General features: G+C 41.1%; 2 protein-coding genes across 3 annotated transcripts; one reads left to right on the forward strand and one right to left on the reverse strand.

Annotated features, from left to right (window-relative positions):
* Nucleotides 1–25,093: 25,093 nt before the first annotated feature.
* gdpd5a (glycerophosphodiester phosphodiesterase domain containing 5a) lies at nt 25,094–51,404 on the reverse strand. Of its 2 annotated transcripts, none has more exons than XM_041050763.1 (16): nt 51,110–51,404; nt 40,235–40,409; nt 35,200–35,303; nt 34,976–35,069; nt 34,839–34,898; nt 34,636–34,734; nt 34,222–34,315; nt 32,885–33,030; nt 31,766–31,848; nt 31,320–31,470; nt 30,194–30,415; nt 29,704–29,849; nt 29,201–29,348; nt 28,695–28,777; nt 27,472–27,584; nt 25,094–26,609 (listed from the first exon to the last, which is right to left on the reverse strand). In XM_041050763.1, the coding sequence occupies exons 2-16, from the start codon at nt 40,349–40,351 to the stop codon at nt 26,518–26,520; spliced, it is 1,752 nt and encodes a 583-aa protein (XP_040906697.1). In that variant the 5' UTR covers nt 40,352–40,409; nt 51,110–51,404; the 3' UTR covers nt 25,094–26,517. The 2 variants fall into 2 exon arrangements, with proteins under 2 accessions (XP_040906697.1, XP_040906696.1); XM_041050762.1 differs by having other exon boundaries at nt 30,185–30,415.
* Nucleotides 51,405–56,688: 5,284 nt separating this feature from the next.
* serpinh1a (serpin peptidase inhibitor, clade H (heat shock protein 47), member 1a) lies at nt 56,689–60,714 on the forward strand. The gene is made up of 5 exons (XM_041050773.1): nt 56,689–56,852; nt 58,272–58,878; nt 58,957–59,055; nt 59,349–59,581; nt 59,682–60,714. The coding sequence occupies exons 2-5, from the start codon at nt 58,281–58,283 to the stop codon at nt 59,982–59,984; spliced, it is 1,233 nt and encodes a 410-aa protein (XP_040906707.1). The 5' UTR covers nt 56,689–56,852; nt 58,272–58,280; the 3' UTR covers nt 59,985–60,714.
* Nucleotides 60,715–61,779: the final 1,065 nt, after the last annotated feature.

Below are 61,779 nucleotides of genomic sequence, written 5' to 3' on the forward strand. Positions count from 1 at the left end.
TAAAAAATGATGCAGGTGATGGAAGGTGTTGTAGGACTTTGATGCATTGTGGACTGCGCGGCAGTCGCACCTGGGCCTGGACCCAGATAAGCGGCAGATGATGACATGACAATTTTTAAAACCCTTTGGCACAAGAGACAAGTGAGGAGTCACTGAGGAAGAGACAGGCAGTGAACACAAAGGGAGAGAAAGAACAAAGAGTAGAAGACAGAGGGAGAAATGAACAGAAAGAACGTAATGTTGAAGACAGAGAGACAAGAGCAGCAGGTTATGGAAAGTATAGAGAGGCTGTCTTTAAAAGGTATGTTTCATTTATTTACTTTGTTAGATGTTACATTCTCGCTCCCAAAGATGTTTCAGTCACTGTTACCTGGTGCTTGTTCCATCCAGCTGAGGTTTTATTGTTTCTCGGAGTGTTACTCAGAGCGTAAGGTGGCCTGCTGAGGACGAACTGAACTGCTGCCTAATTGTTAACTTTTTTTTTTTAAGTCCCTGTGACCACAGACAGCTCTGTCCTTCTCACTCAATTTAAGTGAGGAGTTTGTTTTGCTTTGATGGTAGGTAGGCTCCATTAAACCTGACATATATCAAAGCAAGACACCATCTGCTGTGATGTTTTTGTGAGCGTGCTTCCTCACTCTCCCCCCACTTTGGCACCCAAATGGAAAATATTCCCCCTCCATGTAGTCAGTGTGGAGAATTCTTCGGTCTGTAGTGTCTCTAATAACATCTTACTGTATGAGTGTTTAGAGCAGCTGTACATTTATTCTCTGTTGTCAGACTTGGTTAAACATCTTGCCAAAACATGCTTCAGCCGTGTCAGGCAGGAGTTTTCAGAGTCCTGTTTTGAGGCCCTGTGTTGCTGGGACACGATCACTGTCAAGGCCGAGTCCCTGGGACACTGACAGCAGAGAGATTACTCAGCGGCAAACTTTAGGCTTCTCCTTTAGCTTATAGGCAGAACATGTTCCTGAGTGGCGCAGGGTCACCCTGATCTCTGATGACTCTCCTCCTCCTGCTCTCTCCCTCGTTCTCCCTCTCCTTGTCTGTGTGTTTTTTTTTTTTTTTCGGGATGTTATCTTTTCACTCTCCTCCCACTCACTGCTGTTCCCTGAAGCTGTCTCGGGGATGAACGCCTCATTGTTTTTGTCCTTGTGTTGCTTTCCAGAAGTGCGTTGCTGGATGTGGATGTTGAGCAGCTTCACACTCTGTTTGACCTTTTTGTGTCTCAAGGAGGGCAGGTCGTGTCTAGGCCAATCACGCTATGAAATTGTACATTTTCACTTTGAAAACAAGGCCGATATTATAGCTTCATTCATGAGATTTTTTTTTTTTTTTTTTTTTTTAACAAGAGACTGTTTGTTCCCAAGTCACAAACTGTTGTGCTTGTTTTTCTGCCTTTTGCTCTGTGTGAGCTGAGGACATAACCATGTTTATGGTTCTAACAGCTGGACTTGTTGCTCAGAGTAACTTTTCAGTTAATCTTGCTGTTTTTTTGTTTTTTTTTAGCATACACTCATGTCGTTGTCTGTTGCTATGCAAATACTATATTTTGGAAATGCTCTGTAAGTGTGACTTACAGAGCAACATATTGTTTTTGACAACTGCCAAGTTACTAATCAGTTGCCTTCCAGTTGTTACATGTTCTGTGAAGCTGTCTAGCGCCGCATTTTGAGGTGCTATCCATCTGTTTACCCAGGTTGTGTCTGTTTATTTTTTTTTATTCCGATCATGCACCGTACCGGGTTTCACACAAATCAAGTGCGCCTTCAGATGTCGTTTCTCCACAGGGGGCTGAGTGATCGAGGAGGAGACGCGGTGCCTCCTCATAAGGGCTCTAAAATTGATGTGCCCTTTTGGCTCTAGTGAGGGTGACCTTAAAAAATCAGAAACACTCAGTGAGCGGCACAGCCACTGTCTCACCGCTGATCAATCTCAATCCTCCACTCAGCTTTCCTCCGTGCTATTCAGACTCTGGAGCAGTCAAATACCAAGCGCTCATGTGCTTAAATTCTTGTTATGTGTGGGCAGGTTGAGAGAATGCCACGCATCCGTGAAGTCAGATAGTGTGCGCTTTGTTGAATATTGAGTGAATGTCTCGTGCATAACTACATTATGTCAGATAGTGAGACAGCCCTGATGGAAAAGGAAAGCTATTAGAGAGGATGTATGAAGTAGCATATGGTCCCAGAATTTAAATGTGGCAGACCCTGACTACGACTGACGGGCTACCACCACCACTGTCATTGTCTCAGACTTTGTGAAGAAGACTTTTTGGGAGAAAAACCTATTTTATTCCAAACTAAAGCATGCAGTCAAACCTTTTATTAGCAGTAGGACCAAGAATAATTACAGCACTGTGGCTGGCTTTGAATTTAGTTATTTGATAATTACTGTTGTCCCCAGAGATTTCTCATTAGGGTGTTGACCTTGGGGAGGTGCACACACCATTGACATCTTAACTAAAGGCCGGAACATGCTTGCACAATGCACATGCAGGGACACTCTGATCGCATTGTCCACTGAGAGCCAACTGGAGCGGAAAAGGCAGTGGAAGTTCAGGAAGCGTGGATAAAAAACTGAATGTGATGAAGTGCTGCAAGGGCAAGACGTCTTCAACGACCCCCCCCCCCCCCCCCCCCCCCCCAAACCCCCCCACGCTACTCCTTCGCCTTCCCTCCAACAGCAGTGCACACACACACTCACCGGGATTTCAGCGGCAGGACACACATACACTCTCCCTATAGCCCATTACCTCAACCTGCCTCTCCACCTCCCCCTGACCCTGTCATCCTGTCCTCCCCCCTCCAACTCATTACTCCCTCACCACCTATCTGTCACCGCTCTCCAGCCCTCCACCTGTTCTCTCCCCTACTCTCTTTCCCGCTTGCTCTCCGCAGGTCGGCTCGCTTGTTGATGTCAAGGTGGGCAGCGTGGTGAGTAATTCTCCCAGTGATATCAGGCTCCTGACCTTTCATTGCACCTTAAGGAAAGGGGGATTTTTCTCCGTCCTCACTGGCGTCACTCCTCATCGACTGTGACGGCTCTAGGTGCATTGTGGGGCTCCAGCCTGGCCATGGACTGGGGGTGGGGTGCTTGTGCTGTCATGGCGCGGAGTGTCAGGCCTGACCCCCCAGGTGGCCTACAGGCTGACAGCAGACAGACCTGCTATTTGTTGCCTGAAACACCTCTGAGGAAGATGTCAGGCGGCATCACAGAGGCACATCACCAGTCCCTGAGGCCTCTCTATGCACTCGGCCTTCACTTTTATTAACAACTGCCTGTACAAGTGACAAACATCACATTCATTGCATCCAAACAGTTGCCACCAGCCTTTGAGCAATGCCTTCATTTGGCATGTGACCGAAAACCTTTTACTTCCTGTAACTGCAGCATCATCACCCTGAATACGAAGTCTGTTTGAAACTCCTTCCCAGAGAGCCGAATGGTGACACGATCATCCACACTACTTGACTGTGCTCATAATCCCGTGTTTCATCTGAGCTCTCCTGACAGTCAGTGCTGTGGTTCAGAACAGGGGAGGGTTTCCTGGGGTCTGTGGCTTGCCGTGAGGAAAAAGGTGTTTGATTTCCTCCCTGCCAGCAGTGTAACCGCTTCAGAGAACGCAAAGCCTTCGCACACATTTGATAACACGCCATCACGTGGAATGAAGGGATGAGATGAGAAACCTCCAGCCGCAACATGGAGGAGCACAGGGAGCATCAGCGGCCGCAGTGCAGTTCACACAGGGGTTAGGAGAAGTGAGAGAGCAGGAGTGTAAGTCACGGTACTAAGAAATGGACCACGCCTTAATATGAGATCCTGTCTACGTCCTCCTCTTCTTCCTCAGACCTTCAAAGCCTCTTTTCTGCGGCTTTTCCCAATTTACACGAAACTAGAAGAATGGCTAATTGCTCACCAGAAAACAGGTTTATTTTACTATCCTATTAAAAACACATGGTGACAATGTCCTTCCTGTGCTGCCGTGCGATCAGAGAGGCAGCACTAATGCTCTCGGCTTTACACACTTGAATGCACACGTAGGGGTGGGAATCTCAAAATTAGAAGTGGGATCACACCGGTGGTATAACAAGCGACAGTTCCTCTCTCTCTTTCTCTCTCTATTTTTTTTTTCTGAGGAGGGTGTTGGTTATTGTACAAGCCTTTTGCTCAGGAGTCCTAATTTCTTCATGGCCCCACAGTGACAAACCCTTTGTCAGCGACAAGGGCTTTGTAGATATTTATGTGCCTGGGGAAGAGAATTTTTTTTATTATTATTATTCCAAACAATGGAGCTCACACAGGGACAGAAATGGGTCACAAATGGATTATCTATTTTGTGTTTGTTTGTTTTTTGACACCACTTTCATTGCGCTCTATATTTAGATGCTGTAAGGAAGCGTTTCATTATGGTGTCTTTGATAAAGTGGTGGCTGAGTTGCGGAGCTGCTGCGCAAAAGAGCGGCTTTAAGTCGTGAAATGAAAACACAGGAACTCTTCTGATCTGCAGCTGACTTTTACAGTGAAAAGTAAACTCCCTCGATTCATGTCAGCCTGCTCAGGGGAAGGTACCGACTGAAGCAAGCGGAACTGTGTGTATCTATGCTGATGATTAAAAAAAAAACATTCACTACTTACAACCATTCTGTCATAAAGAGAGCTGTGTTACGAAGAGGTAATCTGCTCATGAAGGAGCTTTCACAGTGAAGATGCATTTCTACAACAGAGGTTTAGGAAATTGGGAACATATATTACGATGCTCTGTTCTTTCAGGTGGAGCCAATGCACCCATGGGCCACACATACACCCTCACACAGGAGGTAACAAAATGAGAAGGAGATTATATAGCACCTTTCTTTGAGTTAGTAAAGTGTCACATTTTGTTCCAGTTTTAATCACACAGATTTAATAATAACACAGATTCAAAAGAAAAAACAATTACCTCTAAACATAATCCAGCCAGAGAGTGCATTTGCCATCACAGCATTTCCTACAATATAAACTTAATTTCTACAAGATAGTGTTACCATGGCAGGACATGAAATGGCTAACTTGGTAGTTTACATTAAGTCCAGTATACACTATGCTCTCCTTTTAGTACTGTTTTTGGACTCCACAGACTCCTGAGGGAAGTTTCTGGCTCTTTGGCTACTAAACACTCCACCATGTTCACTATCCAGTCCCTAACTTTATCTATCTGTTGTTTGGCACAGGGCAGTCAGTGCACAGTGGATTTTAGGGGACTTTTTTTTTTTAAACTTTTGCTGAAAACAGCTTTGGGTGAAATTGACGTTGTAGAGCAGTGCCAGTGAAGAACAACAGTAAAGTTTCCAGTAAACCAAAACAATGAGCTTTAAGTTGCTCTGCAGAGCTGAGGAGAACAGAAGAGTGATAATTCTCAGTATCTGCTGAAGCTGTGAACAGCTCATGTGTTGACATAAATCACAGACCTATGCATATCTATTGCTTATTTTTCAAAAGATTATGTGCGATATATCTAGCAAGTATATAAAAGTACAGTATTAAAAAAGAGCACCCATTTCTCTCTTTTTTCTCTTGCATGGAAATCAACATTAAATTTAAAAGAGAGTCTTGCACATAGTTAGAAACTCATTAATATATCGCTTTGAAAGATTAAGCCCATATTACTGGAAGACTACAAATGAATAAATAAATTCACCAATAATCAAATTATGAGACCATTCATGAATTTATGTGGTATTAGGGAATATAGTGTGAAATGAATAAAACTTTACAAATAAATAAATCAGTCCAATCTATAAATAGTTTCATTTGAAGTTAAAATCCACCACATGGACAAGTGTGTGCACACACTGATGCCTAACGTCCATGGTGGTGTGTGTCCTTGAAACTGATGGAATGATAAATAGAGGTGAAATGGAAAAGTAAATGTGGAACCAACTGTTTAACTAAAATGGAAACTGATAAAAGAACCCCCCCCCCCCACCCCCACCCTCCTTCAAATTTCCTTTAAAAGTTCTATTTTCACATTTATTTGTGAATTTCCAAACTTTGATTTTGATACTGCCTAATTTATTTTCACATCACCTGTTCACTCATTCCTTTATTCATCTGAGGATCCATTTTAATGGACCCAATCTATTTATTGATAATTTGAATAATTCATGTGTTAAGTGTGTAAAGCCCCTTACAGTTCAGTACCACAGTTATACACAAAGTGTTTTTCTACATGAGAGACTTCTTAAAGATTTCTGCTTACTCCACCTTTATTTCCAATATGTTAACAGTAGGCTTCTTCCATTATAATACACTTCTGCTACTGCCCATACCCCACTGAGTAATGAATGCTGAAGACAACACCAGTAGTCCATGACTAAATGCATACAAGCATTGCGGTACTTTGTCATCCTACAGCCATAACTCCTTTTATGGCCTCACAGAGAGACAGTGCTGGTAATTAGCCTGGCTGTCACCACACCAGTGGGAATGAAAGGGACCCTGGTGACCTCTGGGTCACACCAGATCAAAGGTCACTTTAGGGCCAGCGGTCAGGCGGGTGAACACACATCAAGTGTGCACGTAAGCTCACGTAATGCAGCTCTCACAGGTCTGCCGAGCCTCATTATAGTTTTCAGTGTATCTTTGAGTTTAACGACCTACAGTGACACAGTAGATTATGTAAAAGACTTATAAACAGTGGCCTTAGTGAGCCAGAGACGAGGTCTGGCTGCCCTCTCCTCGTAAGGTTGAGGGGTGAATGTGGCCCCGGGGACACGAGCCAGCGGATGGTGACGGGCTTACTGAGAGTGACATTTAAGATAGAAATGACATCAAGTGTGGCACCGCTGTGCCCTGTGGCAAGCCACCACATGGAGGCAATGTCAGCATGATCTGACTTCGCCCCAAAATGCTGTGGAGGCCCCCCCACCCCTCTGACACTGAACACACACCCACACACACATGCACACATATCCCTTACACATGTCAACTGCATCTCATGTCAAGTGACAGTTAACAAGATCTGCCACCTTCCAGATGTGGATGTGCTGTTCCCGCCTTGGGGCAGATTTAGCTGCATGAGATTTATATGAAATACACAATAAATGTTCTTCTATTTTTGGGTCTTTTTTGGGGATATTCTTTTTTTTTTTTTTTAGCATTGGGAGCATAAAAGCTAAATCCTCACCGCCACATTTAAAATCATATCTGTCCAACTGAGGTATTCATCTATGTCTAAGCTCAGTGTGCTCAGGATGAGCAGAGGTCTCTTACTGCACCAGCACAGTTTAAATTCAGATCATATGAGAGCTAAACAGGGGGAAAAAAGAATTACAGCTGTTGGGGCGAGTAACTGTATCGCCCAGTAAGCTCTCAGCAATCAGCAAACCACAAAATCCAATTATCTTATTCATACATGGCACAGTGACCTTTGACTTAACATTCAAATGGTCAATTTCAGCAGGACTCACGGAGCCACAGGAGGCATGAGAAATTGTTTTCCCTCTTGCTGAAAGCTTATCTTGAACTGGTGCTATATTTTATTAGAGATCTGTTTTGTGTCCTACATAAGTCATCAGAACTACAACTCCCAAGGAGAATGGAGATCAGATAGGGAGGTCTGGCATCAAGGACAGGGAAGCCATTTAAAGGTGACATTTCAGTCAGCGCAGCAGATGCTGCCAATCTATCGCTCCTCGGCTCTATCTCCTGCCCTCGTTTTACGTCCCTATCTCTTTCTCTCTCTGCCTCTATCTTGCTTTCTCTTTTGGGTTCCTTTTGCTTACCTCCTCTCTCTCATTTAGCTCTCACCCCCCCCCCCCCCCCCCCACCTCTCCTCTCCCTCCTTCCCCCATCCCCCGCTCTGTGACATGCTGACGAGGCAGCGGGGAGGAAGCGGTGTAATAAAAGGAAGCGCTAATGAAAGGTTGAGCGGGGTCAACGTACTCACATACCTTTGCCAGACAAGGGGACGAGAGGTCATTTATTCCAAGGGGACAAACTGTTTCACTTTTTGACTGGGGGGGTGTCAAGAGTTCAAAAGGTTGCAATAAAGGGCACCAGGTCGTAGCCTCTGGGCTGAGATTCTATGCATCCTGGGGTCAGAGGTCAGCGTCGGAATGTCGGGTAGATGGGAGGTTGGGAGAAAGGTCAGAGGTGTAGTCTCCATCCCCTGTTTGGATGAACATGTCTGAGTGAAAGAGAATTGTACTTTGGCCTGAGATTGTAGGTCAAACTTCACCTGCAGCAGCAGCAGCAGCAGGATTATGCTGAAGGTGTGACTGTGATTTGAGGTTATAATTACACACAGTGGAAGTCGAGTAATAAGAACTGATGGATCATATTATAGTCAGACTGTCACAAGAAGAATTACAGTGTTTAATTAAACTTTTCCAGAGTAATTGTTGCTGCATTGGATAAAATTAATGTAAGTAATATAAGATCCCACGACAGCCATTCTCCCAACACTCACACTGTTACCTGTTGTAACTTTATTACAAGGCTGAAGGATATTCAATAATTTAAATAAACACATTTAGAGGATTTAACATTATGGAGGATGCATTTAAAAATGTCAGTTTCCATATGTTCCTCAGACACACTCTTCTAACATTAATATTCAGCAGTACTCAGATTAACAGTACAGAATTCAGCTGTAATGACATGAAATCAGCTCAGAGCCACTGTAAAATCAGCAGGTGTGACACTGCCATCTACAGGAGCAATGTCAAACAGTGAAACAGGGTAATGTCAGCATCGCTGCTCGCTGTACCTCTGAAGACCTCAGTTCTAGGAAAGGAAATGGTTTCATGTACAGCTGAAGATCAAAGCAAGAGAAATGATGCTTCCTCATGTTATGGAGAGGCTGTGTTAGGGTGGAGCATGTATGAAACAGGGAGATTAATGATGTTAGTGTAATCAGACAAACTGTGAATTAGAGAATTTCAGCCTGACAGCTGCCTAGTGGTTGTTCTCTGTGTATGAAAGGTTAAGGGTGCTGTGTCTTACTCAGCATGTAAAGTTAAAAACACTTATAATAGTTCATGATATTGTGATGTTTCACTGTGAGGCTTGTCCCATATACAGTATTGGTCTGAGTTTCATGTAGGAACACAAGACTAGTTTTGTCATTGTTGATTATTAGGTTGGAACATTCAAGGATTAAATTAAGGCCTGTTAATTCTTAAACATGTTTTAATGACAGGGTCCAGTAGAGGGCAGCACACCGACACTCAATACCAACAGTGGCTGATAGGGACATATAAATGAGTGTTTATGCTTTGATATGTATACAAGATCTCTATATGATGAAAGAGGTCAAGCTCTAACATTCCTAGTAGAGGAGTGCTGGCAGTTCAGACATCCAGCCAAAATAGTTTTTGCTTGTCTTTTCGTCGTAAAGAGTTGATCTGTCCATTTACAGTAAAAGTGTATTTCCAATGATCAACATAAATCTGTTGAGTGTGAATGTCAGTAGAATAAAAGACGTCTTTCATGGAGAAGAGCAAAGTGTAAAGCTCGAGAGATATAATTATTTCAACAAATATGCAAAATCAAATGTATCATATTGACTAAAATGAGTTAGAGATTCACCATCTATGAACATTTCAAGCAACTGAGTCCATTTTAGAAAATGATGACAAAGTCATCAGACATTTATTGGTGTATTCCTTTATACCTCACTGTGTACTGAAACAAAAGTCCACAGTGAACAGACCATAATCCACGAGTGACTTTCATGCCATTAACCTACTGAAAGGAAGCCACCTGAAAAGGTCTGGTTCTGAAAACCACAGAGGCCACACTGCACCCTGGGGATATTTTGTGGCCTGACATATTTCAGCTGAGGCCCAGAGACAGCTCAGTCAGGTTGAGTTAAGTACAACAACTTTTTCAAGAAGATATCACAACTCGAAATATTCCCCAAAAGGCTCAAAGGCATGAAACCAGATCAGGCTACCCACACCAGCTCTGTTGTCATGCAACACCTCCGAGTGCAGCAGATGTTCTGTAGCAGGGGTCAGAGTCCAGCAGCAGCCATTACATATTGAATACGCAGCCATAACATTTTTAATATGCTGCAGCACTAATAGCTACTTAGAGGATTATGAAGCCAGCTGAGCTGCAATGAGCTCGGTTAGAGAAAGAACCATTACCACTGCTGAGGCGCCCTTGAGCAAGAAACTTAATCCCCCAGTGGCTCAGTAGCCAAGAGATCATAGCTGGGTTGAACTGGGCAGCCTCCAGTTGGGATTGTGTGTAACTGGGTGAGTGTGAACCAGGGCGTTCCTGAAAATGAGCTTTGGTGTGCCGTGAACTATAACAACAAACTTAAGATGTATTCTAGAAAAATAGTAATGGTCATTCAAATCTAATATGATTCCAGAGTTATCCTTAGAGGGGTGCTCCACCAGGCTCCGTCAGGCTGAGCCTGACTAAATTGTTGAATCAGGTATTTGGTGGCTCTGGAAGGAGCAGCTGCAGAGTCTGAAAAATCTAATATCATCAGCATCAGATGCTACTGAGTTGAATTATGGTCTTTATAGGGGCGATGCTATATCACTGGAGTGTCCCTTTGAGTTCATGTATAGAATGTAAATCTTTGCTGCGGTAGAGGCAGAGATGGAAATGTAATCTACACAGGACTTTACAGATGAATAAACAGCAGGACTCTTGAATTTTCTTTCTGAGAGAGTAAAATATAAGCAGCATCTTTTTTTCTTATTACCAGAGAAATATTGTCCTCATTGTCTGACCTACTTCTGCAGCGGAGCCCTGATCACAACAAGATGAAAGGTCTTCTTTATCTCGGCATGAGAGACAAAAAGACAGCGGGGCAGGAGAAGGTGTAGACGACTGTACAGGAGAGGAATTGGGGGGAAGGGGCTTTCAAAGGATTAACATTGAGCTTGACATCGGGAATAATTGTAGTAATGTTATTTTCAGAAGGCTCTTCACTGGGACCACTGCCTGGAAGGAATAAGAGCTGGACCCCAAGGATTTAAACTGATGTTTATCCTCAGAGTAGATGAAAAGAAATGACTGTAATAAAAGGTTTGTGTTTAGAGATTTATGGGATTTGTCAGAGTGAAACACGGATATTTCCTCAAGTATCTCTGCTTTGAGAACAGGTAAATGTCTCTGCAGCTTCCCCTGTGGGAACACCCACTGTTTGAAATGGGCTCAATCACTGTAATACTGCAGGATGAAAATGGTGCAATCATGCTTTTGTCGAGATGATTTCCATGTTTATTCATTTTTTCTGCCATTTCTCTGTCACATCCATGTTTATTCTTCCTATACACATTTAGAAATAAAGGCTGACACAGAATTAAAGGTATTCGTGGACTGATTGTGAACTCTATTATACAAACCTCATGTGTCCAGACAAAGACACACATGAAACACATTTGACATGTGATAAACCTAAACAGATCAGTGTATTCTGTATGAATAATAACAACATATTTATTAATGAATTAGTTTTTGTCTCAGTAAATGTAGTCTCCAGAGGTGCAGCCTCACTTTGTGGTTACTGAATCTCCATCAGGTCATTACCATAATCATTTCAGAGATGTGCCAAACAAAGCCGGCCTGTGTTGTTTATTGTCTTGTTGTTACGGGCGGCCTGGCTCTCTCTGACGCCACTGTTGGACAGCGATGGCTCACTGCATCTATTGGATTATGTGAGGGATTTGAAACTAGGATTAGGCCATTGGACTGTGGACAGCATGGGGGCTGCATGAGCCTTTACATCACAGGGGTGTGTTAGGGTGCATGTGTGTGTGTGTGTGAGAGAGACAGTGGGAGGCTGGTGTGTGAAAGTGTCTTTGTGTGTGCCAGAGGCTTGTCTCCACTTGGCTCCATTGTCTTTGACACGGACCTTCAAACATGAACCTGTTCTGCTTCACACTGGTAAGATTCATCATCTTCTGAACTCTGAATCACTTTTACGTTTGTCTGTCAGGAGCACTGGTTTAGTCCTCTGCAGCCTCAGAAGCAGAGGAGACTCATTGGGCCACTGTGGGAGACACTGGTGATGTTATTGTTGTTGACAAGGATCTGAAACGGGCTCTCTGGGGAAACAGACAAAGCTGCTAACAACTTTCCTTCTTTCTAAGATTCATGAGGTTCCTCAGATGCAGTTCTTCCTTTGCTGTGCTGGTGTTTGCTGGATTGTGTAATAATTCATCAGCATATATGTTATAATAATGCTGTTAACAACACATTTTACAGCACTGTAACAACATACTTAACAGTGTTCCTGTAGTGATTTCACAGTCAGATTTAGCACACAAATACAAATTTGTTGAAAATGTTTGAGTAAAGTAGAATGAGCATCTTCTTGGTCTCATCATGACAAAACTCAGAAATGTGATTATTTAATATAATGAGAAAAAAATCAACAGACTAAAGCTGGGTGAAGGTGATGAATGCAAACTTTGTCATGTAACTATCAAACTACTGGCTGCACTTTATTACAATGATGACGTTTGGTGTTCAGTTGTCTGTGTCTACAGTTCTAACCTGGCTTGCACATGTTGATATGGGTGATCAGTACCAGTTTATAGTGTGACATGTTAATGCCATGCTGTCACTTGCACTCAGTGCCAGATTTGGGACTTTGCTCTCAGGTAAAGTCCTAAATTTAGCAACACGGTACAAGACAGTACAAGATGTCATCGGCCTCGTGAACTCAAAACCATAATAACACATAGCCATAAGATAATCTGCTCACCTGAACTAAACAGATTTATGTCAGTAGTTACACAACTCATGTCATTAGTTAAGGATGAAATGAGGTATAAATGTGTAATGTAATTAATATATGGGTATGGGCAAAGATAACACTAGATGCTGTGGATACAAAACACTGAATCAACAGTGACCCTCTTACACACACAGCATGTCAGTTGAGCAGCTTGCAGTATCTCTGTCACAGTCCTAAGGTTATATTTGTAGATGCCAGTGGTCAAAGCCAGTTAAGGATTTCATTAAGAGTTTTCTCAGAATTTAATTACATCAACTTTGCAAACATTCATTTTTTAAAAACTTCTTTTATAACCCCCATTTACCATTTTACCACTAAATATATCTGGCATCATCTACATAAAGATGGAAAGGAATGTCATGTCTGTCAGGGAGGGAGCTCAGAAAAGAACTCAAATGCACGACTCCAGGACACAGGGATAAAAGGCAAAGGCTAGTCCAAAAATCAGGAAGAGGTATCCGAATTGAGAGACAAGAGGCAAAACCGTAAAAGAACAAACTGGGTCAAAAACACAAGGAGTAACACAAGGAAACAAATGCTGGAACGCTTGACACTACGGACTAAGACTATATGGCACAGACAAAGGAGCAGGCAAGACTTAAATACACTAGGGGGCGGGAAGAACAATTAAACACAGGTGAAAACCATAAAGGCGGGGCATGTAATCAGAATTGGAGGGAAAACACCAGAGGGCAGGAAGTGAATCTAGAACTAAACAGGCAGAGACAGATTTCAAAATAAGACATGAGTCAAACATGAAAGGTAACACAAGGAAATAGTCATCAGACCAGGCTTAGGGACGAGACATGACAATGTCTGTGAATGATGTTGCTGAGCAGGAGCATATACGGTGAGAATAGAGCTGGGGGTCCACCTTGGGGTGTAACACGGAAGGAGGTGAAACATGGTCACCAATAGAAATGAAGCATTTAAAAAAACTCCCTGTCATTAAATTCCTGTGGCCTTGGCTGTGTAATGTTGGATGAAACTTCCTAGTGAACATTTGACTCTCCACATGAACAAGATCAGAAATGTCTCTGCTGATTTTTTTTACTACCATGTTTTTTGGAGACTTTCTTTGTTCCCGTATATAAGTGACCATTATAAGTTTCAAAGGACTTAATACATTTCTACATATTAAATACAGTATTTTCACACAGAACAGGATCCAGCAGTGTCTTTTCACATGGTCAGACATTTTGACTAAATCGGTGTGTTCATGTCAGACTGCTGACCTGCACTATCCAACAGCTGTGAAAATTAAGCACAGAAACATACAGCACAGAGTGATGGATATTGATTATACATGTCTGAGTGACACACTATACATGCAGAATTATTACACCAACATAGATGCCAAATGCTTGGATTTGAAGACATGTTCACCTGCTGCTGATATAATGATTTTCATTGATTTTATATTGTGTAATCAGACTGATGACTGATTCCAGGCAATTCCTCTTCGACAAACCTCAACAATAGAACATTTTCAGTCTGAGAGTTTGAACAGAGCGACTCAGTGCACTGTAGTATTTACACTCAGCTGCTGTCACTGTGCAAACTGTTGATTGTTCTTTTTTCAGGAGGGCTCCACAGAAAGCATATATGAACCGGCCTACAGCCAAACACTCAAGGATGTCCTTCCAAAGTACCAGTGCAGCCCTGCTCTTCTGAGGTGTAAGCCTGAGTGGGGTGGCTCAGATCCATCCATCAGCTCTGTAAGTTTACTGTCTCTCAGACCTGATCAAGCTTTGGTGTAGTAGACAATTTTAAAACACTCAAACCAGTTTGAAAAGGACTTGTCCCTGCACAACAAAGTGTCAACCACTGGCAACCAGAAAGAGAAGCAGGAAGAAGGGTAACGGTTACCCTGTATCAGGCATGTTCACAGTTACCTGCAGGGATCATGCAAAGCTGTGCAACAGAGTAATTAACAGGACTAAGAGTCTGCAGCCAGGCCAGCAGCCCTGTGAGGCTGTACTTAGGTACAGAGGGCTTTGAGCTAAATGCTAACATCAACATGATCAAAATGACAATGCTAACATGCCAATGTTAAGCAGGTGTTCTTACATATTACATTACTTTGCAAGTCAAAGCATGTGAGCTAATGGTCTTATTTGCTTTTTATTTTGTCATGACTGAACGAGGATTGAACCCAAATGCACAACTCAGCAATGGAGTTCCGAAATGAACAGTCTTTATTTCAAAAATAAAAATCACTCATGGTGAGGCAAAAAGGCAACAAAAAATAAAAGACTAGGAAAACACAAAAGCACTCTTACTGAGAAAAAATACTAGAATATGAAACAAACCAAACAAAGTAGCAACAAATCAAGAAAAAAAAAGATTCAAAGAGCAAGCAGTGAATGAAACCTCACAGGATGAAGGATTTGTTAGTTCTACTAATGTGAGACAGAACAAAGGGAGATGCAGACAATATATAGACACTATATAGGCTGGTAATGGGGAACAGGTGGAAACAGTCAGGGCGGGGAAGACAATCAAACTAGCAGGAACACCAGAGAAAGGGCAGGCTACCTGAAACACAAAGGGAGAACAGATTACAAAATAAAAGTGGAAATCACAAGACAAAATAAACACAGGACAAAACATAACATAACATAACATAACAAAACATTATTTCCTCACTGTGACATATTTCTTTTGTTTTTTTTTTCTTTATTCTTTCCATTCTAATTTTACTAAAAGTCCTGTCTGTCTTTGTTTCCCTAAGCACCAACCTCAGGATGAAATAAAATTAAAGAGGAACAGTAAAAGGTGCGTGAGTTTTCTTGGCTCATTATGTTCAGTAATTTCTTTCTTTCTTTATTTATTTTAATGAGCTCACATGGCATTTTCTTAATGATAATTTCAAATGATTCTGTTGTCTTTCACTCATTAGAATCAACTTAGCTCCCATCAGGAAATTAAACTATTTGTCGTTTCCATTTGTCATTTTAGGTCGTGCGTTCCAACATTACCCTCAGACAATGAGACATTAGGTTGGTACAGAAGGATCACAGTCACTGATCTTAATATTTCTAATGTCTTCATTCCTTTTTCTTACAGATGATTAAGACTTTATGCAAAACTAACTTCAGGCTCACACTGCTCATCTTGATCTTATATGACATGTTGAATCTTTCAGTGTACAGCTGCGATGTTGCAGCGTGTCACCTGTTTCTTCCTCCCTTCCACCTTGTCTGTTGCAGAAAGAGACATTAATCATGCCTGCTGGATGTCATCTGGCGAGAAGAAGGACTCACCTCATCAAAATAAAGTCCAGAATAGAGGTAAAGAAACAGGCTGTGTCTGTATGTGGAAAACCAAAGTACTTATACTAGGAAACCGTGGTCCTCTGAGGTTAGAGATTAAACTAAAAAACATCTGATGAATTACATTATTGATCTGAATGTCTGACGGTATATGCACTGAGAAGAAAACAAAGCTTTATCTTACATCTGTGGACAGATCCTCCAAAGATGTGGAAAGCCTCCTGTCAGAGCAGCATGCTGACCAGAGATGACAGAGTGAAGGAGCTGAACTCTGACAGGACACAGACAAATCTACCAGCTCAGGTAAAACCACATAATTATAACACTGGCATTTTTCACGCCTGAAATCAAAGTCAAGCTCCTGTCATTCACACGTGGTCACTTCAGTACCACAAATGATAATTATTCGCAAAGCTGTGCAGATGGCGGAGTTTAGTCTTTTGTAATCCTGTGCCCACATGACAGTGTTTGACAGACAGGCACGCAGATACCTGGCATACCTGCAGGTTTGTGCACATGTTAGTGCACGTGATGGAACTGACAGCGGCTGTTTATCTTTTGTTTTTTTTCTGCAGTCTGCTTATGTAACAAGGAAAAAAAACACTGAATAGATAATATTTCAATAAAGTATTGGTAAGGTGCTAATAGAAACACCTTATTAGGCACTTTTACAGGAAGTAAACGTACATTATATCAGTTGGCATTTAAATGTGTGAACACAGAAATCTGGCCAATACTTCAAGTTAACTCATCATATTTCTGTGCTTTGTTGGGAGGTTACAGAGGCTAAAAAGTGAATGTGAAGTAAACGTGAGGAAGGTCAGTTGTTTGTCAGCCAAATCAGATCCACTGTTGGCTTTAATCTGCTTTATAATCTTTAATCTCCTTTATAAGGCCCTTTTATATCTGCCCTATGTTCTTTGGGACACCTGGATTTTGTACTGTTTGCTGCTTTTCATGCCAACAGCTGATAGTTGAGATGGGAACATCACAACAGGACAGCAAGGACAGAAGGGAACAAGTGATAGTGCAGCGCCTGTATGAAAATAGGGTCATATAGGGTCATATTTTAACTTAAACTGTGATTTTACATCTTTTACATATGTAAACCTTGCAATAACAAACTGGTATAATACTACTGTACTGTGCTGTTGTGACCGAGAGATCATTAAGTATCATATTATTAGATTGTTATTAAAGATGCATCAATGTACCAGTAGCATTTTTTTGGATGAGATGGAGCTTGAACTACCATACTATACACTGATAGAGGAGACAACAATTTAGCAGTCACAGGAGACATTTGGAAGCAACCACAGCTTTTACTTTTGATGCGACTGTAAATACACGAAGCTTCTTACATTTTCAAATGCAGGAGTTTTGCTTGTGTTTCAAAGTTGACATTTCTTCAGGTGAAAAATCTGAATACGTCTTTCACCTCTGAGTAGAATCTTAATCTTAGGTTAAAAGCATCTGTAAGCATCTGTATCTGCTGCCTGACCCCTGTGTACAGGCTGAGGTGGGGAACTTTGTATCCCAGACTGAATTCAAGGCTTTTCTAAACTCTGTGGTAAATCATGAGGTTTTTGTAGAGTAGTATCCAACGTGGTTGATGCTGGATGTGTGCACTCTGCTTTGAATGCATTTATTGTTCCTTCATTACAGGGAGGTGAAACTGCAGCTGACACAGCAGAACCAATACACACCAAAAGAAGACTAAAGAAGCTACAGAGTCTGGTGCAAGCAAAGAAGGGACATCAGAGCAGAGCTGGAAAAGGGAAGAGCACATCTGAGAATAATGGTGAGTCACTGTACGTGATGTTCTTCATCCTGTCGTAGAAGCTGCATCATTATCAAAAATAATTTCTGCTCATCTGCAGATCATTTGGCAGATGTGTCGAGTAACAACAACCCAGTGCTAACCTGCATCGGCCTGGGGAGGAGAACAGACAAGTCCTATAAAACTGCTCCATCACCACGGCAACAACAGGCCGAAGATCACGAAGATTCAGAGGAGGAAGAAATTCGGAACCCAAGGTTTGGAAATCATCTGTGGAGCCCATTTGAGTGTCCGCAGCCCTGGACTCCCTTCCACCACACCTGCCACCAACCTCGACATGAGCTGTGGGTCTGCGGTGGCACCTTGTCGCTGCCTCGGACCTCAGAATGGGATCGTTTTGAGAGTTTGATACAGGAACTGGACAACAAGCAGTCTAATCTGTCTCCCCCACAAATGATCCGCTCCATCACGGACCTGCACCTCTCACAAAGCACAGTAAGATATACCACCTGCTGTTATTATTATCAGTTAATAACAGCAGACTGACAGCCTCTAACCATTTAACTAAAGCGGTGTTGTCAGTGCAAGATTTTAAACTAAAACTAGCAGATGCTGAATCTTGAATGATAGGTTGACAATTATTTCAACAACAGCGGGGCACCCACATGAACACTGAAAGTGGTTTTGCTTTGCTTGCTTGAAAAAATGGTGAACCTGTCTTTTAAGTGGCTTTTTCTTTGGCTTTATTGAGAAGGATGAACATGTTGGAGGTTATTGCTCCACCAGCCTTTCACTGCCTCTGCCAAGTATAGTTGCTTTAAAACCTTATTTCCATTTCAACTGTCTAAGTGCTCATAGACTGATGTTTAAATGTGACACATAGGATCTTTAAATAGCTTGGATTTTTATTTATTAAGCATTTATTTTTGTGCCAAAGTGGAGTAGAAACCAGCACTAAGGCTACAATCTCTGATGTCTAACCCTTTCTGTTGATGCAGTTGTATGTAGCCTGCTCCCAGACCTCCAAAGTGTCATTAAACTGTGCTTTGCAGGGCCTGACTTTGTAATTGCACCTCAGAGCTCTTTAGGGAACATTTAGAGTAACTGAACAGTAATTGAAATGTCTAGCTAATACTTGTTTTTTTAATTGCTTTTATGGTATTCTGAACCAAAGGTTTTACAGCTTAATTTCATTTTCAGCCTCGGTTAGCACCACTAATGCCTCACAAACTGCTGTTTAATAAAATCCTAATCATCATCATATGAAAACAAAACAAGTGTAATAACATTATATATGACTGTGTTGGGAGTGTATTGATCATTTTGCTAAAAACCGGCTGATGCAGAATGCATCAACACACCAATATCCCTCAGACTGTATCTAACAACGATGCTCGTAAGTTGCATAATGTGAAGGATCCCCAGGGTTTGGAGTTTATCCTGTGATGAGGAGTAAAGTCAGGTTATCTCCTCCTTTGCTGCTTTTATATTTAACAATTCTTTTTTTAATCTGTCTCTTGAATCCCCCCCAGCATTATTAGAAATACAACAGTAAATTGTAAAAATAAATAAATAAATAAAACTAATGTTAGATTTCTGCTGACTGCCAGGCCTTTGACCTCCCATACTGGAACATTTCAAAAACATCTGCCTCAGAAATAGCAATTAACAGGGCTGTAACTATAAATCGGAAACAATGCACCACAAACAGTAAATTTATCCGTGGTTGTAAACTGTTTCTAGTACAAGGGATAATAGTATAAGAGTTACTTATCCACCCACTCAGTGCGTGACAGCGAGGCCTCAGTTCAGTAACGGTCAGTGTTGGGAAATGATCCAGGAGTCAGTGTAACAGATGTTCTGAGAGCAGCGCTGAATGACAGCTAAACCACAGCTAATGGCCGACCAGTAAGGAATGAATCACCTTCACACACAAGTGACGTCCTTTAATGACACTTACATGGGAAAATATTAGCGTATAGATGAGCAGGTCATAAAAATTAAGCAGGATGGAAGAAACTATAAAAAAATGTATTGGCAAAAATAACAGTGAAGCTCTTCCCACATAATACTGAAATAATATTCTTAACAGAAGACCATAAATAGAACAAGATCAGTGTAACATGATCATTCAAATACAATTTAGACAATATTTTGACTCTAGCTGTGTTGCTGCCAGGGGTTAACCTAATTTCAGAACACAAATCACAAACAGGGATAAACACAAGCTGTTTGTGTTGTGGGGGTCACAAGAACACACACGCACATACACACAAGGCAGATAATATGGCCATCTGTCACTGGAAAACACTCGTTTTAATCTCTCTTTTACCCAAACAGTTGACCAGATTTGGGAGATTGGACGCCTTCAGACAGCACTCACCTTTAATGAAAGCACAGGATAACGGAAGCTGTCTGGTACGAGAACCAACCTCCTCAATCTGCCAGCTTGTCCCTCTAGGAATTTAACCTTCTCAAACATGCTCCACACCAAATCCAATATTTAGACAGAAAATTTACACCCTGTTTATTTTGGCAGTTGTGGGGGGATCCCTCTGATTACAGTGTGTTTTCTTTTTAAAGCAGCAGCAGAACGGTGATCCAGCCAAATCGAGGCAGCAGGGGAAGCAAACGGAGGCCCCAGCGCAGAGTGACAGGAAGCACGTCAAGGCCTCACCAGAGAGGGATCTGACAGCCATCATCGTATGTCGTGCACCCTACAAAGCTTATGCTAATACAACCAGTTTGAAGTTCATGGCACCTTGCATTTGCTGTGATTCACACCTAATGAAATAACATCTGTTAGCAACCAGACACAGCTGTCAGCCACACACCTGCTCTGCCAGGCTGCAAACTATCAATCAAACTATCATTTACCATTTTACAGAGAGGGCTTTACACAGCAGTGTTGAAATTAGCACTGATAGTACAGCAGGGACTGACAGGCCCAACCCACGATATCTGGGTAACCTGGTTTAAAAATCACTATGCCTCTAAAACACAAGTTAAACCAATGATATGACCATGACATCATCACCATGAGTATCAATCATATTCTTAATTTGTTCAGATTTTCATTATTAATAATTACATGACATGTTTGAAGGAAACTTTGAGATATTTCTACAGTACATTAGCTTCCTTTTAAGATATAGAAAATGCTATTTCATCAAATCATAGCTTCATGGGTTCTCTTTACTCACATTTGCAATTCACATGTGACAAGTCAGGACACTGAATAATTTGCATTTTATAAAAATTATACAGAACACATGTTTAAGTTAAGCATAACTAATGCATGACTCATGATGAATTAATGCAGCACATGCTATGAATTCCTCTTGCTCACTAACAAGAAATGCATCCATGCATGCAAACATGGAACCGCATGTCACCTGCATTTTTCTACACACAGCCTAAATGGAGCATCTGGTGGCCTAATGGTGCACACCACATAACCTCAGCGTCCATGGCTCAGTTCCCAGCTGGGTGATGTTGTACGTCACACCATTTTCTCTATATGACCTCAATTCAGCAGAGCTCTGTCTGTTACTGAGCTCTTACATTACAAACAACTAATACATAAATCAGCTAAACAGGATCCACCTTCAACCAATTAACACATACAAGAGAACCACAAAACAAATAACTGGAATTAATCAGTCTCAGAACTCCTATGTGTCTGAGAATGTGTGTGTAGGAGCTGTGCACCTGTTAGCAGTAGTTAAAAAAACTTTTGCTATACTGTGACGTCTGGGACTGGTTCACTGTGTAGGATCAGTGAGTGGTTGGTTGTCTGCTTGAGCATTAGGGGTATTTTTAGAAAAACACAGGTAACATACAGAATGCTGAATGCAGTTTAGTCAAACAGAGTAAAACAAACAGAATGTCTGCTCCCTTCAGTTATACGCTTTACTGAGGTGGGACATTTAGAATTTTTCCACTTCGAGTTTTTATGGTAAAACCAAATTATTCCCAGGTATCCCTCACTTTTGAAGAGTCGGCCTGACAGTTTCAGAGCCCAATCAAATCATATCATATTTCCTGTCAGCTACATACCGGTGGAGTTTCAGTGCATCCAGAATCTTACACTTCACAAAGTGCACTTAGATGAACGGATGCTAATGTAGTCCATGGTGTGAAAGTCACTGTACAGGGACAGGAAGTCAAAAGCTGAACACGGGTAATTGGGGATTATGCTCCCCACTCACCTCCCAGGTCTCAGCTATAAAAAGTAAGGCAACTCTTGCAGGATTAAGTATTTTGCTTGCCAGAGGAGCTGCGTGTCCCAGCGTACACTGGGATACTGAGCTGTTCCGTCACACGAGGAATCAAACCCAGCAGTTTAGGTCTCTGACTCAGCTTTCTGGTTGGTTAACTTTCCCGTTTGTTTGCCTGTAGTGGAAAGATAACAAATGACAGAGAACAAAACGCATATGAGAGAATAAAAAAATGTGACTTGGTGTTTTTGCTGTGCAGAATGGAGGCACACAGAAAAATGAAGCATCGAGGAGGGAGGCTGGTGGTCAGCGACCACTTACAAGAGGACACAGGCAGTCCAGTAACTCTCTGGAAAGTCTCTACAGCTTGAACAGTGGACAAAGCTCGTCAAGTAAGAACTTTCAGGCACAGAACCAAGAGTCAAGAGTCCTGTTCACATCAAACCCAATGAATTATGCAAGTCTCATTTGTACACTGCTCCTCCTGCACCTCTGTTACTCCACTTCAGACACACTAATTTGTAGAGCCACGCTAACCTTTGACAAACCTCCACTCAGACTATCTTGTTACTGACATGTGAACAATCTGAAAGCGGTAGAATTCAACAAAGTAATTAGTTTACCCCTCACTGAACCCTGTTGTTTGTGTGCTGTTCCCCAGGTGGAGTCACCAGTGGGTCAGACTGCTCCAGTAACAGAGACAGTCTGAGGCTGGAGGACGATCTATTGTACTCCAGACAGTTCTGTGGCAGAGCGAGAGTCCACACAGAATATGTGCCAAGTCCATACGACACAGAATCCCTTAAACTCAAGGTGAACACATCTGGAAAGTAAATAAAATAAACTATGCCTGAGTTACTGTATTAGCTGTATCATATTGGGGACAGACTGCTGACAGTCACTGGCCAATATCTACAGCCTGGTCCAATATCATTTGGTCTGGTTGATCCACCACTTTGATGCAGAATGAAATATCTATGTGTGTAGTGTTTTTGTACATGATCACATAATAAACACAAAATTAAACTAAACTTTCATTTAGGTGGGAGATGTGATTGACATCATCGCTAAGCCCCCCATGGGAATATGGACAGGCATGCTGAACGGCAGGATTGGAAATTTCAAGTTCATTTATGTGGATGTGCTAACAGAGGACAGTCCTGAGACACAAAGACAAACCCACGAAGTGAGACACACTTCAACTGTCCAGGAAGTGTTAAAGCGCCTCAGTTTGGAGGTATTTTGTTTATAGTTGTGTTTTGGACTGATGTAGCAATAGTCATCTTCCATACACCAGAGTGTCCCTGCAGCTCCTGAACGATGCGTTTTCCTTTTGTTTTATCAGGAGTACTCCTCGTCTCTGCAGCTGAGTGGTTACCAAACAGTGGATGACTTGATGAGACTGAGGGAGCATCACCTGATGGAGCTGAATGTGACTGATCCAGAGCACAGGCATCGCCTGCTCGCCGCTGTCCACTCCCTGCAGCAACTGTACTGTGAGTAATGGGAAACACAGAAAAGGTCAACCAAGGACAGTGTCGCCACGCACAATTTGTGACATGATAAAAATGGAAAAAGATACGCTGAGACGTTTGGATTCAGAAAGGAAAGGGGACAAGTGACATTACACCTCAAGTAGATAAGAGAGGGAGGGTATCCGGGCCACTAAAGAGGTGAGCTAAAGAGGTTAAGGATAACAGGATAACCCCAAAGAGTGTTTCTGAGAATAGAGCAGGACACACGAGGACAGAAACTGCAGACAGATAGGCCGTTCAGGCTTAATGCACAGGAACAATAGCTGTAAAGGATTACTTACTGCTCATCCATTCAACTCTCTGACAGTACATCCAACCAACCTGTCTTCTCTGATTTACAGCTGATAGTCAGTTGGAGAATGAGGACAATCAGGAAGCCGAGGCCCCCGGTAAGAACGTGAAGGCAGATATGAACAACTGCTCCAGGGACTCGGGCTGCCCCGACAACACCACAGAGGACGCAGACCTTCACTTTCCCTCTGAACAGTCTCTAACAGCTGAGATGACAGCTTCATGAGAATAATCTGTTCTTTATCATGCCTGTTTTATTCTTTATTGTGCTGTTGAGAAGACTTGTCAATCAAAAGCTATTTTTTTATTTCTTGTAACAGCGTCGTTTCTACCTATGTACCATAAAGTACCCTTACAGAGCCTTTACCACTGCTAATCCTTCAACTCCAGCTGCTGGATGTGTGTCTGTAAATTGTAAGATGTACAGTATTTGTTTCCTGAAATTAAACATTTTATGAATCTGTTTTCTGTTTAGCATAATTACATTTTTACTGTGGTTTAGCTTCATGAGAATAATCTGTTCTTTATCATGCCTGTTTTATTCTTTATTGTGCTGTTGAGAAGACTTGTCAATCAAAAGCTATTTTTTTATTTCTTGTAACAGCGTCGTTTCTACCTATGTACCATAAAGTACCCTTACAGAGCCTTTACCACTGCTAATCCTTCAACTCCAGCTGCTGGAGGTGTGTCTGTAAATTGTAAGATGTACAGTATTTGTTTCCTGAAATTAAACATTTTATGAATCTGTTTTCTGTTTAGCATAATTACATTTTTACTGTGGTTTATAACAGTCATCAGTCAGAGAATCAGCTCATGAAATGCATAAATGTTTACCATCTGTATGGAGGACAACATTACAGCAGAGAGGGTGTGATTCCCAGAATGCAGTAAAAATGAGATTTCTTACAGCTGTATGAATGGCCAAGGCAGGATTCAAACTCTAGACACAACAAATGTATGAACAAAATATCAAATTCATCCAGTAGTTGATGACATATCTCAGTTTGGAACAAGCGACATTACCATCCATGAAACTCATTCCTGCTGGCAGCATGCATGGAACAGCATGTAGACTAACAAACTAACATTTAAGACTGAACTGTTAAAGCAGCTCACTTTTCTGACCTATTGTGAGAGAATTCCTAATTTGTTTTGTTGTTGTTCTTCTTATTATTTTTCATTGCGTGTTTTAATTTTTTTTCTTTTTGTTAAAAAATAATCCGAAAAAGACAAGCTGCACATTTCAAGGAGAAAAGTTCACTTTTATTGAACAGACATGTCTGCAGCTAAAAATGTAGATGTAGTCTGAAGTGTGAACCCCTATTATTAAACTAAAAGACAAATCATACTCTGTAAGATTCTACCAGTCCATTCATTTAACAAAAAGGCAGCCATGTGAAAGTTGTAATGACTAATATGACTATAAAGTAAATCAATCATGGCAGGACAGAAGAGAGGCAGAAAAAAAAAGCAGAACACTGGCCCCTCCAACCCCCCCCACCCTCATCCCATCATGAACCTGCAAGAAAACATGAGCCCTAATCTGTGTCACACTTCAAAGAGGACATCAGTCATAATGACAATAAATGCAAACATAAAATATGCAGTTCACATGTCCAAACCATTGGAAATCCTCTCAGAGGGAAAAAAAATAGAAACATGTAAAATGACTCATATTTACATCAGTGTATGTTACAGAACACTACACAGCTCATTTCCTCTGTTATAAAACAACAGTGAAGTAAATGACATGGAAAAATACAACAGTCCAGCTTTATTAGCTCAAACAAAACTTTTGAGAAGGTCACTGGAGCAAATAGACTGAACAGAAGTTCTTCTCGATTTCTGGATTTTTGGCCCAATACCCACAGAGATGTCTAAGTTTAGCCAGTCATGTTGAATGAGTGAATATTCTAGTGACAAACACAATGTGTTTCAATCATTTCAACTCCAAGAAAACTAAGTTTCTACATTAAAATGTGAGTTGCTTTAAAGTTATGATTCAAACTAATATCAAACATATTTCTTACAAAGTATAACTAATTCCAGTTTCACCGGATGGAGTCAGCGACTCTGACTCTACCTGACTCGCTGATTTTGAGCTGTTTGCCCATTCGTCCGTGATCCCGTGAAGTGATGACATCATAGACACAAAACAGCCATGCGCTCACACGGGAAACTTCCCATTCATGAGTTTGATGATTCATCGTAACTTTCAAAACATTAAAGTGGCAAAGTGACTCAGTCTTAAAAGTAAATGGTGAACTGTTTTACAGGATTGTGGATTAGACTGACAGTCAAATACAGAATAATGGAAAAAAAAAGTACACACAGAATTGGATGATGAAAGGCTGTACTGATAAAAATCACTGCCCAGTGGACAAATATGTCAGAATTCCTGACATACATTTTAAAATGAACTCATACATTAGCAGGTGCATAATTACTTTATTATTTTATAAACTGGCCATATGATGGAAACAATCATTGTCCATACTTTAGACGAGATTTGATGCGCTATCATCACTTCAAGAGTAAGGTGCCTATTTAGATCAGTTTCCCTCGTGTGCTGCTTTTTCCTTCTCACAAGAAAATAATTTTCAATTACTGTCAAAACTCTGAAATGAAGCTAACATCCAGGATGTTCCGTCTGCGGCCGTGTTGCTCAGTGACTGAGGCCTCCATGAGAATATCTCGCATAGCCATTCTCAGGATACAGAGAAAGCTCCTCTGTACTGCTGAGCCCATTGTTTAGTTCTGAAAAAGATGACAGAAAAAAGTATTAATGATGCTATAACTCTCCTTACTGAACAGGATTCACATATTTTGACGTACTTGATTTAGCTGGGTTACACTAACAGCTGGTATTTATATACTACAGCATTACATCTGCCTTTGTCAGACCACAGGGCAAAGCTCATCTCCTCATTTAGACTTTCCATGTTACTTAGGCCTGATTGCAGATTAGCATCAGGTGTGCACAATTTGCACGGTACAGAGAGCCACTGAATAACGTGTAGATAACAATGGAGCTCAAAACAAAGTGATTTCTGCTGCTGAACTTGGAATATTGTTAAAGAAAAAGCATAAGCATAGTTAAATACCCTGATGTTAAAAGATTGATGATAATATTAAGTTATGAAAAATCAATGTGGGAGAGTTTTTGGTAAAACTTTTAAATGCCAAAATCATAAACTGTCACTATTAAATTAATGTAATTATTATTAAATGAATATGTCATTGCTATGAAGAGAGAGGGAATAATATAACAGACCTACTAGAGTTGTACATTTGAACATGAGGCCACTGAAGAAAACCAAAAGGTGAAAAACAACAGGGTGCTTTTTTTTTTATTTGAGCACCACCCTGTGGTAGAATCAGAAACTGTACTTAGGTCTCCTCCTATCTAAGTGATTTGCAAATCCTTGTTATTGTCTTGTGAATTTGTATTTCCCATTACAACCTTCATAATGGCTAAGTGCTGTACTAATCGCTAAATATATGTTTGCCCACCACAGGAGCTGATTTGGGAGCTTAGAGCCTCAAAGACCCACGGCTGCATTTACACATGGATGTAACGAATGACTGTTTCCAGGTGTGAATGTAGTCAGAGCTGCACCTGAGAATATGAGCTTCTCCTTCATGATGTTGACGTCCCGACTGGACCGTCGTACCATGGCGCTCAGCATAATCTGTTCTGGGTTATAGTTCTGCATCCCGCTCATCCTCCACCTGTTTCAGCACAACAGATACAAATCATTGCAAGCACATGATTTCACATGTGACAGCGATTCCAGCTGTGTCATTACACCTTTTAATCCAGTAGCAGTGATATAAACATAGAATTAGATACATTGAATGGCTGCACACTGATAAACAAGAAGTAAACAAGTGCGATAAAAGAAAGGGTGAGAGAAAGGAGGGAATCAGCCTTTGGGTGTCGGGCAGAAAATGCACAAGGAGGACAGACAAGGAGACAGAAACAAAGGCCAAGGCAGTGGCAGCAGTTACCTGATCATATGATAGCTGACAGATGCCAGGGGGCAGCGGAGGAAGGTTGCATGCAGATCAGGCAGAGAAGCACAAAGTAAGAATGTCAGAGGAGAAAGAGAGGACAGGAAGATAGTGAGAGGTTATAGCACAGAGGAGAAACATGGAAACATTCAGAGGACAAAAGACAGCAGGAGAAAACAAAAACAAAGACAAAGAAAAGAAAAGAAAGGAAAAAGCAGAATGAACAGTCAGTGAAGAAGCAGCTGTATAAGGTCAAAGCTCAGCTCAGGTCCAATTGGACTCAGAGGCTGGTGTCAGCTACTTCAACTTCTGTTTTTCATTTGAAATTTTACAAATATATGTGAGTTTAAGCACAGATGAAGCCAGCATTTAGATAACATTTGATCGAACACATACTGAAAGTCATGAATTATTTACTGAGCTAAAGAAAAACACAGCATTTACAGGACAACAACACCAACTGTGTTCACTGAAGATACCACGAGACATAGGAGAGAAAACCTCGTCTTTTTTTGTAATTTGGGTGAACTGACCTCCAAAGGCAGCATATGTCTGCTGGTTTTGACTAACTGGACTAAGGAATAATACTTTGCCTCTGTGTTATTTTAATCATGTTTAGAGGCCTCAAGAGGTAATAATGAAAAGGAAAAATAAATATGTTCAGGCTCATTTAGAGCAACAAATGCAAGAAAGCAAATATGGTGACTGTGAGATGAAAACATTTCTATATTTTTTATGACAGGTGCTTATGAATTAAATTTGTGTTCTGCAGTTGTCAGTGTGTGTCTGTGATTTTCAGCGTGATCACAGTCAGATCACTGTACTTACTTCTGAAAACAGAAAATCCCTATGACTATGGCGATGGAGACTAGATCTGAAGCGATCCAGATGAAGTTGTAAGCGTTCCGGCTCTGCAAGACAAGAAAAAAAAAAAAAGAAAAGCAGTTTCCAGTCAGCACCACTGGAGGTCACCATCAACATGCATGTATCCTGAAGCTAACACGAGGCACTGACTAAAGTAGAAGTCTGCTAGACAGCTGCTTTTGAGTTCAGATCTGTGCCCTTGTCTCAGCCTGTCTCACACTCTTTCCCAGGGTCCTGTTGTTGTCTAACGCCACGCTGAGCTCCCTCATATTTCTCTGTGTCCTTGCCCTCGAGTCTTGCTGGGCCCTCGTCAGTCTCTGTCCTCTCTCCTGCTGTCCTCTTGTCTTGCTGCGTGACCTTGTCTGTGAGTGTGTGTGTGTGTGTGCGTATATGTGTGTGTGATGCCAGATGAGAGAGAGAGAGAGAGAGAGAGAGAGAGAGAGAGAGAGAAAGAGAGGAGAGCTGTTTACCATGAGCCAGATGGGGTAAGGCACCTTTCGGAGGACTTGAGGGGCATCAGAGGACACAGAAGGCACCCCGCTACACCACAGAGTGGAGTAGAGCCAGGGCTCATTCACTGGGTAGACGGTCACACTCACATTATTGGCCAGATACTCCCTGGAGGAAGGAAAGAAAAAACATGTCAGGACTGAAAATAAAGGTCCTCTCCGTTTCGCTCCTTAGCTCATCTTACTCTCTCGTCACAATACTCTGGTCTTGCATGATCATTTGCAGTCACAGGTTAACACTGCCACTTATAGCAAAAGACATAAGTGGACTGCTATTTAGAATTTAATTCAGAAACATTGACTTTTGCTCAGCATCAGCACAGAATATCTAATGTTATATTTGAGATGAGGTGTTTGAACTCGGTTTTGTTAAAATAAAAGAAAAAAAGTGCAGCAGACTCAGTTTCCTTCATAATTTATTGGAGCGCTTTCCTTGTTGCCTAGCAGCAGATGCTTGCTCTTACTGTATGTCTCTGTGGCTGGCCTTGCTGTAGTGGAGGGTCAGGCTTGTGATTCCCCTCTGTCTTATCTCCTCCACAGACAGCTTCTCGGTTGTGGTCTGCTGAAGCCCTCGCACCCTCCCCCTGTCGGTGTCAGGGGTCCACGTCACCTGGCAGAAACACATGTCACATGGAAAGACCCTGACAGACTGTGCCTCATTTTCAGAGGACATTACAATTTTATGGTAAGGTGCTCCTTGCAGAATTTAAACTATCAATATGATGTTAACAAATTAACTATGATACATTGGTATTAAGTCATTACAGTAAATGAAGGAGGCCATGGTGGAGATATTCAGCATCTTGTTTGGCATCAAACTACTTCTCCCATAACATACTTTTCCCTGCTCAGTAATAGTTATTTATGTAGTCAAGAGTTACTACAGTTGGAGCACTACAAGCAGCACCTTTAAGTTTTGATTATTATTATTATGGAGGGACCTACAGTCCTCACCCGTTTCGGGGAAATCCCTGCTTTCTGCACGGCCCACAGCGTATCCATGAACCAGCTCCGGTAGCGCGGATGCTCGGATGGAACCCTGCGGATGTTCAGCAGTGCGGAGCTGTTGGCCCTGGCTGCCAGTCGCAGCAGCTCCACCAGGCTGCAAACGGTCTGGTTGCCTATTTTGCTCCGGTCCCTCGCTGTCAGGGTTTCTACTGTCCAGTAGGGGTCACTCTGGATACAGAGGAAAGCAACAGAGACCCAGACACTGTAAGAGACTTACTGGCGTAACAGCTCTGAACATAGACTGTGTTCTGCAGATTTGTTTATGCACACATGCAAAACATTTTGCACATTTTGTATTAAATATATTGTTAACTTGTGCCTTGCTATCTTCTCCTTTTGTTTGTGTTTACAAATACATATCTGTTTCTCTTCATCCGGTGAATGACCTATAGATATATAAGATTTTTATATTGTTCATATATAAATCTTCCTTCTTTCTGTCTTTCCTGCATCACCATTTTACTTAAAAGAAATGACTGCAGTTACACCTTTTATTTTTGTTTGCTTCATCTGTACAATAACCCACTGCCCTTCATCAAAATGAAAAATCATTTCATAGCAATCACATTACAGCACTTCTAAATTTGTGTTTATCAAGTTTTACTGTTAAAAATCTATGCTCAATATTTCTTATTTATACTTAATATTTTTTGCATCATGTTTTAACCCTGTGAGCCCGTACGTATCATATATGATACCCACATTTCTGGGACTCATTGCATCACCATCAAGCATAAACTTTGCATTTAACCCTTTTAGATGAACTCTTATGCTCGTATACTGACTCCTGGTAGACACTCCTCACTTTTCTAAATGTTTTGACATGTGTGATACAAACAAAAAATATACTTAGAATTTTTTTTTTTTAATTTTTTTTTTTTACATTTTGTCAAAGGGACAAATAAAGAGTTCATATTTGAAAAATTAGAATTTTCTGACCATTCTTTCATAGTTCAGGTCTCACAGGGTTAAATTTCACCACTTTATATATATGGTGAATAGTCATGGTACCATTCAAGGGAAAAAGTAATGTACATAATGTAGGTGAGTAGTGGTGAAGTGGATTCAGTACCTCCAAAAACCACTGGCCTGCATTTAGAGAGCGAATCTCTGTCCAGTTGAAGAAAGAGGCATCATCAAACTGTCTGGCTGGAAAGACCTTACTGACATCTGTGGTCCGCCTCAATGTGCGGTCTCGCATGAGGAAAGGAACCCCGTCAACACTGGGAGAGACAAATCGGTCAGAAAATTATGTACTTCAGAACTTCAGTTATAATTTAGTTTATACTTTAGAAGGAGGAAATACATTAATGATGTTACATCAGGATAGCAGTCATCTAAAAGCAGAGGTGGAATGGAATCATATATTTTGTAGCATCCGTCTCATTAACTTTAATAATTTCTATTAAACAATCTATATCTCAGCTGAGGAATCTATATGTGGAACTTCAGAGCACACAGAATTCATTAAATATGAATAACTGAGGATTAAAATCTTATTAGTGTGTGGTTAATAACCTGATAGTGACATCGGCCTCCAGGGAGCTGGCTCCATGCTGCAGGGCTCTGTGAAAGGACACCACGGTGTTTTCTGGAGCCAGCTGGAGCAGAGAGGAGACAGACAGGAGGACTACTGTCACTCAGTGTGTGTAGATGACACACATAAAGGGGAACTGGGGAAATTTTAAAGCAACATAAATAGAGAAACACAATTTATTGAAATCACCTTTATGTGAAATGACTAAAAGCGAAACTGTACAATAAATGTTTTCTTATGTTTGATGAATTAATCTCCATGTGGTTACTGTGATTTGTGTGACTGTGTGTGTGTGGGCTTGTCCTGGTGGGGACTTAAACCTGAATAACTATGGGGACGTGTGTCGCTGTGGGGAAAAAAATTCTGTTCTCATAGGTAGAGACTGCTTTTTGAGGGTTAAGAGTTGGTTTTAGGGTTAGTTTTGATGTTAGAGAAAGGATTGTGTATATACATGTGTGTGTGTGTGTGTTTATATCCTGGAGGGGACTTAAACCTGTCTTCCCATGGGGACTTGTGTCACTGTGGAGACAAAAACTGAGGTCCCCATGGGAAGAGAATTGTGTCTTGGATAGGGTTAGGGTAAAGGTTATGTTTAGGCATTAAGTTTTGATGGTTAAGGTTTGGGTTAGGGGTTAGGGGAATGCATTGTGTGTGTATGTATGCCCCTGTGAGCATGTGTGCCTTTAGAGGGCAGGAAAACACTGTTTTGAACAACACTGTACATTTGTTCATAGCTAGTCATCTGGAATAGTATTTGCTTGGCCAGCTGTGAAATGACAGTTCAGCGTTTTGTTGACTGTCATGCTCATAGAGCCTAACAACAACAGGCTCATGTACTGAAGCTGTACTCCACTCTGCTGTGGAAAACACAGTGCAGACTCAGATACACATTCAGTCTACACATTCAAGAATACAATAACTGATCTGCAATATAACATATTCAACACATTTAAATGCTATTTTTGCAAGTTTCTTTACATCTTAAGCAACTGAAACTGAAACTGTCTTGGCAGTGTAATGCCCTCCCCACAGAGCTGGACATCACCTATTTGAACAGTTAACTAGCTCAGACAGTGAGGTCTGGCAAAGCACCAACTCACCATAGGAGCACCCCGTCGACCAATGATATGAGGTCGAGGTTTGAGGCTGTGGCGGTCCATAATACAGGGGCAGGTGAACGTGAGTGGAGCTAAGTAGAGAGCCAGGAGGATGATGATGTAGATCAGCAACACCATCACCTGGAAATCTAAAAGGGAGAAGTAAGAGGGTTATAAGAGTCAATTTATTCATTTTCTGCTTATTAAGACATAAAATTGGTAGCTTTGTCTGTGTTATACACAGTATGTATCTGAAATACCTTCATACGGTTACTCAAATATTACATGATTGCACCTTGTACTGGAAATAGAGTTAACTTTGTTCACAAAAATTGTGATGAAATATATACACCAGTGACCTTTTCTGTAGAAGACCAGAAGTTGATGAGATAAAACTGACATCAGTAAATAATATAACTGTGACTAAATCTCCATACAGTGCTGTGGACAAACAAAGAGGTGACTGAAAGGACTCTAAAAATAAAAACCTAGGTTAAGAGTACCTTGTCTTTTGTTTATTTTGGAGTGAATATACTAAAGCATACACAACACCACTACATTTTAAATAGGTCCATGCAGCTAAATTTAGCCCATAACATCTACTGGTTATTAAAATGTATAACATATTATCTAGAAGATAGTTTTGGGCTTAAATAACATCTGCTGGGCTAGTAGCCAGCTGTTTAGTACTTAGCTTGTGTTGCATGCATAGCAGGTCCAAATATTTTTTTCACAAATTCATATAAACAGTAGTGTCCAACCTATTATAAATATTTACTGTGGGAGTCTGACAGTCTGAGTCTTGTCTATTGCAAGAGATTTCACTGGATTTGCTAATGTTGCAGAGTCTTTCCTGACTTCATTGTTTAATCCTCTTTCATGACTGGCTCTATTGCTTAAATAACTAACATCAGACACCCAGACATCCTCTCTGCAAAGCTGCATTCTGAGTCATACAAACTGTCACTCTGTGATTTATTTTCATTCTAATTTTCTTTTAGCCTAAAAGGAGCTGATGAAACTGTATTTGAAAGCAGTTTACTAAATTTTGACTGAAATGTTCATTTTTGGTCTTGACCAAACAAAAATGTTCTCAACATTTTTGTCCGCTAACCTTCTGATGACCAAAAACAGACATGTCAGTTATTTTCATCAACTAAAACTAGACTCAACTAGCTGACAAAATTAACATAAACTGGAAATAGAAGTAAAACTACAGCTTTATTTAAGATGCAATCCTGAACATAATCTTTGTCTGTCCTTATTGCTCTTTATGAACACAAGAAAGGGAAAGAAAACATTATCCTGGTGAACGACAGGAAGAATGTTCCACAACTTACTAGATCTCTCTCTGCGGACCACATATCCAGCTACCAACCAGCTCATAGCTGTGACTGTCGCCAAGGCTCCAATATGCAGGAATGGTGCTGTGGACTGGTAACAAAACACAAATATAGAAGAATGGTGTTAACTGGTGGTTATGGACTAACTTGAAATGCAAAACTGGTTTACATCCTTTAGTGCTGAGATTTCTAGCTTTCAGAAATCCCCTTTTCTGTAATGCTGGAACAAACACACCCTACCATACCTTTTTAAATCCCTCATTTAAAAGATGTATTATTGCCCCTTTATGGAAACTTCCTTAATGTTTAGTCACTAGTGTATATATATACTGCATGTAATTTAAGTCAAAAAGTAGAAAACTAAAGAACTAAAAAGAAAACATGCAGTGAGCTTATGGCTGAGTCACCAACCTGCAGTGACACAAGCAGGATGTCCCACTCGTCTCCCCATATGTCATCAACAGAGACGACGCCAGAGATAGTGGTGAGAAATGTAGCCAACACCCCAATCTGTGGATGTAAGACACACAGTAATGAGGTCAGTCTTTATTTCAAAAGTGCATGTGGGGAAAACAATCAACAAAAGCAACAGTTTAAGGTGTAAATTACAGCACCTTGTGAACCCAGTAGAGATTCAGCTGTTGACCCAAGGATATGTGGAAAAGAGCTAAAATCTGAAAAAAAGGATCAAGATTCAGTCAGTTAAAGCTCAACTGATCAATGAGCAAGTCTGTTTGAAAAAGTCTGTTACCAGTAAGAAAGTAATGTAGCTGAATCCCACGGTGGTGGATGCCAGGATAGGGATCGTCTCATCCCTCCATTTACCAGAGTGGTTGTATACAGACCTGGAGAGTGAACAGGTAAAGAGCTGATCTGTGCTGATTGTAAAAAAAAAAAGTAATCTGACTTGTTTGCTTAGTTTCATCTTTATCAAGCAGCTACTCACATAGTCACACAGTAGGAAAACAGACTCACCAATTGAACTCGTTGAAATCATTTTGAGCCACCAACCAGAAGTAGGCCCAGAAGAGAAGCAGGAGGAAAGAACTGCACAGGATGAGGAACCATGTACACTCCCACTGTAAAGGAAAACACAGTTTGCCTCTTTCAGATTTTACACTCTTTGAGATTTTAGTTTACTCCTTAATTCCATACTAGGAATGAAAGAACAAGCTCTGAGAAAAAAAATCAGCTGCTATAATCAATATTTTTATGTCAACAATGGATCAAGTTATAATGTGTAATGTGCAAAGGGTTTGATTGTAGTGACAAAACCAGACGAAACAGATAATTAGCCCCTGACTCTGAAGTTCCCCTCAGCGCAACAGAGCTTCATAGCAGCTTTCATTTTATTTTATGGCTGACACCTTTACTGTTCTGCTTCACTCTAACCACTCTTACAGTGTTGTTTACAGATGCAGGGTCCATCTGTTTTCAGCAAGAGAACTCTAAGATCCCTCTGTAAACTGAGATGCTCAGCACTTAACAGTTGGTGGGGAAAAGTTTGCATCTAGTAGGTTAATGTTTACAGGGGTGGAGAGTAACTTTTAGCTTGGCTGACAAAATTACAAAGTTGATCAAGAAATCAATTTAGTTATTAATTCATTCTACTGAAATTATATACTCAGTCATGTAGGGCCCAATGGGAACTACAGTATATAAAGAAGCAATCTTTTAATATCAGATATTTCAATAGTATTTTGGTACTCGTGGTCATTACTATGGTGCCTTTGCACTACATTTCCCAGAGATCACTTTTCAGTCAAATATTTCCTTAGATTTTGTCCTGGTTTGAGGTTTGTTTGTTTTTTTGTTCAGTCATGGTGGCCCTCATCCCTCGGCCTATTACCCTCTTCTTTCAATTTCTCAAGACAAACTGCTCTTGATGGCTTCCCGTCACTCCTGTGTGCCATTCGATAGACCTGGTCAACAGCAAATATTTAGAATAGAAAATGTATTCAATGTACCGGTAGGTTTAATGGATATTCTTTTATGTCAGCAGGTGAGAACTTATTCTAGAAGTTTAAATCTTATTACTGAAACGTGTTTTGTCAATACCAAGTTTTTAAACCCTGTACTCTACAGTCTTCTTGCTTGACATGTGGGGCAAAGGTATAGAGGAGAGCGTGTGCTGCACTCAAGGACTCTTCCCCTCAGTAGTTAACAGGATTAGCAGATAATGCCATGTGAGGGGAGGTCTAGAGTATGATAGGCCAGTCCACAGATCTTGTTGAGCGCTGATCAGCTTTGCACCACACTGTGCCTGGACTCACCATTTCCAGTGGCTTATATAAGAGACTGGGAGATAATTAGATGTGTGTGCAGGTAAAGAGCAAATGGCTGCACTGCTGAAGCTGTGGAGTCTACACAGAACGGCTTGTGAGGGGTCTCACTATTAGTCAGGAGAGGAGAGTGCATGCAAATATGTCAGGGGACATCTTAAAATATGGATATCTTCATCTAAAATGGTAGGATATGACAAGTACCAGAGGCTGCTTTTAATTGGCTTAGCAGCTACCTGGGGGTCAGGTGACTGTGAGGCACTAAGCCAGAGTCACGTTGTCATTTTAGCTCATGAACAACAAACAAACAACAGTGGAAATATTGTCCTAAATAGTCACTTTTATGGTCTGCAGAGATATTCATAGACATTTTGTGTTTCTATCATGGTTTTTATGTAAACCTCCATCCTATTCCAAATAAGTCAGACCACCTCCCAAAATGTGTGACTTAAAATATGATTCCTCCGTACTTGGCTGTTTTCTTACAACTAGGAGTTCAGTTTTCTTTCTGGTATCTACACCAGCTCTGGTGGGTTTGCATTGAAGAAAAATATCTCAAAAGCTACTATGTGATGAGGTGAGAATGTGAAAGAAGCAACTCAAGCACATTTAATCAGATTGTTATAATAATATAAATTATAATAAAATGATAATTCCTTGATATACCCTGTTTTTGCTCAGAGAAATTAACCAAACACCATTTTTCTAAAATGTCCATCTCTATCCCTCCTCAGAGACCTGCTGTTTGGTAGATTAGGATTCCAGTTTCAGGCAGAAAGTCACCAGAGGGGTCAGAGGAATGTTGTGACTACAGGCCAAGTAATCCCTGGCTGAGAAAATCTCCTCCTGTTCACTGATTTGTAACAAGAGATATGGAAGGGACAATATTTTGAATTATAATAACAGAAATAAAACATTGTAAAGTTTCTCATACTACCATACTTCATTTCATCCGTTCATGCAAAGTGTGGTAGCTACCTCCATATCACATTTTCCAGCCTCTAGCAGGTCACTCACACTGTGCAGTTCATGTTCAGAGGAGCTGTGGGATTTCTGAGTCTTTCTCCTGAGCCCTATGAGGTCCCTCCATCCCTCCAATTAGAACTGCTGGTACCCAGCAGCGCTCATAAATCCTGATCTATATGCTGATTTCACCATCTCCTTCTATTCTCTGCAAATAAATACTGGACAGAATGGGCCACAAATCAGAGTCAGCTTAACATGGACACTGATAAAGCAAATGAACATGGCTGTATTCAGGATTGAAAAAGTAAACTGAACAAATAAAACAATAATACTGGATACAGGTATGCACACATCTACGGTTGATATGTTACATTGCTGTTTTCTCATGGAAATGACATTTGAAATGCAATAAAACTGAATAACTGAATACAACCATTGATTACACTCCTTTGCCGAGTCACCCTGTGTATTATATGTTGAATTATCAAAGTGTTGCAAATAGCTACTGTGTGCTAGGACCAAAAGAAATAGATTAGTATGGATACACAGGAACATGTGTATCCATACTAAGCAGCTGTCTCCTTAGCTGCTAAATGCTCTACCATGTTCACCAGATGGGTTCTCACTGTGTCTGTGTGCTGTGTGGTGATCAGCAGGTAGTGTACAGGTATCAGAGGTTAGATGAGAGCAGTGAGAGTGAACCTGAACAGTAAAGTTGCAGGTTGGTGAACAGTTGGCTGAAAGACATTATGAAACTCTGCAGAGTAGAAAAGGAAGGAAGGAAGTGTGGGTCTGTCAGCACGAGCAACCTCATTGCATTTTATCCACTGTTAATATTAAAATATTGACTACCGCAGCTTTAAATGGTCACGCACACAAACTATATACACCCTCCATTGTCTTGGGGTAATGTAATGCTGCTGTGGACCATGAGGCCAAAGTGGGCAGTTGCCACTACACACACAGAAGCAGAGGTTCAGTGCTGATGTTTTCTAAAAGACCATTAAGCCTGAAACACACAGAAGCACTGAGGCTGAAATCCACCCTGGATTAAAACACTGACCCTCTGTATTAATAAAATCAGTCACATACCACTGTGCTGCAGCGTGAACAAACAACATTTCAGTGCATGAATGATAACCTCTCTGCTTATTTCTCTGTGCCTCTTGTAAATACTGCATGTGTGACTGCATGAAGCTTTGAATATGAGAGACAGAGAGAGCAGAGAGCGGCAGCTGTGTGCTTGTATTTTTTCCTCTCCGTCAGCATATCATCAGAGCCCGATTCACACGTTCAGTAAATGGACTAATTTATAGCCGAGCCACTGCCTCATTGTGATAAGACATCGAGCAGCAGTAGCTGTGACTGCCCAGTGGGTATCCAACACAGCTGGGGGTTTGGCCCTGCTTTTCACAACACTGCACTGACTCTGTTAGTTGCTTTATTGTGGGGATTGTTTTCCCTAGTTACCAGGGCCTGGACAAGAAGTCACTGAGGAATTTAATGGAAAAAAATTAGGATGGCATCAACCTATCTGATATAAAACTTTGGTGACAGCTATCCCTAAAAAAGGAACAGGATTAAATTACAAACACCTCAGAGTGTTAAGATTTCATCAGTTTTTAGTTATGTATACGTAAATACGTATTTACAGACTGTAGCATCCCTTGTTCAAAGACTATATACTATTCATTAAATCCCCAAAATCCCCCAAAATATGTAAAAACAAACAAACAGAACAAAACAAAACAAAAAATGTTAAATTTACTTTTAAACAATAAATGATGCCTAAAGAAAAACCTAAAGGGAAATACGACATACAAAAGGGGCCCGTGCTGCCATAATCAACAGGACTGGATGTATGTTGTACTTGGGTTTGCTGTTGTGTAGATTTCTGCTCCCTTTCACTGAGCCTGACTTTTTTCTTGGCCTTCAGAACCACAACATGGAAAACAGTTCATTTATTCTTGAAGTACGGTCAGGTTTCAATGCAGCCTCAGCAGGATTGTGTAGTCTCATTATCAGTCTCCGTTTTGTTCTGCTGTTCACTACAGTAAGTCAGTGGACACACACACACACACACTCTACTCAGTCTACTTTCTTTATGTAAAAGCTTATCTACAGGATCTCTGTGCAGTACAAGAGTAGCCATGGAAACAGAGAATACAAGTAATTTTACAACTACTTCTGTACCTTTATCATAAAATCATCAGATAAATGTAGAGTAGATGTACACACACACCTCTCTTAGCTTTTCAATCCTGCCACTTATTCGTATCATTAAAATCTGTATTTTGCTACAACTGCAACTTACATCTCATTCATGCAGTGGTGTAAATGTCCATTGAGTGACTGAGTTGCAGGCCAGGTTACTATAACTGCTATAACAACATTAGCATTTAGCAACTATAGCTGGATAATCTATGATTAACTTAATAACCATGGTTACTCTTCTTCCCTACTACACTATCTCTGATCACACAGTATGATAAGAGATTGGAAGATGATGCTCAGGTTCAGTTGTTTTCTCTCTGAGTGAGAGGCCTGTCTTTAATGGGAAATGATCAAATATAGGGCTGATGATCTGATCATCCAGCAACTTACTAACTTACCATAACAAAAGTGCAGTAATAGAACACAGTTGTAAGTTAGATACAGCTATGTTTTGAATTACATACTACAAAAATAATTTTATATAATTTTAGAATTTTTCTGATTGTTATTATGATATCCATACTCAATGATCGGAGGTATTATCTTACCCTGGAGCTGTCGTCTTGGGAACGCTGGTAGCGTTTCCAGCGGCAACCATAGATCCCAGTGACAAAGGACACAAACACCTGCTTCTCATAGACCTGTAAGGGTTGGTGTTTCACCATGCTCCTTCAGCCTCAACGCACCACCAGTCCGTTAACATCCCACACAGGACTGGGAATCCTGCAGAAGGACAAAGTGTTACTACACAGGACAAGCTTTTAAAAAAAATTGCTCAGTCTTTGTACAATTACATTTTTCATCAACATGCCAAGTCACGTCATGTTGACGAGGTATATTTTCACAAAACAGGGTGAATATGTTGATAGCCCTGGGCCTTGTTTAGAGTCACAACACCTGTAAGAGTAAGTCAACACACTATTCAATAGTGAGTCATGTCTGTGACACAGACATAATAATATGGTATATGCTTTACAGTCTAGGTCAGCCCATCTAAGGATTTCTGACTGTGGAAAAGTGGTAAATAGGCATTGGTAGGTAGGTAGAACCTATCTATGGGTATGACTTCATCCTCACAGAAGAAGAACATCAATACAAAAACCAAAGAGACAGATGGAGACAGCATGTTGCTCTCAAACTCACTTCGGCCTCAGAGAAAAGCTTGTTGCCGGGGGGGCGCTAGTGAGATGAGAGCAGGGTAGACGTGTTTTTTGGAGCTCCTCATAGCACACCACATCTTACCACTAAAAACCGCTTTTTTATACACTTGACTAATAGTTTATGCCCTAATTTGTTTAATTTTTACTCTACCGATCAGCCGAATACAAAAATGTCGGGTAAAACTGCACGGGGTGGAAAAGGAGCTGGCCGTCTGCTAGCTGAGACCGCGGCTAAAGTTAGCCGCGAACAAGCTAGCAAATCATCACCAGAAAAGTCTGCGGCTGGAGACGAAGATGAGCTTCCACTGGCATGGCACAAAGTGTCTAGTATGCTTTTGCAGTCTTTTAATGATCGATTCGACAAGTTTGAGGAAAGTTTTCAGAATATCCTGTCTGCCCAGAGGGAGCTCGCAGAGAGACTGGATAACACCGAGAGCCAAGCCGCGGACCATGAGCAGCGTATGCAAGCAGTGGAGACTTCAGTCACGGAATTGCGGCAAGAAAATAAAAAACTGCGCGCTAGGCTCTTGGACCTCGAGGGGAGATCCAGGCGTAACAACATAAGAATTGTTGGCGTCCCAGAAGGCGAGGAGAAAGGGAGGCCGACTGAATTTGTGGCTAACCTGATCCCTAAACTGCTGGGGGATGACAACTTCACCAAACCCATCATCATTGACAGAGCGCACCGCATCCCACAGCCCAGACCAACAGAGGGAGCCCGGCCCCGCATGATCATCGCACGGGTGCATCTCGTACAGGATAAGGAAAAGATTCTGCGGCTCGGGAGGCAAACGTCAATGGAGTATGAAGGTAACCGGATCCTGATCTTCCCGGACTACACTGCAGAGGTAATGGAACAACGGCGCGGCTTCCGCGAGGTGCTGCAGCAGCTGAGAGAGAAGGAGATCCGCCACTCGCTGCGCTTCCCGGCCAGACTCCAGATCCACTACCAAGGGCAAGTAAAAACATTTAATAACGCGGAAGAGGCTAAGACTTTTGTAAATAAAACACTCTAAGAGTGCTCTCCGAAAATTAAGGGGGTATAAACATGTTCTATGCGGACTCAAATAACAGCGGTCTTTGTTTGCAATGCTAAACTTTTTTTTTTTTTTTTTTTTTTCTGTTTTGTGTGCTAATGAGGTGCGGTCAGATTTGTTTTTCTTCTGGACCGGCGATCCCAGATGTGGATGAGGGTAACCATGCTTCGTTTGGGGAAGCTTTGGGTGGGGTGTTTTTTGATGTTTTTGTTAGTTGTATTAGTTTTAGTTATTGTTAATGTGTTGTGTTTTACACTGGCTGCTAGACTGAATATTATGTTATGTCTATGTTCTAAATGCAAAAGGTACCACATACTCTAGATTCTGTGTCCTTGGTCTCCTGGAATGTACGTGGTCTAGGTCATCCAGTTAAACGGGGTAAGGTTTTTGCGCACTTGAAATCATTGAAATCTGACATCATATTTCTACAAGAAACCCATGTTAAAGCCACACAGCAAAGGAAGCTTAGAGCTAATTGGATCTCACAGGTTTATCAGTCACCATTTACATCCAAAGCGAGGGGTGTTGCCATTCTCTTCCGGAAAACTGTTCCTTTTCAATTCCAGTCATCTATAACTGATCCGAATGGCAGATTTATAATTGTAATTGGGCATATCAACTCATTTCCTGTTACGCTTGTGAATATATATGGACCAAACGTGGACGACCCGGCTTTTTTTAGAAGGGTGTTTGATCTGATCCCAGACAACGATTCAAGCCATATAGTGATAGGGGGCGATTTTAACTGTTACTTGGACCCATATTTAGACAGGCTGTCCTCTGCCCCCCCACCCAATATCCAAGTTGTACAAACAGTTAACAATTTGATGAAAACAAAGAAGGTAGTGGACATTTGGAGACTGCAGCACCCATCAGATCGAGATTACTCTTTTTATTCGGGTGTGCACAAATCATACACCCGTATTGATTACTTTCTTGTTGATTCCAGGTTGATTCCATACATTGATCATACTAAATATCATAATATCATTATATCTGATCACAGCCCCGTTAACATTAACCTTAAATTACTGTCCCACAAGAAAGCATACAGTTGGCGTTTTAATCCTAACCTTCTTGAGGACCAGGCCTTTAAAACTTACCTTTCCACACACATAACGCAGTTCTTTGAGACCAACGACAATGGGGAGGTGAATGACTCAATATTGTGGGAAACCTTTAAAGTGTATCTTAGGGGTCAGATTATTTCGTATGAGGCAACTTTGAAAAGGAAAAAACGGAGCAGGTTGGAAGAGATTGAAAAAGAACTTCAAACTGCTGAACAGGTTTACCGAAATTCACTACTCCAAACAGATTACAACATGATTCTTAAATTAAAGTATGAATATAATACCATTCTGGGAGAACAGGTAAATAACTTATTACTGAAACTTAGACGGAAACACTTTGAGCTTGGTGACAAGCCACACACCTTACTGGCAAGGCAGTTAAAAGGAGAACAAGCAAAGCGAGCCATTTATAAAATTAAATCTGACTCTGGAGTGATGCTTACAGACCTAAAGGACATTAATGAACGTTTTAAGGACTTTTACTCAGAAATTTACACCTCCAAATCAATAGCCACACAGGAGGATTTTGACAATTTTTTTGATTCACTTCAGCTTCCAAAATTGGATGCTGCTTTTAGAGAGAGTCTGGACTCTGATTTCTGTCTTTCCGAGCTACAAGAGGCAATCAAAGCATTCCCCACTGGTAAAGCAGCTGGCCCAGATGGGTATGGACCAGAATTTTACAAAGCCTTCCAAGGGGCCCTTGCACCCTTTCTGTTGAGAATGACCCGAGACACATTTAAAAACAGTCAGCTTCCATCCACCCTCAGTGAAGCAAATATTTGTGTCTTATTGAAACCGGATAAAGATGAAACAGATCCAGGTAGCTACAGACCCATTGCCTTACTTAATTATGATTTGAAAATAATAACAAAAGTTTTGGCAAATCGGCTCCATAAACATGTAGCAAGTATCATCCACCCAGATCAAACAGGGTTTATTCCGGGTAGGTATTCTTTTTGTAACGTCCGTAAAATCCTTAACATTATGTATGCAGATTATGCTAAAGATGACAGAGCAGCTATATTGTCCTTAGATGCTCATAAGGCATTTGATATGATAGAGTGGCCTTACCTATTTGCTACACTAAAGAAATTTGGATTTGGAGATACATTCATAGAGTGGGTCAAAATATTATATAGCAATCCAAAATCTTCTATTCTTACAAACGGAGATAGATCCAGCTTGTTCACTCTACAATGTGGTGTTCGCCAGGGTGACCCATTGTCCCCTATATTGTTTAATATAGCACTAGAGCCCTTAGCTATTGGCATTAGAGGACATCCAGGTATTGAAGGCATTAAATCAGGATCTACCGAGACTCGTGTGACCCTGTATGCAGACGACCTCCTTATCTGTTTAGCTGACCCAGTGGTCTCCATTCCTGTCCTACTAGACTATATAGACTCCTTTGGTAGCATCTCTGGCTATACCATAAATTGGAGGAAAAGTGAATTCATGCCCTTAACAGACCAGTTAACTGATGATTTCATGACTAAATTGCCCTTTAGAGTGAAGAAAGAGCACTTCACCTATTTAGGACTTAAGCTGACAAAATGCCCTAAGAATCTATTTAAATTTAACTTTACAGAATCTCTAGAAAAATTAAAACAAAATATTGAATCTTGGAGAATACTGCCCCTGTCTATGATTGGTCGGATAAATGCAATTAAAATGGTGAGCCTCCCCAGGTTTTTATATCTTTTCCAAAATCTACCACTATACTTAAATGCATCTTTTTTTAAGAAGCTTGACTCTCTCATACTGCCTTTTGTCTGGGGTTACAAATCACACAGGATATCTAAGGCCCACATTCAAAAACCCCTTAGTAAGGGTGGACTGGGACTCCCTGTTTTTAAACATTACTACTGGGCAGCTAACTCCAGAGCTCTTTCTTACTGGAAATGTGGAGACACTAAAGCCGAGGAGCGTCCGTTGTGGCTACAGCTGGAGGCCGATGCAGTTAGTATGTCCTCCCTTCCTGCTCTTTTGTTTTCTGATTCCGCCTCGGTATATAAGTTAATCCAACGAAAGATAATTTTGAAAAACTCCTTGCGAATCCTTAACCAGATAAAAGTGGCCTGCCGGATTCCTAGAGCATCCTTACATGCGCCTATATGTCATAATCATGCATTCTTACCTGCTCGTTTGGATGGGGGATTTGCAATCTGGAGTGAGAAGGGTATAAAGACATTTTTAGACCTGTATATTAATGGCCAGTTTGCATCTTTTGCTCAGTTAAGTGACAAATTTAATCTTCCAAATTCTCACTTTTTTCGCTACCTCCAAGTCAGAGATTATGTTAAGAAGAATTGGCCACATCTTGGCTCCATTTCCACAACCCATTCTTTTCTTGAGACCTTACTACTCCCTCCAGACTCTAAACAGTTAATATCAAAATTTGTTGCATCTTTCACTAATTCAGTTTCTTCGGACTTTATTAGGGAAGCATGGGCTAAGGATCTGAACACGGAAATATCAGCAGAACTCTGGGAGGAGGCATTGTTGCAGGTCCATAGCTGCTCTACCAATTCACGTCACAGGTTAATTCAGTATAAGGTGTTACACAGATTACACTACTCAAAGACAAGGTTAAATCGCTTTTTTCCATCTGTGTCCCCTACATGTGATAGGTGTCAAATTGCGGAGGGTTCACTGGCACATCTCTTCTGGTTTTGCCCTAAAATTCATAACTTTTGGTCAGCTATATTTGAGCGGTTGTCAAGAGCCTATACTAGAGTCATTCACCCCAATCACAATCTGGCTATCTTCGGATGCTCACCTGAGACTTCGGATCTCCCACACAATACCCAGGCGGCTCTGCGCCTGGCAATGGTGGTGGCCAAGAAACTTATCCTCTTAACCTGGAAGTCTAAAACACCGCCCACTTTTGCTCACTGGCTCAGTGAGATGTTATCAGTTATTCGATTGGAAAGGCTGCGTCCACACAGACCCAATAAACAGGACACATTTGAAAGAACTTGGGGACCCTTCGTGGCCCAGTGCCAGGCATGAGGCCTGACTTAATTTCTGACCTGGTACCTGCTACCTATGTACGTATGTGTGTGTATATGTATACTGTATATGTATGTATTGTAAAACTATGTATATAAATGTATGATTGTCTGGCAGCCTTTGTTTGTCTTGTTTGTTTTGTTTGTTTGTTTGTTTTCTATTACAGTGTTCTGTACTGTTCTGTAAATGTTAAAACTACAAATAAAATATTTAAAAAAAAAAAAAAAAAAGCTTGTTGCCTTGGTGGCAGGTAAAAATGTCTTGGCACTGAAGGCATTAGTTTTCATGGCTCTCTGGAAGAGTTGCTGCTGCGCTTTGTGTCTTTTTTTCAGGCTCCTTTATTACTCAAAAAAGATCTTTTTTTCTCTTTTTTTCATTTTCAATTTTGTCTGGAGCAGCTTACACACAGAATTGTGGAACTGCATGATTTTAGTTCATGTCACCGACAGTGATGTATGTGTTATTTATATCACGTCTAAAAATAAAGCTGGATACTGGGAACTAGTTCTCAGTCTGAACATGTGACCTTCAGGTCTTTCTGTTTATAAAACACCTTGATGTGCTGGTGAGTGACAGTTCTTCAGAAAATGTTGACTTTCAACATTTACAGACATTGAAGGTGCTTTGGAAAATTGTTTTGTTCATGACATTTCCTCTTGTGCCACCAGCAGGTCAAAGTTTTCTCTTATTCAGTGATATACCTTGACATGTACTGGATGGACAGGTACAAAATTTTATACAGACATTCATGGCTCCCAGACTTAATATTCTTTAAGCCAAACTGCAGTTGAACACCACACTGTGCAGCTGGGTGGAAATAAATGTGGTTTATTGCCTCAAAGCATCAGTTTCTTCCAGTTCTTGATCATGTATGTACTGTACACTCTGGACCACCGGACTTCAAAGGCTAAACTGATCAGTCAGTTAGGAAAGTACACAAGTAAATGAATCAAAAAATGAAAGAACAAACTTGATAAAAGTTCATAGTTTTCAGATTTTCATGCACACATGAGCCCGCATCCAGCTGACTCTGGATGAGCTGCCACAAAAATAGCAGTTTAAAATGCTAAAGTAGCAAACCATGACAGACAATACTGGATCCAGCTGACTCAAGTGAAAGTCATTCTTCACCTGATGCTCACTGGGTGAACCGCATACAGATGCCACTGCTTCAAAGGAACACAATAGGCAGACTAATGCACAGCAGATCACCTCGTTTGTTATCTGCACCAAAGTCAAAAGTGGACCTGGAAAGAGACTGCGAGGTCCCTCACCCTACTGGCTGATGTTAAGGCGAGCAGTAGCACTGTCTTAACAGACATCACTACAAGTGTGGTTCAGTCAAAGACTTGGAAAGGCTCCCTAGAGAGAGCCTCTGAGGGGCAGCTGCAAGTGTCACTGGTTAAAATTGCCTGTCCCCCCGCAGGGAGCGTTTTACCCACATGACAAGAGAAGATGGATGAAGCATACACCTTTGATGCTGCAGTCACAGCGACGACAGCACTGTGTCAGAAAAACAAGGCCTCCTCATTCATTTCAATGAGACCACTGCGTTGGTACTGCAGGGGTGGGGACCGCAGTGGGGTTTGTGGGGCAATTTAAAAAGCCCACCCTGTTCCTCACACCGCTTATGAAAACAGAGTCATTTGCTGCTGCTGACCCCACGGTAACCCCCACCATGAACATGGCTTATTCACTGGACCAAGTCCATGATGATTCTACATAAACCACACTAAACTGAAAATAGAGTTCAGCTGAAAATTCATCTGAAATAAAATGTTTACCATGTTATTGTTTATTTTAAGTTGGATAAAATGCGGCCATGAAAGGCAATTTCCCACGGCCGATAAGGGCTATGTTTCCTAGTGAACAGCCCATTATAAAACAAACTGCTCCGTTGTCCTTATCTCTGACTGCAGAAATTACAACATGATTTGGGGACCAGGCTAAGTCTGTGTCCGGCTGTGTATGTGTAAAGCTAGCACGTTGTTGTTTATTTAAAGCCTGCAAATAGCATCCAACAGCTAGCTCGCTTTTGGGGAATCATGGCAACAGCATGTGATGACGACATGTGCCCGAATCAATATTCTTATCTGCAGCAAAGCTTGATTTGTGATCAGACTGGGCTGGAGCTGGACATTTTGCCAGCAAATCTTCAAGAAGAAAAAAAAAGAAGTATAAACAATCACCTTGATATCATCATCATACTAAAATAAAATGACAACATCTGAGAAACTAATAAAACCCCAATACGACATTGTTGGGTACCAAGTGTCACATATGTTATAATACTTGTGTTATACATTGTGTTATGCATTGTGTGTCTTATTCAGGTTTTCTCAGGGGATAAGTGCGTGTGTTTGTTTAAGACTCAGCGTTAACCTTTATCTATACAACAGGCTTCAAAAGGAGGAAATTACTGTGCATCCACCTTGCAGATCTTCATCCTTTCTCTGTTGACTGGTTATTACATGGGAACTCCCAGGCCTGAAAGAACCTGTGTTCAGACGGACTGGCAGATTCCCAGCATTCATATCCTGACCCCATCCGCAAACAAGGGCCAACTGGAGCTGAAATCACAGGGGCCTTATTCCAGCCAGGTTGGCCTATTGTCTCTGTGGCTTTCTACCATGGTGCTATCGTCACAGAGCTGAGGTCATCATGAAGTAAAACAGGGCCAGTCATGGCCGAGACACTGCACTGCTCTTCTGCTGGGTGATTTGAAGCTTCTTGAAAATAACTTCACATAAATTATGTCTGGTATGTATTCATTAAAAGAATATGGAATGTGTGTCTTCCCTCATCACATCTGCTTCTCTTGTGCAGTAAACACAAACTGGGCTAAAGGAAATGAAACTGATTTAGCTTGAGGTTGTTCTCTAATGTGGCTAAAATGGAAATGTCTTCTCAAAAAGGACATGTGAGTGTTTCTGTCTGACATCAGGGATAATGCTCTAAGAGTCAGATGTTTTTAATGGAGCAAAGCTGTTGCAGAGGGGAAAAAAGGCAAAGCTTGTCGCAAGTCAAAATACTATATCATTAAAGAGATCCAGGGAGTGGTTACTGGAAAGTGACAGGCAAAGTTTTTCTGGATCCTGGACACCCATCAACACTTGACAGAAAAGATGGATCTGCCATCATAAACTCCCATTCCTTTGAAGGCATGTCTACAACACAAACTCTATTTACAGTACAACCACTGTGAGGAAATTCACACCAGCAATTCTCAGAACACTGGGCACAAAAGCTTTCAGTCTGAGGAAATACCATTTTTCCTGCATTTACCTGATACAAATACACGTTACCAGTCTTACACTACTCATTTCTGGGACTGCTAGGAGTTCAGTGTGGACAGTAGATGTGCTGTACTGAGTCAGCAGTGTTTCCTGATGTGTACCTACAGTAGCAGGAACTGTACTGTTGACTGGACTCTCAGCTCTAATGTCTGTATGAATTTTTAATGTAAATTCTATTGTTTCTTTTGGCTTCAGTTACATACTGTGTATGGTATAGTCTCTATACTGTTTCAGGACAAACCTTTGCCAGCATATTACAACACTGTGAAGAAGACAGCTCTCCAATTATTACTTTAGTTCACCCAGGTTCAACTGTGCTCAGCCTACATGTATGACAAAGCTCTCCCAGGCCTTCTGCTGGCCTCTCATTCAGCTGGCTTCAGGCTGAACCTACAGGAACCTACCTGAGAGGACTTCACTGCTCTCCTAACTTCCTTGCCAGCTTCCAGCAGTAACCTGGTTACTGTGACCGTGCTCCTCTCTGTGTCAAAATTGTGAGTGGGGTTAGAATTATGAGCTCATTGAATAATAATACAATAATCCACTAAGTCTCATCCAACCAACTGCCACAGAGCCTCTGCCATATCTGTCTATTATTAGCCTTTTATCTCGGTCACTGTCGCCTCTTTCCAGGCTTCCATCATTCACTCCTTCATGAAATTTATATATGCATGCATTAATAATATCCATAATCTTTCAGTGGATTTAGCCAAAAATAGAGTTTCCATTAGCGCCACGTGCTCATTATCCACACAGAGGGAGGAGGTTTGAGGGCACGGACTGGAAACAAAGCTGCTGTCACAGACAATGAGTTTGTGCTGAGTCTTCGTTATCAGCCTGCTTCCATCAGGTGGTCAGAAGACACAGGTTTCTAGTGAGACCCGTTCTCGGGCCCTGCACATCATCAGCCGAGCAACACCTGTCGTGTGTGAGGCTGTGTGAGGCGGTCTCTGATTCATTACAGATGATTTGTCTGACAGATAATGTCAGTGACTCTGCAGAAAGGCCAGGGTACAGACAGAGTTGAAAGAAAACTGGGACTCAGATATGTCTTCTACTAATCAGATTTGGGAGGACCAAAGGACAGACCAATGTAATTAAAGCTTGATTCATTTGCCTTGCAAACATTATGATGTCACCACACAGTTGATAAAGATGTTTTCCTTTTGGGATTACATATAAACATTCACTGAAGAAACTACATGGGGATGACTGAATTATATAAATTATATAAAGTATACAAGTATACAACTTAACATTATAATACTTTAACATTTAACCAAAAAGCCTCCATCTGCCTACCATGTCAGAACAATTGTCTCCATGACCCAAATGATGAATGCATGATGGGAAATGGAGTCTATATCAAAATAATTCTGTTAAGTTTATGTATTCATGTCACTATTTCTCATATTTGTGTACTTCCAAACACTGACATTGCTTTTATGAGCCTGCGCCACAGTAAGTTCCACAGTACTGAGCTCTGCAGCAAGTGTTACTGAAACTGTTCAATAAACAAATGCAGTTTCTTTTATTTCACAACTACCACCATGCAAACTAATAGTCTGTTGGAGAATGTATTCCGCAGATCTCATCTATACTGTCTCCATCTACCGCCCTTTAATCTGTCATATCTAATGTTATGCGTTTACCCATATGGAGGCTACATGCACTGTACACTGTATGATTGACAAAATAAGAGTATGAATGCATTCAAAGAAAAATTTGAGCAGATCAGCTCATACTTCCACCGAACTGAACGCAAAACAAAGCACAGGGCCAAGTGACAGTTCCGTGGATTAGGTTTGATGAAGATAATCCGATAACGTGCGCACAAACACTTACCTCCACGACAGTCTCTTCTATCCCACGCTGCTGAAAACCTCGGGGGCTCTCTGTTAATCAGTTATTTCCATGGATGTTGACATTCTGTCGTTTCTTCACTGCTGGACTTCACGGATTCATATGACAAGTCTGCAAAGTTACTTTGAGCGAGTGTCTGAGACAAACCGATGGCACACATCAGCCAGCTGTACACCTGAACACCAAACACGCTTTAGACGCAGCGCCGGCGCATGAAAACTAGGAATGTAGGTCTAAATGAGAGGACAGTGTCTCCTTGGATAAGAAGGACCATCAGCGCTCATACACAAGAGTTAAAAACTGTAATCCGACCGACACGGTGTGGGTGGAGCTGTGAGGCACGCTGCAAACAGTGTCCAGTCTGAGCACTGTTCAAACTTTCCACAGTGCAAACTGCTGTGTTTGACACTGGTATTTTTTATAGTGTGCGTGGAGACTCTGTCACAGGTAAACGGACCTGAGCAGCAACACTACAGGTTTACTACTAGCAGTGGACACGGAGGGAGAAATGATTGGGTTTTTTTAGTGCTGATTCTGTAATGATTTATTGTCATGTCAGTGATATTATTCCACACAAAACAGTTTTGGCATCCCTTTTTAAAGGGTTAAAATTCTAACTCATAAATTATTTAAGTTTTAAAGTCTTTGACTCATATATATGACTAAAATCCATTATTATGTTTTTGTTTTGTTGTATCTCATGTTTATTGTGAACACTGTAGATGTATCGTTAATGGGTTTCCAACATCAGTGACTGCAATGTTTCCAAAGAGATATTGACAGTGACCAATTATTAATAAATAATAACAGACCTGCAAAGCTTTAGAGCATTGTTATCAAACATCAATAAAACCTTTAGCTACAGCTCAGGAAGTCGTTATCAGGGGTACCTTACAATAAAGTGCTACAACATTTTTCATCTGCAAATCACAACTAAGCTGCTGTTGCACTCAAGTTTGATTCATGTCAAATAATAACACTGGAAAAAAATCATACAATTTGATAAGGCTACCTTTCAACCTGAGCTGCTTATAAAGTGAAGAACTGTGCTTCAACTTCAGCTTGTTTCAGGAACTTTCTAGAAAAAAGACAGGACTCGCTGTCTGACAGGGCAGTCGTTCTGCTTGTATAAAATAGTGCAGATGAAATTATCCAACCCCCCTGATGTATTTCTTTTATTTTTGCAGAAGCTTTTAAGACCGACTACCAAATAAAAAGTATGAATTAAATGTAAATGCATCAAAATTCAGTCTCCCTCCTCTCAGACATAAATCTTCTACCATAAATTTATGGATATTAAAATTTCAGTGGGATGAGACATCTGCAACAGAGGAGAGAGGTGTAGGGAGGAGGAGAAGAGGAGAGATGGCACACACAATGAGAAGTTATCTGGAGTCATCGGAGAGTTGTAGCACTTCTTGTTAACTGTCTCCAGACTTGTTTGCTCCAGAAGACGACTAAGAGACATGTGTTGTTGAACACAGTGGGTTTTAGGAAAGTAGATTAGACAGTGGTGACAAATTTTGGAGCGCTCAATGAGTAGTGCAGTGTTTTGAAAGGGTTTAGCCAAGCGTGCTGCAGGTTTTCGGTGTGGGTGGAGATGTCAGGAAGGAGAGATCAAAGAGGGATAAAAGAAAAATAATTTAATTAAACTTATCAGCAGGGGGGAGCTGAAGTCGCCATGGAGGGTGGGTTGGCATTGGCCCCATCTCTAGGAAATGGAGGCGATTCCTGGAATTTACCAAGCAGATGCATAGCGGAGGCAGTCAGGTTTGGAAAGGGTTGATGGAGAAAGATACTGCGGAGGAGAGTTCCCCCAGAGCAGACATGAGCTCGAAGGCTCAAAGAGCAGATGTAGGTGCAGAGGTAGGGAAAGAGATTTCACAAATTATAGGCCTATCTGTTATTTTCATGGATCCCTACCATTCTCTTGGTATGAGCGCTCTAAGAATAATTCCTATAGACAATGACTGTTTGTAAATCAAGCTCTCTGAAAAGATTAATTTCATTTGTTTAACCAGCTTCTCTGTCTCCTGAACATTTACCTCATCAACATTACATTTCTGACACTGGTCAGTCAATTTGACAGGCTTTTATGACCTTAAGTGGTCAGAAAATTCCACAGTATGTAGAAAAGATTCCTCTAAATGCTGAGAAGAACAAATTAAATTAAAAGGTGTAAAGCTTTTAATCCCACTGTAACACACAGTTGTACATTAATGTACAAAATCCAGCAGGCCATGCACTACCAACACCTGGCAAAGAGGCAGAGCAGATGAGTAACGTTTTGTAAGACATCTATTCCAGGCGCAGCAGTCAGAGATTAACCCTTGGCTTGGGATAATTACGTCAGATCCCTTTAATCCTACACAATTTAGCAGTGGCAGTGACTGTCCTGCAGCTAAGTTCTCTCACAGATGGAACCGCATTCACTGGACCTGTCATGGTTTTTTTGATTAAAAGTTGAGAAATGTTTCAGTGAAATGTGGGAACTAGCCCAGAGAAGCACTTCAGTAAAGCTTAATATTTGAGAGCCAAAGTCCAAATCTGAATTACTGCTTTAAATTCATCTTACAGTGTGTACGTGTAATTCAGCTCATCACAGTGTAACTGAAATAATTTAATATCATAGTTTCAGCCCAGTATAATGATTATAATGGTGGCAGATGTGGCAGCAACAGTTGCAACAGCACTGACAGTAGTAAAGGAGAATGTTAGTTTGTCTTTCCAGCTAGCTGTTTTACAGCCTCTAGTGGTCGTGAGAAATATTTCTGGGAACTGCTGATCAAATGAAATGTACTATTTATGCCACCAGAGGGCACCTGTACCTACCACACAGCCACCTTTATCTCCTATGACTGATCGTTAGAAAAGCAAAACATGTAGTCATAGAGATAATGGGCCTAATGAAAGCAACAGATGAAGGCCAGAAATGAATGCAGTAAATAGCTACAGTGAATGCACAAATGAATCATTAACACAAATAAACACTGTGAAATTAAACTGGACCAGGAAATGTAGACTCTAGGGTTTTTGGAGCTTGTGTAACAATCAGCTCCTTCAGTGACTCTTTTAGGATTCTTGTTTGGTTTCTTCATTTTTCTGTTTAGTGTTCCCTGTTTCTCCTAAGTTACATTCCTTGTGCAGTTATGGTGTTGCTTCCTGTCTGCGTGTTTTCACACCTTTGTGATTGTCTGCCCCACCTTAATGTGTTTCACCTGTTCCCACTTACCTGTCTCCTTTGACCATTTAAGTCTCTATGCTCCCTTTTCTCTCTGCCAGTTTGTGTGTTTGTTCCCTTCTTGTGTCTGTGGTTTTGCCTTTGTTTTGTTAATGAAAGATTTCCTTAGTTTCCTTCAAGTCTGTGTTACCCTTGTACTTGTTTTCCATTCTGCCATCTTGCCCTCCAGGTTGACTGTAAGTTCATGAAAGAGTTGCTGTATTCACCTGGACTGCCTCTGCATGTTTCTGCATTTGGGTCCAGAAATCTTTGAACTAAGAGAGCTAGAAGGACCTACTATGGTCTGAGCACAATATAATATGAACATCCAATTTCATCACACTCTGCAATTCAGTTTTACATATTACATCCTATAATATCTGCATGAGGATTGTCATTGAAATACAGCCACAGGAGCATTGGTGTAAATACTGGAACACTGAATCAACTCATCATAGATTTTTAACTGACATGTCCTGGTGCAGAGAATTTGCTGATAATTATGTTATAGAAAAATACATAAACAAGGCTGGAGACAGCTAACAGGAAGTGCTACAAATCTCAGATGATCCTGGAATTATGCTCATGGTATCTAGGGGTAGTGGGAGAGGAATCCTCCCCCTCCAGGTCCTAAAGCCTGAAAGTGTAATTCAATCAGAGCCCTCAGACTCAAATCCACTGTCCCATAATGAAGTTACACTTCTGTACTTAGCGATTATGTTTGTAATGAAACACTCAATAGTTTTCACTTTAGTTTTCTAGGACAATTTCACAATTGTGTCCTCATCTGCTTCTATGTGTGTGTGATAAAAATTCTCTACATGTATATATGAATGTTTTTTTTTTCCATCTGGGTCCAAGTGCACACTGACAGCAGCACAGAAATAGCCTAAGAACAAGCTCCAGAGAACAGGGACAGTGTGAAGCCGGACATGCATCCGCTCCTACAGTAACTTCCTGCTGTCTGATCCACTTCCAAACAAAGAGAGCAACTCGAGAAGGGGGAGGACACACATGACACCAGGAAGAAGAAAAGGAGGTATTCATGGGAAAAAATGAAACCAGAGCATTCAGTTCCTGATATTCCTTACACATATCAGGTTCAGACATACAGAAGTGCATTATCAGTGTTGAATTATTGTCACCCTATTCCGTTCAGTGGCTACTTTTGATCCACCATCCACCACCATCTTTTTAATGTTCTCATTCAGAGGAATGAGGGAATAAGGTTTGAATGAAAAAAGATCTGTGTTACTGTGTTAAGTCCAGTCAAACCACCTTTCTGAGACAGTTGGTCCTGTTTGTTATGTAACACTGAGCTATCAGACATGTAGCTTGAGGTTTGTCTCACTAATGTTAGATGGACTGGTAGCTTTCAAAGGACATCCTGTTGTCTCCTGCAGTTTACACTAGGTTCCACTAGTAATGGGCTAACATAAGCTAACATAATGTGACCTGAATTCCCTACAGAGGTCTTTTGTTTAAAGTGGCATTCCCCTGATATTACATGTGAAGGTCATTTAAGCCATCGTGGAGAGTATGTGTCTGAGCCTATGAAAACAGCTGTGTAGTGTGAGGGCATGAAACATGCTGTGAATGTATAATAAAAAACACTTCTGAGTTGTATTATGTAGGATCCAAGTCGTGATATATCAGCCTTTGCTGCTTAGATTTTGAACATTCTTTGAAAAATCTGTTGCCTCAAGTGTTTCAACTTCATGGATGTGCTAGAGTGGGGAAAACTTTCTGCTGTACATTGGTTAGAGTTAGTGTAACAAGCTGTACCCCCTCTTCAGTGTCTCAGAGAGGCAGACGTGTAATCACAGGGAGAGGAAGGGGGAAAAAAGCAGTTAAAGTCCTGAAACAACAATAAAGATCATAAATTTACCCACCCCCCCAAAATGCCTAGAAAGAGTAACAGCAAATGCATTCCATGCATTTTTGTTTTGTATAGCAGATCAGTGCAGCAGTGAAGCCAACATAAAAACAGGAATTTAAAAGCATGTGTACTGGTTTCTACGTCAAGACACCAGTGTTGTAAAGAGAAAAGAAATAATTTTAAAAAAGTTAAATCCAAATTTATTTTTTTGGACTTGGTTAGAACATGATGATGAAATTGTCTTAGAAACTAAAGGGAAAATGATCATGTGTTTCAGTGCAAACATAATCATTAAGTAAAGCACTGTAGCTTTATTAAAGGACACTGGGTTTTAAGTGTCTGAGGGCTCTGATTGAGCTACACTTTCAGGCTTTAGGACCTGGAGGGGGAGGATTCCTCTCCCACTGCCCCTGGATACTATGGGCGGGACCGGCCTGGAAATAAGATTCCAGGGCAGAGATTTTCATGCTCTGAAAATCAGACAGGACAATTCCTGCAACTGTGTCATAAAAGTCTGTTCTCTACAATCAGATGCATTAAATTCATATAGAGCAGATCAGTGCTGGGGGATCTATCTGTAAGCAACTTGAAGAGAACCTGCTGAATCACTGAAAGAACCTAATAAGGTAAGATAAAAGTACTGGGAGCTGGGGGGAGGGATAGTATCCTGAGCAGCATTCAACTGGTGGGAAATGCCCAGGCATGTGAAAAGGCCACAAAGTCAGATCCATGACATGAAGTTACAGATTCCACAGTGGAGTGAAGCAATGTGGGACACCCAGGCTGTTTGAGAGGTTTGAAAAGTAAGAAAAAGGTAGAAATACAATGTGAATGCTTGTTGCACAAAATCAGAAATGCATGAGACGTCAAATGTTTAATTAACTTTGTCTACATACTACACTCCAAAATTAATTAGCATTATTGATGATTTGCACATTTACAGTCTACTGTACATTAAAACTGCACAAAGTTCCTGTCATTCATTCATTCATCGCCTAAGTCTCGTGTCCCATGAGATGAACCGTTCTTATGTAACAGACTTAAGGGTAATCATTTATAAAGGGAATCATTTGAGTAGTCTAAAAACAACAATACTAGAAAAGGATCTGTGAACAGTTGTGAAGAACGTGAATGAGAATACTGAAATTTACCATGTTAGTCACTGGGTCATTTAAAGAAAGAGTACGGTTTGAAAATGTCAGATGCAGGGTCATTTTCCAGGTGCTATTTTGATCACATTATCAGCTTCTAATAAAAGTACTCATCCTTCGTTGCGTTTTAAGGTTGCCAGCGACAACTCAGACAAGAGCACTGTTTAAAAATGCACCATGTATGTTAAGAATAATGTAGACAAAATAATCCAGCTGCACGCGCACTGAAGTCAGGTATCGCTCCATCTCTTTCTGTTGGCTTTGAGCCTGTAAAAACATGTCTAGGAAGCTGCTGAGAAGAGATTCTTGATAGTTAGAATCCATCTGTGTTAAGAAGACTGTGTGTGTGTGTGTGTGTGTGTGTGTGTGTGTGTGTGTGTGTGTGTGTGTGTGTGTGTGTGTGTGTGTGTGTGTGTGTGTGTGTGTGTCAGCACGTGGTCACTTCTTCCACACCACAAGGAAAAGATCAGCATCAACCAGATTCATACCTCTATAATAGAATTTCTGATATCTTAACTCTTTCATGTTGTTGCTCAGATCTAGCAGGCCAGTGTTCTGGGTTAGATGCATCTTGTAGCTGCCTACGTGGCTGTTATGTAAGTCTTGCCGTGAGGTTAGTGGGAGAAATTCTACTTTGAGTGGTATGGCCAACCCAGATTTCCCTGCTGTCATCCTTAAAAATTGCAGAGTAAATGCTGAAAGAACTACAATATGAGATTTTTGATTTGGGATAATTACGGAGGGAAAGATAATTAAAATATGTTTCAGTAAGACAATGGAAACAGAACAAACATCAACCAAGAAAATGTTATCTCTCCTCTTAGATCAGTGACAGTGTATCAATGACAGCATCACATTTGTCTTCCTGTCTTCTCTCATGTATTCTCTGATCAGTATCACATCATGTGGGTGACAAACCTGGTAGCCCTGGTCCTCCTGGCCTCTTCAGCCTCAGCTGCCACCTCTGCATCAGCAGACAAGGTCCTCAGTAACCATGCAACCATCCTGGCTGACACCAGCGCCAACTTGGCTTTCAGTCTCTACCAAAACATGGCAAAGGAGAAAAACATAGAAAACATCCTCATTTCCCCAGTAGTAGTGGCCTCCTCTCTTGGTCTGGTGGCTCTTGGGGGAAAGGCCTCCACTGCCTCTCAGGTAAAAACCATTCTGAACGCAGCTAAAGTCAAAGATGAGCAGCTGCACTCTGGTCTGGCGGAGCTCCTGACTGAAGTGAGCGACCCAAAGACCCGAAACGTCACCTGGAAGATTAGCAACCGTCTGTATGGACCCAACTCTGTCAACTTTGTGGATGATTTTGTCAAGAGCAGCAAAAAACACTATAACTGTGACCAGTCAAAGATTAACTTCAAAGATAAGAAGAGTGCTGTGAACTCCATCAATGAGTGGGCAGCCAAGTCTACTGATGGGAAACTGCCCGAGGTCACCAAGGATGTAGAGAAGACTGATGGGGCGATGATCATCAATGCTATGTTTTTCAAACGTGAGTCAGTGTGAAATTTGTACATTTCCAGTATATTATGCCTTTAAATCATCTCACAGGTTTTTTTTTTCCTCACAGCTCACTGGGATGAGCAGTTCCATCATCAGATGGTGGACAACCGTGGGTTCCTTGTATCTCGCAGTCATACAGTTGCAGTACAGATGATGCACCGCACAGGTAGGTGGAGACAATCCTGTTAATATGTTCAGAAAGATTACTTAACAACAGTTCAACATTTACTGGCTTTCTGCCTTAGAGTTAGATGAGACCAATAGCATTCTCACATCTGTCCATTAACATGAGGCTACAGCCAGAAGCTGGCCACCTCGGTTTAGCTCCTGGACTGGAATCAGGGGAAAACAACTAGCTTGGCTCTTCCCAAAGGTAGCAAAGATGGATCCTCTTATCTAACGTTTGACAAGAAAGAATGGATTGCTAGTGTTTGAAGTAAATTTAATTTGCTTCCTCAGGTCTCTATGGTTTCTATGAGGATAGCAACAATAAGCTGTACATCCTGAGTATGCCTCTGGCTCATAAGAAGTCCAGTGTGGTGTTCATCATGCCCTACCATGTGGAACCTCTGGAGAGACTGGAGAAGATGCTGACCAAGAAGCAGCTGGATACGTGGATGGGCAAGCTGCAGCAGACTGCAGTGGCTGTGTCTCTGCCCAAAGTCAGCATGGAAGTCAGTCACAACCTGCAGGTAAAAGATGCAAGAAACCAAGACTTTCTTATTAGATTAAAATGGGTGCAGCTCAGTCTTTACTTCTCCTCCACCTCACACCTGATTTTTCTTTTGTTAGAAACACCTCGGGGAACTGGGCCTGACAGAAGCTGTGGACAAATCCAAAGCTGACTTCTCCAACATTTCCGGGAAAAAGGATCTCTACCTGTCCAGTGTGTTCCATGCTTCTGCCATGGAATGGGACACTGACGGAAATGCAATTGACACCAGCGTCTTTGGTACAGACAAGCTGAAAAACCCCAAACTGTTCTACGCTGATCACCCTTTCATCTTCCTCGTGAAGGACCAGAAGACAAACTCTATCCTGTTTATTGGCAGGATGGTCAGGCCAAAGGGTGAAAAGATGAGAGATGAGTTGTGACCTGAGTGTCTAAGTGAAACATCTGTAGATTTTTTTTTACTGCAATACGCTGAGAGAAGCAGCAAATGAAATATGTTTGATGTCGCACAAGTGCATTCCTATGTCCAGTGCCAACAGCATTCCACTATACATAGCAAAAGCATTGTGCACACCCCTCATTTTTACCTTGGAGAATATTTCTTATCACTACGTGGCTTTTTTGTTATGCATTGGCAGATCATTTTATGGACTGAAGATTTATTTTATGTAATATGTAATATGATTTCCCTGATTAATGCTTGAAATGTAAATGGAGGAGGAGAATCCCTGTGAAACTTTATTATCAGTATGTGTCAACACAAAAACTTCAACTATTGTGATCCAGTCTTGAAAAGTCTTGGTAAAAACAATCTTATTTTGAGGAGATTTTATGGTGCTTGCTGTTTAACAAACTATTTTTTTCTTTTTTTTTCAAGCACTGCTGCTTTTAATTTTAATTCCATTGGTCCTCACAAATATTTTGCCCATTCTTTGCACCGCTTTCCACCACAAGCATATTTTTCTTTAACCAAGAGGCTACATTGCTGTTTTTTTCTTGTTATTGATCTACACTGAATGCACTGATCTACACTGGCAAACAATCCAAATGATGGCAGAGTTGATAAGTACTCTCTCTGCAGAAGTATGTGCACACATGGTTTTTGGCTGTTACAAATTTCCTGTTTTTGCAATAAAAATGTGTCATCTTGATTTCAAATATTTGGTGCTGGCATTTCCCTTGCGTTTCCCAAAGTGCTGACTTATTTAGCTGGTTTGCGTCTTGATATGTCTGTTTGCAATAGCAGTGCAATAGCCCTTGGCATACCTTTAGAAGTCAGGCCTGCAGTGACTCCTCGTAATAGGAGAAAACTTTCCAGCTGAATAACATGAGAAGATACCAGTGAGGGTGATGCCTAGGGCCTCCTGGGCAGCTCTGCTTCAGTAATGAATATCAGAGAGTTGCAATGGTATACACTACAAGGTAAACATAGTGTCTTTATAACAAACTCTAAACATTTAGACCTCAGCAAAATATTTGGGTACATCCAGATGTGTGTTGCAGCTGCTCCAGTGAGCAAAGCACTGCTAAAAGCCACGTCACCAAACTCACACCTGAGTGCCTTCATTGTGGTTGCACAGAAAAACTTCTACAAAAACTGTCAACAATGAGCACGAGGAATAGTTATTTAATGGAAAATGGTTTAGTAACAGAATAGAATAACACAGCTTAAGGGAAAGTTTAAAGAGAAGATTGATGCATCAGTACACATGTGAGTGTATTTTGTTTTGCCATTGTTACCAGCTATGAAAGCTGTGTTTATATGTCTGTCTGTCTGTGGACAGATGTTGTCACCACGGTAGCATCACAACTACGCAAGATGCAGTCATGCAACTTTACAGGTGTGAAGATGAAATCAGAATGAAGGCTGAGTTTGATGATGGGTGTGGTGTAACCCATAAGCACGGAGTACTCATGTAATAATGTAGTAATGACTACGGAGAATCAGGGGTTGAAACATCAACATGTTGACAGGCGTCATGGCTGGTGTGGTCGCGTTGGAAGAATTTTTTTCTCTTTTGAGTGTATCACACCACCTAGAGGACATCTGGACTTATGGCAGAAAAAATATCATTTTTCCTGTAGTGGACTAATTGCATAAATTAGAATTAAAAATTCAGGGATAATTTTGTTGGAAATTATATACCAGTGTATTTGCTGTGTATGTTTTTATTACAAATAATTCAGGGTAATTCAGGGTAAATGTGGTGTAATGCA

The sequence above is a fragment of the Toxotes jaculatrix genome, chromosome 12 (genome assembly GCF_017976425.1).
Source record: "Toxotes jaculatrix isolate fToxJac2 chromosome 12, fToxJac2.pri, whole genome shotgun sequence".
NCBI classification, from domain to species: Eukaryota; Metazoa; Chordata; class Actinopteri; family Toxotidae; genus Toxotes; species Toxotes jaculatrix.

Excerpts from the sequence above, each read along its gene's own strand:
- gdpd5a (XM_041050762.1), bottom strand. The coding sequence starts at position 40,351 with ATGGTGAAACACCAACCCTTACAGGTCTATGAGAAGCAGGTGTTTGTG. Across the intron at positions 35,070-35,199 it reads GATTTCAACGAGTTCAATTG|GTCTGTATACAACCACTCTG; the intron begins GTGAGTCTGTTT and ends TTCACTCTCCAG. Across the intron at positions 31,471-31,765 it reads GAGGCCGATGTCACTATCAG|TGTTGACGGGGTTCCTTTCC; the intron begins GTTATTAACCAC and ends TGTCTCTCCCAG.
- serpinh1a (XM_041050773.1), top strand. The coding sequence starts at position 58,281 with ATGTGGGTGACAAACCTGGTAGCCCTGGTCCTCCTGGCCTCTTCAGCC. Across the intron at positions 59,056-59,348 it reads ACAGATGATGCACCGCACAG|GTCTCTATGGTTTCTATGAG; the intron begins GTAGGTGGAGAC and ends TTGCTTCCTCAG. Across the intron at positions 59,582-59,681 it reads AAGTCAGTCACAACCTGCAG|AAACACCTCGGGGAACTGGG; the intron begins GTAAAAGATGCA and ends TTCTTTTGTTAG.